The following is a 68,406-nucleotide window of genomic DNA, read 5'->3' on the forward strand; positions in this document are numbered from 1 at the left end:
GAGAGCCTTGGGGACAGCCACGGAGAGGGGGTGGAGGTTGCTCTTCTAGAGATTCTACACAACAGATCATGGTGACCCATTGTGTTTGGAGAGTGGGGAAGAAGGATTGCCAGGGATGACTGAGGTGATACCGTCAGCTGGAAGTGGGAAGGAGGATTTGGCTCCGGTGGCAGGTATAGGTGATGGGTTCAACTGGTATATTCTGAGATAGAGGGGTTCTGAGCCCATCCAGGAGGAGAAGTTCTTTTTTTTTAAAGATTTTATTTATTTGACAGAGATCACAAGTAGGCAGAGAGGCAGACAGAGAGAGAGAGAGGAGGAGGAGGAGGAGGAGGCAGGCTCCCTGCTGAGCAGAGAGCCCTATGCGGGACTCGATTCCATGACTCTGGGATCATGACCTGAGCCAAAGGCAGAGGCTTTAACCCACTGAGCCACCCAGGCGCCCCAGGAGGAGAAGTTCTGTAGGAAAGTGGAGACAGGGATCCAGAGGTCAGGGGAAAATTTAGGGTCAGAAAGAAAGGTTTGGGGTCTTGAACATTTGGGTAGTGAACAAAGCCTTGGAGAGAATGAGGCCCCTCGTGGGGAGTGCACTGAGGGACCATAACCCAGAGACAGAAGCCCGAGGCAAGGCTAGAACCCCTTCCTTAGAGCTGGTGGAACTGAAGCCCTGAAAGAGACAAACACTGGTCAGAGAGATACAGGGAGACTCATGGAAGCCAAGAGAGGCCAGCGTTTCAGGGGAAGTTGCCGGGAAGGGACGGCTAAGCCTGCTTTGGAGGCCGGGGAGGTTTGCCTAAAATGGGCTTGTTCAAGCTGAGCTCGAGGAGGACTAGCGGATGGTGGGAGGGACAATGCCTCGAAGAGCCACTGGTGGGGACAACAGACACATTCAGGAGATCGGAAAGCAAGTGGAAACTGAGCAAGGGTGGGCGGCGGATAGAAACGATTATTTTTGAAGTCTGATACTGAAGGGAAGGAAAGGACAGGCTGATGGTTGAAGGGGGGTTTTCTTAGGATGGGTGAGACCAAACAGGTTGACCGGCAGGATGGAGAGGTGAGAGGCTATGGACAGAGAGAGGCAAGGGGATGGTGCGGGAGGTGGCGAGGGGGAGGGCCCAAGCTTTGGGCACCCCACACCTCCCACTGCCGTCTGCATCTCTGAGCCGGGTGCCCCCCCTTGGCCTTGCTGGTCTGGTGGCCCATGAGCACTTACTGAGCAGCTCCTGGCGAAGGGATGGCCCCAGGGGCTGGGCTGTGAGGGTGCCTGAGACCTGGGCTCTCCCCTCAAGGACTCAGCCTGAAGGGTGGAACTCGCGGAGAAAGTGAGCATGCTGAGCCCCACAAGCACGGCCGGTGCTGGCCGCCATGGAGACAGAGGAGGTCACCCGCCTAGGGCAGGCGACACCTGAGCTGAGACCTAAAGTCGGCACTAAAGTCAGCGGTGGCGCGGGCCGGGGAACAGGACAAGCATCCCAGACAGAATGCTTCCCCCCAAATCCCCTCCTGCTTCTTCCAAGGCCTGGTGGGCTCCTCTCCCCTTCCTCCCGCCGCTCCCCCAGCACACTCCTCTGGCCTCTACTTAACCAACACCCCCTTCTGTGACAGAATGGGTTGTAGCCCCTCATCTTTTAGAAAACTTCTAAAGAGAAGAGACTGATCTTTGTCGTCTTTGCCTCTCTGAAAGTACCCAGTGCTCAACACGTGGTTAATGCTTAAACATTATATATATATATATATATATATATATATATATATGTATATATATATTTATTTTATAAAGCATTGTTTTTTTTTTTTTTGAGTAAACACTACCCCCAACATGGGGCTCACACCACAACCCTGAGATCAAGAGTCCTATGTGCTACTGACTGAGCCAGCCAGGCGCTCCCCAAAATATATCTTTTGCTCCGACATTTTCTGAGGACGATGATCACTGTTAGTCAATTCTCAAGGGGGCCACTGGCACAGTAAAGGCATAGAGCTAAAAAGGGAAAGGAAAAGTAGGCAGAGAAAGAAAAATAAGGCTGAGGGAGAGGGCTGGGGTGGGGGGTTGGGAGGAGCAAGAAAACCAAGATCAAGTATATTTCCAGTGGGGAGGGAGACAATTTCAAACAAGATCTAACCAGAGCTCTCTTAGCCGGGAAACCTTGCCATTGGAGTCTTTTCCATCCTGGGAGAACCCCCTCTTCCCCTCCACTTCAGGGCTCTCCCGTTGGAAGCTGATTTCTAGACATAGTTCCACGCACCACAGTTGCATCTTCGGAGCAGCAGGGAGAAGCTGAGAGAAGGAAGTGGGGAAAAAGCCCCACCGACCCAACGATTTCCCCCTTTTACAGGGTGAGCCTAGACAGAATTTAAATTTCCTTCCCTTGAGAGTCTGAAGGAGGGAAGCCGCTGGCCGCGTCACCCTTCTGAACTGGGTATGCAACTCGCCGGCGCCACGTTCTTTAGCATGGCAAGACTAATTTTGTTTCGCAGCTGGATAAATAAAGTAAGGCAGAAAAAAGCTGGCATTACACATTTTTGAATTAGCACCAAGTCTTCCAAACTCCACCTCTTTCAGGAAATGTTCCTGAATACAGTGGGAGGTGGTAATTTCCCTCCCTCTCCCTTCTCACCACAGCGCTGCAAAGCTCGAAGAGCTGTACTTACCCCTACATTTGTCAGCCTGACTGTTCCTTCTCCATGATCTCTGGATCCTCAGCTGAATTTTTTTTTGTCTATGTCAATAGGATCATAACAGATAATGTGAGAGAATTGTAAAATCTATGGAAGTCGTGGAGAGGAGTTATGGTCTCCGAAGGTGTCAGTGTCTCTGGTCCATGACTGAAAATTCCTTAAAAAAAAAAAAAAAAAGGAAAAGGAAAACAAAACAAAACAAAACAAAAAAGAACAAAGCCTTTTGGTGGTGGTTCCTGAATTTTTTGTTGTTGTTCCTGAATTAATTTTAAGTGAAAAAAATTCCACCCAGTTATCATACAATTTACAAGAGAGGAAACAACTCTGGGCTTAAAATTCAGAGAAATCTGTATCCTACAATGAGTTTAGTCAAACCCCCAGAATCTCACATGGTTACCCACAAGGTAGATTTTCAATCAAGTCACACCTTTTCCAAAGAGCAGTTAGAAAAAGAAGTGATCAGTTCCGTCCTCTTTCTCTAACATATACATATTCAATAGCAGTTTTCACAAGCAGAAAAAGTACATGTATCGAAGACCAATAAAACTGTTTTAGGTTGAAAATATTGGAGGGCACCTGGATGTTTCAGTCAGTTAAGATCTGACTCTTGATTCTGGCTCAGGTTATGATCTCAGGGTTGCAAGACTGAAGCCCGTATCAGGCTCTGTGCTAGGTGTGGCGTCTGCTTGAAGATTTTCTCTCTCCTTCTCCCTTTACCCCTCTCCTGCCCTCTCTCTCTGAATCAACCAATCAATAAATAAAATCTTAAAAAATATACACATTAGTGGAGGAGGAAAGAGACTGAGTGTAGAGTCCGGTGAAGAAAAGTACATGAGGCTATTTCTGAGTTGTGTTTGGGATAGGTCGTGAAGTGTGGTAGATCCGTACCATGCCCCAGGCAGGTAACTGCAATAAAGTCATGTATCGTCATGTCCTCTCTGGGAAACAGGGTGTTGTATAAAGATTACAGCGAGGGCTGAAAGATGTTTCCATGAGCTTTCCTCACAGTCTAGAGGCCACAAATACCTTGTTCAAAGGCTTTTTCATGGGTTTTTCTCTGGACCTGGAATACCTTCTGATTATAGGTCTTACTGTTGGGGATGATATGTCTTTGCCCAGAATGATAGTCTCGGTGTAGAGATATTTCCAACCATCACGCCACTGGTGGGTCTCTGGTGAATCTTAGGACCTTGACCGGTAGTGGGGTTAGCAAATGCTGCCAGATGCAGTATCCAGCCAGCCTGTTTTATTTTCAAAGGTAACTTTTCCTTTAACATTTCAAGCCCCACAAACATAATAACTATAGGGTCATTCAAAAAGAACTCAAAGTCTACTTTGATCAACTGTCTTTTTCTTTTCCTTCATCCACCACAGACTACAAGTGAAAGGTATGGATAGATAGCTTTTATTTTTAAAGATATTTAAAGTGAGGCCCAGAAGCAGTAAGTTGTCAGGATTTTCTCAGGAGGATCAAGCTTGGAGTTTAGGGAGATTGAAAGGCGAGAACTCAGAATTCCCTGAGTTTTACTCCTTCATGACACACATGCTGCCGTTTGCTTCACATCTGTCCCTATCTGGGGCTGCTGATGCTTCCTCTCACTTAAAGCTCTCTCTTCTTTACCATGTGCTGCAAGACATTGCCTGGAAGACAGGACAGGCAATCGGATGGTTCCATGCTGGCTCAGAGTCCAGGAAATATTTCTTTAGGAAAAAGGGATGTTAACTTGGGGTAATGACGAAGCAGCAAAACAAAAAAGAGGGAAGGGGGGAGTTGCTTCAAGAAGAAATAATCATAACTAGGTGTTATTGAGATAGGAAATGTAATTAAGTTAGGGGAACAGGGACGGCAGGACTGGGGTAAGTAAAATGACTGAAAAACACAATTGAGGGCAGGCCTGGGAGAAAAACACATAGGAAACCACTTAAATAAAATCTGCAGATTTTATTTGAGATAACCCTGAGTGGCCAAGGCTACAACTGGAAATCTATTGAGTGGGAAAGTGACCAAACAAGATAACAAAAAAGCAACATAATCACCATGGAGTTTGCAAAAACAACCATCTGTTGTGTGAGGAACCAGTGAAGAGAGAGTCTGTATTTATAGAATCTTGAGTGGGAAAACAGGGCACATTAATAAACTTTTTTCTCCCAGTTCACCAATCTGAAATCTGACTTTCCTTCTAGTTTCTCTGCTGTCAACATGTACTGTTTAAAAAAAAAAAAAAGTCAATTTAAAAACAGACAGACTTGCTATGACTAATTTAAGAGCACCCAAAGTAGGCTCTTTTCCAAATATACACTGCAATCGACAAGACTGTCAACTCCATCCAAAGAAGTTGTGATACCACTGCAGACCCCGAGGCTGAATCCCAGGTTTCCTGCTAGTTTGGGCAGAGCATGGCAGTCTGTTGAAGAGTTCCACAACCCTTCACTGTTCTTGGTCTAAGGCTTGAAATGAAATCTTTCTATAAACGAATGTTCCCAAGGGTGTATCTTAAACAGCCTACCTTAATAATTCTTATTTTTTCCTCCCCCCACCCCCTTCCACCACCAACCCCTCCCCATTCTAAAATGGAAACTGTTGCGAGGAAACATTTTATATCAGAAGCCAAGAGTGCTAGTGTTTTTCAGTTATTGCACGTTTCCTCTTAATGAAAATATGTTTACATCCTCTGGTAGAATTATTTTTAAAAAGGTAACATCTCTTGGCAGTGTTGCTTTTACAGGAATACCTCTGTGTTATAATTACTCTGTCTTAGGGTGGAGGAGGTTGGAAATAAAATGATGTGCCAGTGCTCTTCCAGAAGCCTACCCGGGATAATAGGATCACACTTTACTCAGTGAATTCAATTAATTTTACCCTGAATTCAGTTGTGGGGGTGAGGTGGAGGCAAAAGTAAATGACATCACCATTTGGTGGGGTGTCTAGTATGTGCCAGGAAATGCATTAAGTACAGGACAGTCTTTATCTCGTTCGATCTTTTCAGCAATGCTGCACATTATCATCCTCATTTTACACGAGGAACTGAGGTTCAGAGGTTAAGCAACTCTCTGCAGGTCTTCCAGGTAGTAAATGGCCGCGTAAAGGTAGCTCACACACCAGCCTTCTGGTTTCTCGTTTAAAAGAATATGCAATCTATTTCTTCGGGGTTTTGTTCAGCAGTCTAGCATACTGACTGTGCACCCCTTCTGCTGCTGAATTAATTACTCAAGTAGTGTTTAGTACCAAGTGTGACTTGGTTCCTTAAGAATTCTATTTAATGAGAACCTATGTGCTAGGAACTCTGCTGGGTGACTGGAGCGCCCGATCTGCTTTGATTGTCACAGTTCTAAGAGACTGGGTTCTCTCCGTTTCACAGACGATGAAACTTTTGGGAAGTTAAGAAAGTTATTAAGGTCTCCAAGACAGTGAGGGGTGAAAGCTCGACTGGATTCCAGGGCTGACTTCATCTGTCACACCCCGGGCCAGTGAGCCGCAGCGCTGATATAACAGTCACTGGGGGTGTTCCTTGTGTCCCGGGAGCCGGTACTTGGGACAGCAAGCTGCGGCAGCACCAACTCCTCCGTCCAACTCGGCGGGGGAAAAGGCAGGACGAGTGGCCCAGAAGCGAGAAGCTCTCACGCTTTCGCTTAGCCACAACACAGGTGGTCCCCCGACGCCGCCGGGCGAGCGCCACCGCCTCTGCCCGCCGCGGGAGATGCGGAGCCCCCACCCGTCCGGGAGTGCCCCACACAGATGGCAGCTCCGGGGTGCCCGACTCGGTCGGACGCTTCAGCGAGCCGTTAGCTGCCACTCAGTAATGCGGCGCAGAGCGGCCAGCGCGGGACTCCAGGGGACACCCGCACCGCGCCCCAGCCCGTCCCCGGGAGCCCCCGAAACCCGGGCGCGAAGCTGCAGTCGCTCACGACACCGCACCGCCGACGGCGGCGGCTCCGCCCTTCCCGCCCCGGAAGTGACGCGCGGCGGCAGCGGCGTCTGGGAAGGGCCCCGACGTAGCCGGGGGGTTTGAGAGTGGCGGCGGCCGCGGAGCAACTGGCAGGCCGGCCCCGGCGAGGAACGCCCCGAGCGCGCGCCCGGCGGGTAGCGGCCCCACGACCCGCGCTGCCGCCGCCGCCGCGTGCGGGGGCGGGGAGGGCGGAGCGCGAGGAGCCGCGGCGGGCGCGGCGGCGGCGGGCGCGGCGGCGGCGGGCGATGCGGGCGGCTGCGGGTACCCGGCGGGCTCCGCTCGGCCGCCGCCGCCTTCTTCGGCTCCGCCGCGGGGGTCGCAGCCGCTGCCGCGCCGTCCTCGAGCTCTCGGCGTGAGGAGGAGGCGGGCAGAGAGAAGCATCGCGCTCCAGGCGGAGACCCAGAGGCAGCCCCGCGCCCGGCCTCGGTGAGCGGCCGGCCCCGCGCGCCCGGTCCACCCCGCGCCCCTGGGGGCTCTCGCGACCGCCGCCCCCCGCCGCGGGGAAAGGGGAGCGGGGAGCGGGGCCGGGGCCGGGGGGCGGGGGTGGGCCGGCAGCACAACAGGAAGTGAGCGTGGCGGCGGGCGCGGGGGCGGGCGCGCGCTCCCCCGGGACCCGCCCCCGGCCCGCCCTGCCCGGCCCGCGGCCCCAGCCGCGGGGCGCGCAGGTGGACCGCGGAGCGTCCGGTGCCGCGCGTGGCCCCTGAGGTCCCTGGGGCACAGGGTGGCAGTGGCTCTTCGGCCGGGGAGGGGGGTGAATTCTGACTCTTTGTGGTGACAGGAAGTTGGAAAATGAAAGTACAGTAATTCAGCGCTTCCCGAGGCCGCGTGAGGTTGCGGCTCTTCCCCGGACTTTGATCTGCTCTGGGGCACACGGTCGCCGAAGTTTTTTCCTCTCCCCAAGCTCGCTCTTCATCCGGTGTCAAGTTTCATTTCTTGTTCTACTTCTGTCCCGCGAGCCCCCTCCCCCTTGACTTTCCGCTTAATGTACAGCCGCGGCGAGGCTGGTCGCTTCTTGGTTCCTGGGAGGATCGATTGGAAACATCTTTTGGGGGAGGAATATTAATTAACTGGCCCTGGCAGGAAATAAGGGGTATTGTTGACTGATGGAAGTAGTTAAAAAAAAAACAACACACACACACACACACACACAGTTGGCTTTTTCCCAGGCTGTTGCTATTTGACGTTTAGGGCATGCACTCTGGAGTCTCTTCCTCATCACAGCGGTGGTCAGGTCCTCCCTTCCCCTTTGCGCGCTCCCAGCCACCACCCCACTGCGAGGGAAAACTTGGTGCTTTAATATTTAGGACTGTCGGTGGTGTTTTCATTAAGATGTTTTAGGATTCTGTCCACCCTCCCCCACCTCCCCGTCAGGAACTCCCTTCTCTTTGATTTTACTTGAAACTGCAAAAGTGAAATCCATTGCATTCTTAGGGAAATACTGTCTTCAAGTTTTAGGGCAATGTAACTATACTTTTAATATTTTCGTAATACAGGGTACTGAAAAGTTAAGAGATTCCTGGTTACTTTTCATAAACGATGGTGATTTTAATTCAAAACTAGTCTTGATACATAATTTGGTTTGGTGTTATTTAAGCAGCACGCTGATTTTGGAGACCTTTAGTATTTGGATCTTAGCTGCTGTTTCTGAAAAATAGTTGGGCTCTGGGTCACCACAGCAACTGGGCTGTGTGTATTATAAACATGTTTAGGGTGGAAAAAGTTTCATTTACTAGAGACTTCCTTTCCCTAATAGGTTATTTCAACATGCTTTCTTTCAGTTTACCTCTGGGATTGATCTGTCTTTGAAGTGCTAAGGTAGAATCAGTTTCAACATTTAACTCTAAGCCATGTTCTTTTATTTGCAACAGTTAAGTATTTCTCTCCCTTGTTACACTTCTGAAAAGCTCTGCTTGAAGTGTAATTTTAGAAAACTCGAGCTTTTGTGTGACGGAAAGTAAAGGTTTTTATTGATAAGTTGTTAGAATAAAAGTATTTATTTTTCGACTCATCATTTCGCTTTTTTAATAACTGCCTTCTGGAAGTTTTTTTTCCTTAATTCTCTTTTATGCCTGAGGAGAGAATTGAATTTCATATTGATAGCACACCTTTTTAAAAAAAAAAATTATTTATTTATTTGACAGAGATATCACAAGTAGGCAGAGAAGTAGGCTCCCCGCTGAGCAGAGAGCCCAATGCAGGGCTCAATCCGAGGACCCTGAAGACCATGACCTGAGCGGAAGGCAGACGCTTAAGGACTGAGCCACCCAGGTGCCCCTGATAGCACACTTTTAGAAACTGAAATGAAGAGTTCAGCTTGACTGTATACCCAGAGGTTCACCCAACTTTTCAATAGAGTATGACCTGATATCAGAATTGAATGAGTAAAATATTCCTTTAAATTACCCACTGAAGTTGTCCATTTTATATCCATGTTAGTTTTTTGCAAAAGAACATTCTTTTCCAGTGCTTCATTCCAAAACCACAATGCCCTTTGATTCTAAACAACCTTCTATCCCAGAGGCACTGTAAAGTACTAAAAAAGCAGCAGCATTTTCCACTACAGTTAGGTTCTGCCCCAAAGTAGCAGCAACAGCAGCTCACCAGCATTTGACTCAATCCCTGTGCTCCCCTAATAACCAGAAGGGAAGGTAGAAGTTGAAAGGTGAAACCTGAGGCCCTGTGGGTGCATGCATACTTGGGGGACCCTCTCCTTTGCCCAGGATGGCACTTCTGTGCTCATTGTGGAGATGGTGATGCTTATTTCTGTCTTTGCGTATTTACTTTAGCCATTATAAACCCATGGGGCTCAAGCATTATCTACTTGGTAGGTATTAAGACTATAGAATTTAGTATGGCAATTCTTCCAAGAACAAATGGAATTACAGGCACCAAATTTGTAATTGTTCTGAGATTTTAGCTCTCTGTCCTTCATCTTTTCCCCTCCCTCTCTCTATCCACTCCCTCCCTGTCTCCCCTGTTTCCTCTCCCTGTCATGTTCTCTCTTTCCCTCCCTCCCTCTCACACACCCATTCATACCCTGACCTCTATAAGCATTATTTTTTTATTTTTAAAGTAGGCTCCATGGGAGCCCAGTATGGGGCTTGAACTCAGGACCCTGAGACCAAGACCTGAGCTGAGATCAAGAAACATCTAACTGATAAGTCACCAGGAGCCCCACTAGGCATTCTTGGTATGAAGATGGTGTCTGGAAATATGGAGACAGTTCTTTGGTTAAGCTAAAATTTACTAGGGAGTACTTTTAACAGGTTTAGACTAAAAAAAAAAAAAAAATCATTTAAATAGGAAACATGTATAATTAAAAAAGTAACTAGCCATGAACAGACATTAGAAGAAAGGGTCTCTGGTAGATTGAGAGAAATGGCATCCCCCTCCCGCCGTCCCCCCAATACTTGATGGATTAGACTATAAAATCACTCTTTTTTATTTAAGTAAGCCCTGTGCTCAACCTGGGGTTTGAACTCACAATCCCAAGATCAAAAGTCACATGCGCTACTGACTGAGCCAGCCCAGTAACTCCTAAAACTACTCTTTTAACTCCTTTTAAGTGAGGCTATGGGAAAGGTTAGCAGGGGAGAGTTACTTAGCATCAAAGTCACACTTCCAATTTGTAGGCCATTATCACTTAGTATCTAATTGTAATACTTGTTACAACCTACTGCCCTGTGAATGCAGTTATCCACCTAGGGAGTGGTTCTCCTGAGGAGCAGAGTTGGAGACTGGGAGGAGAGAGACTTAGATTCCTGGGCTCAGCCTCTCCGTTAACTATGTGACTGGAGACTTCTCCTGTTTCCTGTTCTTTTTTATTTTCCCATCTCTACTTTTGGATGACAGTATCTGTAACCAGCTTCAAAGCGGCAATTGAGGATTATCGAAGTACATTTTGAGTGTCTCGCAAAAGTTCTGGACGCCCAGCTATCTTCCACTAGTTTCTCATCTCCTGCCTTTTTTGGGAGCAGACATAGTTGACCTTCAAGGATCCCATCATTTGTGAGTTACACATTATTAGAATTAGGCTCCTAAGACCTACGGTTTTGTAATATTTGTAGTTTTTAACATCTTTATTGAGATAAAATTCATCTACTTAAGTTGTACAGTACGGTGGTTTTAGTATATTCAAAGAGTTGTGTAACCACCACCACAATCTTAAGTTCAGAATATTTACATCAACCCATAAATAGTCACTCCCCATTCTTCTCTCCATCCAGCCCCTAGCAACCACTGATCTGCTTTCTGTGTTGAATACATTTGCCTATTCTGGACATTTTATATAAATGGAAGCCTGACGTGGGGTGTGACCCCAGGATCCTGAGATCATGACCCGAGCTGAAGGCAGGTGCCCCAAATAAATAAATCTTTTTTTTTTTTAAAGATTTTATTTATTTATTTGACAGAGAGTGAGAGAGGGAACACAAGCAGGGGGAATGGTAGAGAGAGCCCAACACGGGGCTAGATCCCTGGACCCCAAGACGACGTCCTGAGCCGGAAGGCAGATAGATGCCTAATGACTAAGCCACCCAAGCGCCCCCAAATAAATAAATCTTTTTAAAAAATTCCTTTAGGAATAAAGAATTCTCTGGCCCAAAATGTCAGAAGAGCCAAAATTGAGAAACTCTGGCCTAAACAGGGAAATCTGAAAACCTGAGACATTGAAAGATTTTTCATTTCATGTCTCAATAATCAAATAAAGGCCACTCATCAAAGGAGGAGGATCTATAGGGGCACCTGGCTGGCTCAGTCGGTAGAGCACATGACTCTTGATCTCAGTGTCGTGAGTTCAGGCCCCACACTGGGAATGGAGTCTCCTTTAAAAGACTAAAAAGGTGACAGAACTTGTAAATTAAATCAGGGAGCATTTTCTGAATTTTCAGTGCTGCCAATTTAAATGTAAATTAATTTACGAGAACAGAAAGGATTTGGAGGAGGAATGCCAGTGGAGCAGGAGTAGATTACTACCTACATCTTCGGGCCACCACGAGACACACATACTTCTGGCAGATAAACCAAGTTCCTCGATTTAAATGGTGGTCTCAGAGGGCAGGGCCACGAGCTTCTATAAAACTTCAGTAACAGCGGTCCTCTAGCGATCGGCAGTCATCACACTGCTCCTGTGACTTAAGGAACTCACTTTATCTTCCAGCAAGACTTTTCTTAAGCAGTGTGCCTTGCTTAAGAGTTTGGGCTCTGGGTCCAGATTGCCTGGGTTTGAATGTCAGCTCCATCATTGACCTCCTTGGCCTCGGACTTAACTCTTTTCTGAATCTGTTTTTTCAAATGTGAAATGAGGCTGCAAGGCTGTCTGTTTTGTGGGATTGGACTGTTGTGGGAAGGAAAGGAAGTAATGCTTCTGGAGCACAGTGCCTGGTATACGGTGTCCTGTCAGTGCCGGCTGTTAATTTCTCGTGTGTCTTATCTGTATGCTTCTTTCAGCTCACTGCTATGGACAGTGCGATCACCCTGTGGCAGTTCCTCCTTCAGCTCCTACAGGAGCCTCAGAACAAGCACATGATCAGCTGGACCTCTAATGATGGGGAGTTCAAGCTCTTGCAGGCAGAAGAGGTGGCTCGTCTCTGGGGGATTCGTAAGAACAAGCCTAATATGAATTACGACAAACTCAGCCGAGCTCTCAGATACTATTATGTAAAGGTAATAGACATCCGCCTCAGAACAAGAACGGTTCCTCTCTTCTGATGAGGTTATAAGGGACTAACGTCCTGGTTTATTTTTGAAACCTTTTTAAACTGAGGTGTAATTGACATAAGACATTATATTAGTTGTAGCAGCACAGCATAATGATTTGATACGTGTGTACATTGCAAAATGATCACTGTCCTGGCTTACTTTGATCCAGTTTATTTCATAGCTTCAGCAGTTTGGGACTAGCGGGGGAAACATGTCAGTGTTCAACTCTAGTTCCCACTCTTCGCGCATGCGTTGTTCCTAATTGCAGTTGTCTTTAAAGAAAAAGTGAGTATAGGGTTGGGAATAAGGAAGAGAAAATTTGAGATTCTTGAGGACAAAATAAAACATTCTCGTGTGTATCATAATTTAAAAGTTGTCACATACATGCTTGTTTTGTAGCTTCACTTTTTAATTTAACCCAGAGAAACCAGATTAATACTTTAAAGAATAGCTGTTAATGCACATATTTGATTTCTTAAAGTTTACTTTTTGTTTAATTTCTTATTATTTTGGATACGTTCTTGGGTTCTGAGGTGAAATGAATGGCTTAAATGGATAGAGTTAAAATGAGAAACCGAGATCCTAATTTTTTTCACCTTTAAGTGGTTGGTCTTATCAGTTTTCCCCATGGGGGTGTGGGATAAGGAGGAACCGGAGCTGCGGAAGGAAGTAGAGGGCCCAGCAGACGGAACGTTCTCTTCCTTTGTGCTTACTCAGGATGTGAACGGCTGGCACCTTTGGGATTGTTCGAAACCGCAGTTGAGGGATCTTTGACTTAATACAGATAATTTGCTTGAGGGTGTCAGGCAACTGAAACCTCTCTTTTACTTACGTAATAGGTCATGTCAGTTGTTCATAAGACATTTCAATACACTCTGCTTTGGCTCCATAGCGCTAGGACCTGGGTTTGGTACAGCTAGGTCAATGTGGGTGATTTCGAAGCTCTTAAGGAAACTACTTGCCAAATAGAGACCCTTATTAGGTCCGTTTCTTCTGAGCTGTGGGAAGTGCATTTACAAGAAAGTGTAAGCATCCTTATTTCATTTATCTACAGAATATCATTAAAAAAGTGAATGGTCAGAAGTTTGTGTACAAGTTTGTGTCTTACCCAGAGATTCTGAAAATGGACCCCCTGACCGTGGGCAGGACTGAGGGAGACTGTGAGGTGGTGAGCTGCAGCGAGGTGGGCAGTGGCTCCAGGGACGCCGAGAGCGGGGGCAGAGAAAAGCCCCTGCAGCCCGGGGCCCGGGCCTCTAGCCGCAATGACTACATCCACTCCGGCTTGTATTCTTCCTTCACGCTCAACTCTTTGAACTCCTCCAACAAGAAGCTCTTCAGACCTATAAAGATCGAGAGTCCGGCTGAGAAGCTGGCAGAGAAGAAGCCGCCCCAGGAGCCAACACCGTCTGTCATCAGATTTGTAACAACACCTTCCAAGAAGCTGCCGGTTGAACCTGTTGCTGCCGCCGCGTCGGCTGGCCCGGGCATTTCTCCATCTTCGGAAGACCCTCTCCGAGCCTTGGAGACTTTGGCTTCCCCCAGACTGCCCGCCCTGGAAGCCCCGGCCTCTGCCCCCAGCGGCCCCGCCACCTTTGCTGCATCCCCCGGGCCCTCGGTCTCCCCTTCTGTGCAGGAGCCCCCGAGGACACCTTCGCCACCACTGAGCCCGCACCCCGACCTTGACACCGACCTCGAGTCCGTGGCGTCGCAGCCCATGGAGCTTCCAGAGAACTTGTCACTAGAGCCTAAAGACCAGGATTCAGCTTTGCTGGAAAAGGACAAAACAAGTAATTCCTCAAGATCCAAGAAACCCAAAGGGTTAGAGCTGGCGCCCATCCTGGTGATCACGGGCAGCGACCCGAGCCCGCTGGGGATACTGAGCCCGTCTCTCCCCACGGCTTCTCTGACGCCAGCCCTTTTCTCACAGGTAACGGTTTCTCGCTTTCTGGGGCCACCGATGATTGCATTGACTCCGCTTTTTAAACAAATCCAGAATCGATAACCGCCTGTTCTCACGCTGCTGCTTAGGTCTGCGCGAGAAAGGCGGGCTTGACCCCGTGAGAGTCACCCGGTTCCGCACCTGATCGGAGCTGCTGCAGGCGAGGGTTGGAGGGGCTCTAGAAGGGCTCTAGAAGGGCTCTGAAAGGACTCATTGTCTCTGCAAGCCAAGAAATATTTGTCAGCCTCCTCCTAAAGCAACTGTTGTCACTCTCGCTTTTTTGGAGGGGAGTTCTTATAAGACTTGGTGGTATTTTACACAAAAATAGTGATAGTGTCAAAAGCTAGAAAACAATAAATCCTGAGAATCTGAAGAAAACCAGTTGGTGTGATGTTGAGAAACAAGGTTGTATGGTTACATTAGCTATTTCTTAACTTGCTCGTGTCCTGTAACATTTATTTATTTAAGAGAGGGAGAGAGGGGGTGGGGAAGAGAGAGAATCTTTTTTTTAAAAGATTCTGGTTTTTTTTTTAATTAGAGACAGAGTAAGCATGAGTGGGGCAGGAGGGGCAGACTCTGCTGAGCCCAGAGCCCAACGTGGGGCTTGATCCCAGGACCCTGAGATCATGACCTGAGTGGAAATCAAGAGTCTGACGCTTGGGGTGCCTGGGTGGCTCAGTGGGTTGAAGCCTCTGCCTTTGGCTCAGGTCGTGATCTCAGGGTCCTGGGATCGAGCCCTGCATTGGGCTTTCTGCTCAGCGGGGAGCCTGCTTCCTCCTCTCTCTCTGCCTGCCTCTCTGCCTGCTTGTGATCTCTCTCTCTGTCAAATAAATAAATATAATCTTAAAAAAAAAAAAAAGAGTCTGATGCTTAACTGACTGAGCCATCCAGGTGCCTCCCCTGTAGCATTTAAATAGATGACTCCCAGGCTCCCCATTACTAAGGAGAACTGTGTTTGTGACTTTAGTTACCCGTTATTTTTCTGCACATGATCAGATTGGGCTCTCGATTTGGGAAAGACCCTACAAAACACGTTAGAAAATATTTTGCCCTTTATCTTACTTAGGTTGTAAAAATAATTTCTGAGTTTCTCCTCATGAAAAATCTCAGACCTACTTAGCGGAGAAGAGGACAATATTTGGGTTCGGGGTTGGGGCACCTGGGTGGCTCAGTCATTTAAGGATCTGCCTTCAGCTCAGTTCATTGATCCTGGAGTCCTGGGATCAAGCCCGGAACTGGGCTCTGTGCTCAGCCAGGAATCTGCTGCTCCCTCTCCCTCAGCCCCTCCTCCCGCTCATGCATATGTGTGTGTGCACGCTCTCTCTCTCTCTCTTTCAAATAAATCTTTAAAAAAAGATTTGTGTTCAGGGCTCTTGGTATGTTACTATAAGGTGGAAACACATCCTGGTGAGTCACTTAGTGACTGGTTTTGTTTTGCATTTTGCAGACGCCCATCTTGCTGACGCCCAGCCCCTTGCTCTCCAGCATCCACTTCTGGAGCACTCTCAGCCCCGTCGCTCCCCTGAGTCCAGCCAGACTGCAAGGTGCTAACACACTCTTCCAGGTGAGTCACCTCCAAGCCCGTCTCCTGCAGTTGGGGCCTGGCACAGGCAGAAAGAGGCAAAAGACAGTGTCTTCACTCCTCAGTCTCGTCCTTACAAAACTTCTGTTTAATAAATACGCTTTCCGAGGGTTAATGCCAGCCGGCAGACAGCTCTGGCAGATACGCACAGCCACGCTTCCTTCGCATTCTTTACTGTTCCATGCATTTCAGTTAGACCAAGAATTGTTTAGCACTGTGTAGATTTTTGAACACACCCAATTTCTTTGTCATTTTAAGTGCTAGAAATGCTTTTTTTTTTTTTTTTTTTTTTTTTGAAAAATGGAAAGTACAAACGTGTGTGTGTGTGAAAATTGGCAGGAGAATCTGCACTTAGGTCTCCACTTTTACCTGAGGATTTTTAAAAAAGAGAAAACTTTTGAGAATGGCCTGTCAAATACTCCTTTTTCCCACTCATTTAAAATTGATACTTATAAACATTTTAAATACATGTTTTAAAAAATGGATATTGTAGTATCCCTTAACTGAGATCACAGGGAAGGTCTCACAGCATTCAACCATTATTTTTCCCCCAGCATCTAGACTTTACAACTTGTAGAGTTTATTTTGGTTAATTCATTCACTTATTTAGGGGTGACTCACTGGGAAATTTTCTTATACTTTGCAATTTAACTTTTCGTTTGTTCTTTTGGAAATGTAATGGTAAAGATAAAAAAGAAAATTAAAAATATACTTTTTTTTTTAAGTTTCTGAATGATTGAATAGAAAGTGTTGAGAATGTTTCATATTTTATTTTTACATTTTTCTTTGCCTCTCACAGATAATTGAGTTCTAGAATGATCTAAGACCTTAAGCAAAGGGACAGCGCTCGAGCAGTTTCAGCGTGGACTCTCCCTATAGAACTGGCCTTAGAATACATGATGGGGGACTCTGTTCTAGCATGAGCACCCCATAGCTGTTTGCACCAGTTATACATAGAGTTCATAGATGGGCATCTCTTTCTGGACATCTTTTTGACAGTCTGAGATGTGGTTTGTAATTGAATTAACACTCTACAGAGCACGGGTGAACTTTCTAAAACCTTCGTGTGAAGTTAAACGTAAACCTGTATACTTTAGGCAATGAGGGAAGGTTCTGGTTTGTTCTTTCCATCAAGGTAGGCCAGAGAGTGTTATTATTTAACATGAAGGACAAACAGCTTTTTTCTTTAACGTTTTTGCTGTGACATCCTATTCTTCCGTGATAAATGGTTACTACGTTTGTCCCGTGAGCCACTGCAGGCGGCTTTCACATTCTGCCTCAGGGACTCCGGCAGGGACAGAAAGTGAAAGTTGGGGTTGAGTAATAGGATGATAATGTGTTTTACTTTCTTTCCCAGTTTCCTTCTGTACTGAACAGTCACGGACCGTTCACTGTGTCTGGCCTGGATGGACCACCCACCCCTGGCCCATTTTCCCCAGATTTACAGAAAACATAACCTATGCACTTGTGGAATGAGAGAACCGAGGAATAAAGAAACAGAGACATTCAACATGATTACCTTTGAAGTGAGCGGTTAATAGTTCTACAATGCTAATAATAGACTATTGTGATTTTTGCCATTCCCCATTGAAATGCCTTTTTAAGATTCCCTTTGAATATGACTCAAGTTGGACTGTATATAAAAATGCCTTAATTGGAGTCCAAACTCCACCTCCCTCTTCCTTCCTTCACTCCTTCCTTCCTTCCTTTCTTTCTAATATTTTGAGCTTTGTGTTAAAGAAATTTTTGGTGGGGTTTAGCAGCTAGCTATGGTTCGCAAGGGCAGTTAAGAACAAAGTTACTCCTTCTGCCTTATTGGGACCCTTTGGCCAGGAAAACAGTTATGCTTTGCGTGAATTATTTGGAGAAATGTTAACTGCAGTTGGCCATATCTTCAGGACTAAGTGTGTTCTGTGGAAAAACAAAAAGTGAGCTGTGTACAAGCGGTGAAGGAAAAGCAGTCATGCCTGTCCACACACACTAAAATTGGAGCAGTGCTATGGGAGAGATTCTGTTTGGCTTGAAGAGTAATGTATGTAAGCAATCCGCAGAAAGACCTCTTACCTTTATCGCGGTGGGTTTCTCAGCCACATGTGTGATCTTGTCTCAACCTGTGAACGGAGCACGGAGCCTCGTCTGTTGCAACATAGGAAGGTGTTTTAAACCTGGGGTTTAAGACAGTGTTTGCAACAACCAGTGAGAGCAGGGGAGCCCGCCTCTAGCACGGAAGTGCTGTCGGCTCTCTGGGTGGGATGATTACACCCCCGTGGTACACAGCCTGGTTAAGTGATGGCTTTTAGGATGAAACCGGGTTTTGAAATCCGGAGGCATCTCTGAGTAAAACATTCAGCTGGATGACTTGAAACAACATGCGGGGCTGTCCCAGTTAGAAGAGACTTTCTCTTTTCTGTTCGTCTTACCCTATTTTCTACTGCACATTTACCTTTTAAACTTCAGGTTGTTAGGGGCTGTGCTAGTTTTAAAGATGTGATGAGGAAGACGCAAAGCAAGGCGAAGCCTCCAAGTCTACGGTGAGGTGAAGGTGTGCTTATTTCTTTGGCAAAATGTGTTTTAATGAGAGAGCAGCAGAATTGGTTTGGAAATGCTCATCGCAGGGATTGGATTGTTCACATCAGTAGGGAGAAGCGGAGGCCTTCCTCTCTCTGTTACCACATTGAGAAACTTTCACCGCACGGTAATCAGTGCAGATGCAGACGATGCTCTGGAGCCTCCAGACTGAATCGATACCAACGTCGCAGCGGAATTGGTGAAAACCGTGGCTTTTGAAGTCTAGGATTAGGGGTGCCCGGGTGGCTCAGTTGGTTAAGCTACTGCCTTCTGCTCAGGTCATGATCCCGGGGTCCTGGGATCAAGTCCCGCATCGGGCTCCCTGCTCACAGCGGGAAGTCTGCTTCTCCCTCTGCCTGCTGCTCCCCCTGCTTGTGTGCTCTCCCTCTCTCTCTCTCTCTGACAAATAAATAAAATCTTCAAAAAAAAATTAGAAAAATAGAGTCTAGGATTAGATTATATGCCACGGCTACCACCATAACACTGGCCATTAACCTCATCTTTTAACTCTAGAAACAGTTCATTGAGTCCCATAAACTAAGTGGAAAGAGGGAGTAAGGATTGGAGAGCTCAGAATGACACTGAGACAAACCAGCATCTTCCAGATGTATAATACTCACTTTAAATATGTTTCTGTACCGTGTAGAGACGCTGTAGTGTGAGACAGCCGAGCTAGGTTAGTGGTAGTGGAGGGACGTATTCAGGGAGCTGTCTTTCTGTTTGTAGCGTCAGAGACCTGTTAGTGGTTCACGTGTGGTCGCCAGCTGCCATCTGTTCTTGCGGGGTTCCGGAGCTCTGGGGAGCAGACGGTGAGACTTGTCTCCCACACCGAGTCATTTACTTTGCATGCTTGTTTGAAAGCAGACCTCTCGGCAGCACTTTGGAATAGTTTTATTAGGCTAATGACTATTTTGTACTTTAAGTGTAAGTATTGATGGCTTGATTTAACTTGATATTTTCAATTTTGAAAGCACAAAAGTATTTTATCTTTTTGAAGTAAAGGAGAAAAGCCATTGGTTGTTTTCATAGACAATATCTTTGAAGATTAACTGTCTCAGCACAGGGGTGCCTGGGAACCAAGGGCACCATTAAAACTCAGTCACAGCACCTTCCTGGGAACCAGTTGTAGTGAGTCCTCTGTCTGTAAACCTACCCCGGAAGCCTCCAAGAGGTGTGGGCCTCAGGAGACGGATGATCTGCTTTCTGTTTGAGATCAACTGACCGTGGAAAGTGTGTGTGTATGTGTGTGTGGTGTGTGTGTGTGTGGGTGTGTGTGTGTGTTTCCTTTTCTAAAGGAAAGTTTACAACTTGAGCTCAAGCGTATGAGGCAGACCGTTCTGTTTGTAAACTACCTCCTTCCTGGAAAAGTCTCAGCTTCGTGTTTTTTTTTTGAATATCCAGGATCGTTCTTAGCATCAAAAGGTGACCTACCACTTAAGATCAATATTCCCTGGACGGCCTTCTGTTTGGTGTCTGTGGCTGTATCCCAAAAGTAGCCCAAGTTAAGGTAAAGGAGCAGGTTGAATGAGTTTCTGAGACATCTGGGATCATCTGAGTTTTTCATCTGCTCTGGCCCATATCTACTCATTTGTAGGCTGGGAAATGTTTAACAACCAGGCTCTCTGAAAGGAAAGAAAAAAGTCTGTAAATTATAGCATTTGCTGATTTCCATGATGTAAATGACTCCCCCTTTGGCTGATTTTAAGCCACTGCCTTAGTGTTGAGAAAGGATGAACTCAGAGCCGCACACGCAGCCGGTGGCCGCCTCATTTATTCCATCCCAGGGTGGATTTTCACATAAATTCTAAAATCATTTTTTTCTTATTCATATGTTGATTTTTTAAAATACAAAATTAAAATCATATGTCTAACTTCAGTAATCTTTTTTTTTTAATGGCTTATCAGTGCTTTTGTGATGTCATACTCCTCGTGGCATATTTTATGTGTCCTAACAAAGGTGAAAACTTCCATTGATTTTTAAAAATAAATACACAGGAATAATCCAGAAATTCTCAAAAAGTCAACATAAGCGTCTTAGAATTAAAATATAGGTTTAATTTTTCCACATTTTGATGATTAAATTATGAGTATAAATTTCTTCCTCAGATGTTGATGGGGAAAGTAAGCCCATGAGCCCGTATCTACACACACACGGGTAAATATGGTGAAAGGGTACTAGATTTTTTTTTAACTGGAAGAATTCCTTGACAATTTACATACAGTTTTAGGCAGGTCTGTTGAATCTATTCACCTGGCCCAATTTCTAGTTTTTTCCATACTGTGTGTCACTTGGGCTTGGAGGGGAACGGAAGCCAGAGGCTGGGGATGGTGCGGCCGGCACAGCAGGCTCTCGGTCCTCTGACTGCAGGCCCGCTCCGTTGGGTGAGGTCTGGCCTGGTTACCTTGTTTCATCCCGGTCTCAGAATATTTGTTAGGATTACGAAGTTCTAGAGGCAGTTGTGTAGGTTTCTCGGGAAGGTTAGCACCTGGAAGCACCCCCTGCCATTTCAGAAAAGCAGTCTCCAGCCTTTCTGAACACACACCTTGCTCAGTAAAAGTTTTTGAACACCAGTTTCCTCTTGCAAAATCCTGTGTGTATAAATTAAGTTGTAAACCATTGTGTGAAAGTCACATGTGCATCGTAAGACATACTCAAAAGTCAGAATTAAGGATGGTATAAAAAGGAAATCTTGACTGGAAGCTCTAGTATTTTCTTCTTGCCCCCGGGAGATCGTCTTGTGCGCTTTCTGGCAGCAAACGATCTCCACCTTACAGACCACTGCCTCGGGGTATCATTTACAGTCTGATCTTGAAAACAAAAGGTGGATGCTTTTGTTGTGTGATACATGGAGAAATCCTTTACATGTTTGATTTGATTTTCATGTCAAATCTCTAGAAGTTCAATTTGGAAATCTTCAGGAAATCTTCAATTTGTCTTCGACTTCCTGATATTTTACATTAATTCTTTTTTCCTGCACAAGCCATTACCAAGCTTCATGCGTAGTATTTTTGACAGCCTGTTTCTTTTCTCTCCAGATCAGGTAGGACTTTTGTTTTACTAGTCTGCTTACAAACTTTTGGCCTTATTAATGTTATATTTTACCAACAAATTCTCAATTACTTTAAGTTGCTTTATGCAGAACTATATAACCACCTCCATTTCCTTGCTGCATTCGTAAGTTTTGATTTTTGATTTTTTGAAACATTTCAGCATCTGAAGAAATACTTTCCTTAATGGGCCAGTGCTACTGATCATTTCACTAACTCGTATATATTTTAGTTATCCAGACCCGAAATCTAGACTTGCACGCAGGTGCTGCTCTTGGGCGTGTAGACCAGTCTGTAGACGAGTACAGGTGTCTTTGTGCGGACACCTGGAGCTCCGAGTGAATTACCAAACCAACGGGAAAGTTAGAAAGATTACTCACCAGTTATCTGAGGGGAGGACAGAACTTGTTATTTCTAAATGGAGCTGAGAAGTTAATTGTTCACCCCACAGTAGGGAAGTGGAGGTCAGCATTAATTATCTTTCTTTACCCGGTACCCTGACCAGAGAATGAGGCCTGTGGAAAACATTTTGTGAATTATCTTCTTGGTTTTGGGTCAACAGATGTTGTTAGTTTTAGTGTGGCAGGCCTTACCTGAAACAAGGAGCCCTGTTACCCCTCTTAGGTCATCAGAATTCTGCTTACTGCAGTTTGAAGTTTTAATCTTAGAATCTAGAAGTCTTGTGGGTGGTAGAGTCTCTTAAGCAAGAGAGGAAGGCAGTTTGACTTCATTTCTCATACATGGTGGAACCTGTTAGCACAAAAGTCATGTTTTGACATGTAAACAGAGTAGTCTGAAAGGTGAGTTGTTGATGTGGTTTACATGTTCTATTTAAAGCTGCCAATTTCTTCAGGCTTTTCTGGAAAAAAAAAAAAAAAATTGCAATAGACTGACGTCCTGCCAGAGCGTGCCAGTCGCCGGGACGCTGCCCTCCGTTGCGAAAGCGGGAAGCCCCGAGTGGCTGGTTGGCCCTGAGGCTTTCCGCAGAAACCATGACATTCGTGCTATTGTTAACATCGTTTTAAATGAACCCCCTAATAAAACTCAGGAGGGATACAATCAAACATAGTAAGGCTCTGGAACTCTAGTTTTTTTTTAGTTATAATACACATCAGAAAGTTTTGTGAGGTTTAAAATTTTATTTTTTAAAGAGGCAATAGGGAGACGAGAGCATTTCCTTCCAAGTCATTCTGGCTTATCGGCTTATACCTGTGTACGTGTGGATATGCTGATGTACTGAGCGTGTATGTGTGCGTGCGTGCGTGTAAATAAACCTTCCAGAGGGAACATAGTTTTCATCCTCTTGGATGGCTCCTAGGCTTTTTTATACTGAAACTTAAAATCGGCTGCACTTTGCAGTTGCCACTTTGAAAAAACAAATCCCTTGCACATTTATTTTTAAATCCCTAGAATCATAGACCTTAAAGACTAATTGCTTGCCACCCTTTTAGAACTAGAAGGCTGCACGTGACGTGTGCTGAACAAAGCCGTGTTGACCCGCTCTCCTGCACGTGCATCACGGCCCTTTCCTGACATTTCTACACGTCCGCTTTTGTGTAGAATCCTCATTAAGGTGGGGTCTAATTTCTCACAGAGCGGTTTTATACCGAGAGTAGTATTTCCAAAGGACGGATTTGACCGTGAATTGATGAAATGCTGGGGAAGTTCTGGCACTGTTTATCCAAACTGTACCGAAGCAGCATTAGCAGAAATCTCAGAATACCTTGGGCTGAATGTTCTTTTCAGCTTTGCCTTGTTTCCCATCTCATAAGGGCCCATTCTGACTCTTGTCCCTCCAAGGATTATGAGCCATTCTAGGACAGGCCTGGGACCTTCTGGACAAGGGTGGGCGCGCCCTGCGGCCGAGCCAGAGTTCTAGCCAGTAGAATCATTCAAGTCTGCCTAGAATAGAGTTCAGGGGTGGGAATGCCACATACTGGTATTAAATCACTTGGCACTTTTCGGGGCACCATTATTAGCACTGTTTTGTTACTAATAACTGGAAGCACTTAATGATTATTTTGTTTAATTTCGACCTAAGGATACTGAGGGTCAGAGAAGTAATGTTTATTTCTCATTTATGTTTTCTGGAATTAAGACTCTTTGGAGAAGAGACAAATGGATTACCTAATGAGCCATTCTTTCAGGCTCTGTAAGGTATGCTCTTTTGGCTAGGACGTTTTAAAAATCATTTGCAAGCTTTTAATACTGTGCTTTGTAGAAATGAATGACTTTTTAAATGATTTACAGTTGATGGAACACACTCAGCTTTGTAAACTGTCCACTTTCCTGTTCCTTCTCTGTTTACTCGTTGTTGCTTATTGTCTGTTAGGGGATGCAGTCCCTTCTAAGACACTTCTTATTTCCTGTTTTTGAGGCCAGTACTACCAAGGCCTTTATATGTACATTACATTCAGTGCTTATGTGGGAAGTAGCAATGTCTTATGTACTTCCGTGTTCATGATTAGTGAAATTAACTAATATGCATATATGTAAAGATAGAAATTAATACAATTAAGTGTTTTGATCACTCGCGGCCTATTTTTTGGTCTGGCCATTTGCGTTTCCTAATCACAGTCATATCGGTTTCTGCACTTTTGCCTTCATGTAGTTTCACTGACCTCTGTGGGTAGGGAAGATTTAAATATGAAACACTCAGTTCAGTCATTCTGCTACTGGTAGCTTGGTTTGAGGTGAATACAATTTTTTACTAAAATCAGGTTTTTAGAATTATACTCTTTATTGGCCAGATAATAAAGTTGGCTTAAAAAAAAAAAGTGTATAACTTTGGATTTTGAAGAATAAACCAGTAATTTGCTCTGAGCTCTCCTGGATCTTCAGGTGTGGCTCTCACATGAAGGTTGAATGTTACTACATAGTAAACATTTGATTTTCATCCACCCGGTGTCTGATGCCGAAGACGAGCATATGTCTGCTGGGGCATTAACATCGGAGAGAAGTGTTCTTTTACGTTCGCCTCTTAGTTCGGGATGTGCGGTAGTAAGAACCTGTCAGGGTCTTTCCTCCAGCCGGGATCAGCTTGTCTGGGAAGACCGTTCCTTCCTGGTTCATTGTCCCCCTTGTTTGTTGAACTCGATCTCTCACCACGTCTAGTATCCAGCTCTTCTGTGTGCATGAGAGGCCGCTCGGTAATGCAGGCACACGCTTACCCAGGGGCACGAATGACAGGTAACGTGTCGCTAAGAACTTGTCTTAATGTCAGTGTAATTTGCGCTAGGGACACCTGCAGAGTATTAAAATCGCTTTTTTTCTTCTTTTTCCTAACACTGCAATTAAAATGATGGTGAGCGCTATCATTTATTAAAATCATACTGATGGTTGGTGCAGCTGGAGAGCAGCTGCTGTGTCTTCTCGCTCAGCAGTCTGCCCTAGCCTGTTGGGAACCAGAGGGGCGTGTTTTAAGGTTGGCTAGGATTGACTGTAGCCAGAGTCCCGAATTCCGTTCGGATGAGGCCGAGCACCTTCACACAGAGCGCAGGTGGGTGAGGACAAGGCGTTAGCACTTTGAGGGCTTCCTGATATGCTGCTTTCAAAAGAGAAGAGTGTAGCTGGTTCTCAGCGCCGTCCAGACACAGCAGGGGTTGCGCTGATGACCTGTCAGGTGACCGTTTTTTCTATCACTTCAAGTTTTATGCAAAAATTTTGTTAAATTCTGTAATGGTGATGTGTGTCTTTGTAGAAGGATATGTTAAAAACAACTATTTTTATGCAGGAACTGACAGAGGAATTTGCTTTGTATAATGGCAAGCTAGCTTTAAGAAAGCACTGTAGCAAATTTACTGAAGTCCAAAACTATATAGATATGTTAATAGATATGTGTGCAACTAGATATGGACAACAATTGTATTTTTTTAAATAAATATTTTTAACAAAATGACTTTTTGAATTGATTATTCCTCTCACCTCCATTGAGGTGGTCTGTGTGGACTCTGTGTTCATCCATGCTAAATGGATAAGTGTCAGTTAAAAGTTCAGTTTCCTAGTGGTTATCATTAAAACCTGCCCGTCAACTATTTGATGCGTATCTACATTAAAATATTTAAAGCCTGAGTTGGAATATAGGTGGTGGAAAGGGGAGACCGTAAAATGATCTTTGATATAAAAAGGAATTAAGAGAACTGCGCGGGCTAGAAAAATTATTCACCATGTGAAATCTTTTCATTTTACTTGTGAATTTCACTTTTTAATTTTAAAAATGTAGCTTTTAAATTTTTAAAGTTTCTACAATTTTAAAAATGTAGACTCGTTCTAGCCCTCGCAAGAAGCATGTCTTGCTTATTTCTGCTCTAGACATTATCTCTTCACGTAGTTTTCAGCATAAGAAACTGGAGACTTGGGTTCATGAAGTAAATGAAATGAGGCCCTTTCAGAACGGAGTTGATACAACATCCACGGGGGAGAGCGGGGTTACTAAGTGGCACCCATTACATCACAGAGGTCTGTCTCCCATCCCCGGGTGTGGACCAGATAGAATCACAGAGGGTTCTTTGGGGGCAGCAGTGACGTGTCCCTTCAGGTGGTGGGTAGCTGTGTGCAGGCGGCTGGGCAGGAACCACTTCTGATGAGTGCTGCTGGGTCCTCCTAAGCCACTGTGGTCAAAATATTCCCTAAAATGAGAGTCCTGTGAGGTCAAATAAGTTTGGGAGATGGGGGCACCACCTCTTGGAGAGTCAAAATGCATTATTAGAATATGGAAAGTTCTAAGAAACCCTTCAGTAAAAAAGCTTGTTTGGTCCACCATTTTCTAACCTTCCTGTGGACTCATTCTGCTGAGAAGCGTAAGGGCCATTTTGCAGTCACTTTCTGTGTTTTTTAGATGCCTCTAACGACAAAATTCTAGCCTAACGGCAGGTGATCTCCCAGGGCTCGCATTCCCAGGTGGGAAAGAATCATGAGCTGCCGGAAGCTTTCTCACCGGTTGTCCCTGGAAAGCACAGCACTGAGATACGCCCTGTAACCCGAGTCCACGAAGGGGACCCCCTCTGGGATCGGTTACCTTCCGAGGACAGTGTGGCATGAAAACCGAAACGGAGCCATCATTTCTACCGGATGGAAAGCTCTGGTGTCGAGGCGGTTGCTGGAGCATCACACTGATGTCGGGACTCCCACTTACTGAATATGGTGTCGTCGTCGTTGTCATTGCCAGAAACCCTGCGTCAAGGCCACCGTCTGCGTTGCCCAGGCCAGCGGTTGATGCTCAGTCCTCACTGGAACTCCTGGTGGTGCTGGATACTTCCTCCTCCTCGAGATAACTCTTCACGATGCCTTCTAGGAAACCACAGTGCCTCCTGAACTTCCTCCTCTGGCTTCTCTCACTTGCTCTGCTGGACCGTGTTCTTTCTTCAAACCTCTAGGTGTTGAGGAACCCCAGGGCTCAAGCTTCCAGTCTCTCTAGAGTCTCTCTCTCTCGATGGTCTCTTCTCCAGTCCCAGGACTTTAAGTGCTATTAATCTATGTGACCGCAAAATTTATATCTTTGGGCTTGACTTTTAGGCTCTTTTCTTTTTTTAAGATTTTATTTATTTATTTAACACAAAGATCACAAGTAGGCAGAGAGGCAGGCAGAGATAGAGGGGGAAGCAGGCTCCCTGCTGAGCAGAGAGCCCGATGCAGGGCTTGATCCCAGGACCCTGAGATCATGACCTGAGCCAAAGGCAGAGGCTTAACCCACTGAGCCACCCAGGCGCCCCAGCTTTTAAGCTCTTAGCTTTGAAATTCCCCAGCCTTCCTGATACCCAAGGTAGCATCAAAAAATGAACATGTCTGAAACCGAACTCTTGAGTGCTGCCCCCTTCCTCTTCAGTGGTCAGTGGCCTCGTCATAGGGCCAGTAACTCAAGTCACATGCCTTGGCATCATCCTGGATTCCCGCCTTCCTCACACCCACACCCCATCCATCAGCAAATCCTGACTTTGAAAATCAGCTTGAACCCAGTCATATTCACTACCTCTGATGCTACCAACACTGTCCTAGCCATCATCCTGTCTTACATGGTCTAGGCAGTTGTGTCCTTGCTGGTGGCCTGGTCTCATGCCAGTGACACAGTTTTCCCCACACAACAACCAGAGCATTACTTTTCAAAAGTGTAAATGAGGGGGGCGCTCAGGAGGCTCAGTCGTTAGGCATCTACCTTCGGCTCAGGTCATGATCCCGGGGGGGGGGGGGGTTCTGGGATCAAGACTGTGTCGGGCTCCTTGCTTGGTGAGAAGCCTGCCTCTTCCTTTCCCACTGCCCCTGCTTGTGTTCCCCCTCTCACTGTGTCTCTCTCCGTCAAATAATAAAATCTTCAAAAAAAAAAAAAAAAGTGTAAGTGAAGGGCACCTGGGTGGCTCAGTTGATTAAGTGTCTGCCTTGGGCTCAGGTCAAGATCCCAGGGTCCTGGGATCAAGTCCTGCTCATCAGGGAGTCCGCTTCTCTACCCCTCCCCGCCCCCAACAAATACATAAAGTCTTTTTTAAAAAAATGTGTAAATGAGACTATGTGCCCTGCCTGCTTCAACTCCCAATGAGCTCACATAGAAACCACAGAATCCGGACTCCTGCCGCGGCTTGTGGGATCCGGCCCCTAGCTGCCACTCCTACCCATTTCCTGCCTCTGTCCCCACCTTCCCCACTGCACTTAAGCCCCGCTGACCTGCCTGCTGCTCCTCAGGGGACAACACACCCAAGCTGGCCAACACCCCTGCGCTCGCCCTGTCCCCGGCCCTGTGTCCGGGCGACAGGCTCTCTCCCCGGTGCTGAGATCACTGCTCAAACAACACCTCCTTAGGAAGGCTTTTCAGAGCATCTGACAGTCCCTCTTCCCACTCCCTTCCCCCTGCTTTATCTTCCTCTGTGGCACTCCACTATCCCGAGGCATGTTCTTGCTGTCCACCTGCCTCCCGCTGCAGTGTAGCCTCCGGGAGGCAGGAACCCCTTGCTCAGGCTCTGCTTTATATCTGCACCTAATCAGGGCCTTGAACACAGCAGGTTCTCCATCAGTCTTTCAAAAACGAATAAAGGAATCCTCTGAAAGACTTCTAGGCCACTCTGTCTTCCTTTAGTGACGCCAGCACTTGGGTGGATTAGATTCCCGCCTCCGAGTAGCAGAGGGATAGCTGGGAACAGGATGATCTCCCGCGCTCAGAAATGTCAACTCTTAAAAGAAGGAGGACCACGTAAAAAGCCCTCCTTGCTCTGAAACTGATTTTGAAGTGTGGTATAAAAACATATCTGCTTTCCCTTATTCTGATTATATATAGAAGGCAACAGTGATTCTCACTCCTGAGAGTTTTGCTTCTTCTAAAATATTAGCCATGTGAACCTATGGTTTGAGGGAGGCCACCCTTCGTGAAATATTTGGCCATTTGTTTCTGGGCTCCATATAAAAGAATCCATTGTCCATAATGGATACCACACTTATTAAATTTAAAATATTTTATTTCAGGAAAGGTACACTTAGATTTGTTTCAATCTTGTTTTCTATATCCTTAAATTAATCATGACACCTTAGATAAAGCCAGTGATTCTTCTAAACCTGTATCAAAACGAAGGATTTTGTTGTTGTTTTTGAAAAACCACAAGAAAAATACAACTGCTTTCTTTTGTGTCCAGGTCAGTGATCCCTCCAGTTTGAGTGCGTATTTAAGTCTGGCAGCCATCAAAGTATTTAGAGATCTGCTTAAAACAATACCCCTAGACCCTCAACTTTCAAAACGAATTTGGATCTGACTTACAATAAATATGTGCCAAACCTAGGAACAATTCTGAAGCTGCTAATGAGGAGGTTGTAAGGATAAAAATTGCTAACGTTGACGAAGCAGTTTCTCTGTCAGCCATATAATCGTTGCTTCAAACAAAGTCACTTTCTTACAGAAGTCCTTTGAGGTAGGGTACGTGCTTTTAGAAATGTCACTTAGATTTTTTAAAAAAAGAAAGAAAAAAAAAGCCAGGCCGGAAGAGCGTCCGTGATCTGTGTGCCCAGGGTCACGTACGCAGCTGGAGGGGGAGGCGGACGCCCCCACCCGCTGGCTCCCCCGGGCGTCCCACCAGCACACAGGGTGCCAGTGGGGCTGGCTCACAGGACAGATGCTACAGATCTGGGAGACACCTGTCCGTGTGGGGCGCACTGCTTACACCCGCCCCTGAGAACCTCGATGCGCTCTCCCTGTTCATACCCGTACGTCTGTACCGACAAAGAGAAACTGCAGGTAAACGAATGTACACTTGCTGTGACAGCCATCTCACTACCCACGGCCGCCTCGGTGCTCTCAGCCCTTTCCCAGTGGCGGGCTGGGGACTCCCTCTGCGTTACTAGGGGACTCGCTCAGGGCAGGAGGCCTCCTTGGGTGTGCTGCACCGTTTGAATGGCTCCGCAGTCCCGGCTTTTTGTTAAAAGAAACAAGCTGACACGGTATAAAAGAGCTTTTTTCCTCTAGAAGCGATGGAAAGTTAAAATTAGGTATTTTGGAGAAGTTCTGGTGCTGTTTTTCCACCTTCTAGAAGTGCAGTCCAGAAAAACAGAATCTTCATCCCATTCTCCCAGAAACTTCGGGGCAGTTAGCATTGATTGTTAGCAGTGGTATGCTGGTGGATGTTTAACAGTGGGCTCGCTGGGCGGGGGGCGGGGTGGGGCGCAGAAGAAGAGCCAGGATCATAGCCTTTGCCAGTTTCTGTGGGATGAATATTCCCACGTGGCCGATCTCCAGCCACCAAACACGTGATCCCTGAAAGTGCTGTCGGAAAGAGATGCTCAGAAGCACACCTTTCCGATATACAGATGCAAGACAGATAAAAAAAAAACCCTCAAGGAAGTGATGAGTTTTGAGTGGTTATGACCTTTGTTTTTAATGTAATTAGTTGTAAGTTTCTGTAATTTCATTTTGAGTAATGGCTGTGTGTAACAACCAGCTCTCGAAATGAAATTTTAACAAGGCAAGTCTGAGCTAGCCCAGCATACCACTGAATTAGTGTCCCAAAGATAGCAAGATCTAACTTTTCCTTATGATGTTTTAGATGTTAAATGAACTACTGGTAGCAGCGACCAGAATCTGAGGGACTTGGGACTCTCAAAACGAAAAAAGCACATACACCCTTTGAGCATGCCAGGGAAGAGCTTGGGGTTTGTTTTCGACCAATTTAAAATATATTTACATCTAGCCATGATCTTTGAACTTTACAATTTCAACTTATTCTTCCAAACTTCAACTAAAAGATCTTCAAACCCAGGTGGGGCATGGTCCATGCAAGAGGAGACCAACGGAGTGAAGCGTGTGGCTGTCTTCCTCCTTCCCATCTAGGTGTCCTGGACAGCTCTGACCAAAGGTCCAAACCAGGGAAGAGGAAGGGAACTTGAATATCCATCCCATAAACTTCTAATGATTTGCCCCAGGAGGATCCAGGTACCAGAAGTCAATTTAATCTCTTCTACCCAACCAAGGATTAGTGGAGAAGATCCGAGCCAAGGCATGGGGAGATGGCCCCCACGGCCTCCCCCCGCTGTCTGGAACACTTCGGTCTGTGCTGGCGCCCAAGGGCCTGGCGGTCTCCGCCGGGCCCCTTCACCCAGCTTTACCTCTGGTAGCACTCTGAGCTTTCCATCCCTAGGGCTTTGTCCTGGGTAGGAACTACGAGAGAAAAAAACAGGTAGTGTGGCAGCAACGATTACTTCTGAAAGCTTTCCCAGGCTTTTGTTTCTCTACCCCTTCCACGGCTCGGCAGGGAGCCAAGTCCAAAGGCAGAGTTACTAGTTCCGGCAAACCAGAACCAGTAACCATTGGTGGAGGCAGTTTGTTGAGACTAGTGTGGGCTTGGGGAATAGAGGTTACTTTTTGTCTCCCATGACTAGGGAACCCAATAGGTATTGCTCATTGCAAATTCCGCAAACATTTCTCGAACCTGAATGAAGGCTCCTGCTCAGCGCTAGGCTTGGTACCTGCCACCTGGGGAGCATGGCCACAGCCAGTGCTGAGTGGGGGCCTCCCATTGGTCTTCTGGGCCTTTAAACTGAGTGGCCGCCTGTGAGAGAGAGAGGACTGCAGATACCTGTTCCACTTTTTTTTTTTTTGCTTTTAGGGAGAGGATGAGGGCTCTGCCTGGGCATGTTCTCTTAAGAACTGGCTCCGTGCAGAGCTGATCCGCTTGCTGGGGCCTTGAGATCTCTGGGCAGAAAGGCCGGGAGGCAGGGAGGCTCGGGGGTATGAAAATAGCTTTGGGACTCCCCTGCCTGGGGTCTCCAGGAACCGAAACTATTCTTAGGAGACGTCTCTGCCCTGAAGGAGCTTTCCTTTGCTGCTTGGCCTGAAGGACCTCTTTTTGGAAAAGAAATCTGGACAAAAGTCAAAATCCTAAACTGCAAAGAGATGGCCAATTAGGCTTCTGGGCCGCGTTCCAGCCGAGGAGGCAAACTCTGCCTTTCAGGGCCCCGCACGGGCTGGAAAGAGATTCTTGGCCCGTGGTCCCACGGCTTGGTGGGACGCAGGAAGCCAAGTTCACAATCCATGCCCCTCTCCTCCTGGAGAAGGCATGAGTCAGCCTATCCCATTCCCTCCTGCCCTAAGCATCCAGCGCACACAATCGCATGGCAAAGCAGGAAGAGGGGGAAAGGAAGCTGTAGAAAAATAAACATTTCCTTGCATTTGACTTGGAACAGAATAGCATTCGTGGCAAGCTAAGATCTAGGGCATCTCTCACGGCTCCCCCCTCCCCCCGGTTTTCCTCCTCTTGTGTAGACACAGATTCTTTCCTTACCTGATGAGAGTTCAGGATGCATCCTGTGGAAAAACAGGAGCAAGATATAGAAGGTGAAAGCCAGGCAACCAAAGATCACGCCGCAGACCAGGAAACTATGGCTGCCCTGAGCTTGGAATATCTGCCAGAGGGGAGAACAGACACAGACCGTCATACCATCGCATGAAGGGGGGACTGCAGGAAGCAGCTTTCCCTGACCCCCCGCAGGCTTCTCAGTGCAGCCCCGGCACCACCCCGATGGGCAGGAGCATGGGCCGAAGGGCCGCCTTGGCCTCGCTTCAAGGTTATGTTTCTGGAGGACGCAGAAATCCTGCTCTGAGGCAGGGGCTGGATCCCATGACCCCTGCCACCCCTGCTGGCTCTTGTCTGGGATCTTCTGGAAACCGCCATCTCTTCCTTAGAAGTCTGAGCATAGGGTTTCTCCATGCACAAGGCCTAGCCAGACTTTGCAGAGGATTTTATGGGTGTCCCTTTATCACGGAAAATGTAAAGCGGAGGCCAAAGGAGCTCAGGGAGCTCCCAGGGACCCATCACCTGACTTGAACAATTAGCAGCAACTTCCTCTGGACTCCCCCCTCCCCGCCCCACTTCTTCCCTAGATTACACTGAAGCAAACCCCAGACATCACGTCATTTCGACGCAGCCCTTCCCCCTCCGGGCAGGGTACCAGAAGGGAGAAGGAGGGCTGTGACTAGGGCATGTGGGAGACCAAGAGACCTAGGCTCGAGCGTCCTGTTACTTATTAGAAGTAGGACTGACCGAGGGCAAGTTGCTAATTTACCTGACTCTCAGTAACCCCCTTTGGAAGAAGGACAATGACAATTATATCAATATATATGCCTTATAGACTTTCATAAATCGCAGATTTTTGTCCCCCTGGAGAGCAGATGAGACATGGGTCTATCTGAAGAGCAGTGGGAGGGCTGGCCCTTGACCGGGGCGGGACTTGGGCAGGACAGCTGGGCCCCGTGGAGGGTGGCCAAAGGCTAGGAGAGGTGGGGTGGGGACAGTGGGATGAGAAGGGGAGGGAAACGAACTCCCGACTCCATCAATCCCGTCCCAGGCTCTGGGAGCTAACGAACGTTCCCACGGGGCCCCGCTGGCCGTGCTCCCAGACAGGCCTTGTGTTTGCGTTGGACTGTACCATCCATGCCTTCCCATCTCCAAGGCCCACATTCGGAAGCTCGGCTTTCCAAGCTGGCTCGGAGGCAGAAACAGGTCACAGAGGGGGCCCTGCCTGCTGGGCGGGACCCTCAGGGAAGGGACAGCTGCTGGCTGTAGCCTCCTGCCCGCTCAGAGGGGGGCCCCCCAAATGCTGGCCCCTTCCCTTGGAGCTTCCCCACATACCGAGCCAACCAGCATCTGGAGGACCATCTCGCCGATTCCGGCTCCCGTCACCAGCACCGTGGTCGCACAGCCTAACCCGAAGAGAAGGGTTTGGGTCAGTAAATGCAAATTAAGGAGACAGAAGTCAGCTGGTATAACCCAGTTATTTCTGGGAAGACTCTGGAAAATGGTGCGACGGCCTGAGAAGACTATCTTGAATTTCTCAGATTTCTCACACTCTGGCCCTTAACTTGGCTGCGGGAGTGCTTGGGTCCTGCTGTCACGACGTTTTCACGTTTCTAGAACCTTGAAGTCCTCAGGTTTATCTTCAGGACGGATTCCAAGTTGCTCAGCCTGGCATTAGGAAGGGTCCGTCCCAATCTGACTGCCACCTGCCTTTCCAGAAAGCTTTCTTGACCTGCCCTGGGCAGACGGGGATGCCCTCCCTGCCCCGGCACCGCACTGATGACCCCACCCCTGCTCCCTCCTGCAACATGGCACAGACCCTCCAAGTCCAAGCTTCCCAGTCCAGCTCAGGCCCCAGGCCCAGCGGTGTCAGCTACTAGCCTTGTGACCTTAGGCCCATTCTCTCCCTTCTCTAGGCCTCAGTTTCCTTCTGTAAAATGGGCACAAACACCTCCACAGGGTTGCCCTGTGGGAGGTCCTATGCAGTACAGGGACGTGCTTAGCCTCGTGCGGGTGCACAGCGAACCCTCGAGGCCTCGCCAGCTGTCAGCCTCACCCCTTCAATGCTGCCTTCAGGATCAAGTTCCCAGACTTTCATGGGGGTTTGCGGGCCCTTTATAATCCCTGCAGAGAGCTCAGCCACCTCTCACCCCTGCTCACGATCTCTCCTCCTCTCCCTCCCACCGGGAGAACCACCCGGCTTCCTCCCGCTGCCCACTCCTGCTGGAAGGCAGCTTCTGGCATGAGGCACACGGCCTCCCCCTCCTCCTCTGCATCTGCCAAAGTGCTGTTCATCTTCTAGCTTCCTCCGTTAGACCTCCTCCAGCACTCTCCCCCCCCCCGGCCCCAAACCCGCATTAAGCCGCTCTTCCTCTGCTTCCCCCGGCCCCTCCGCCCTTCTCCCAGGTCCCCCACTGTCTGTCTACAAGCCCAGGAGACAGGACTATGCCTCGAATTTTAGTTCAGAGGCCAACATACAGTAGACGCTTAGTGTTTTTTGAATAAAACAGAGATCATCATTGTCGACTATGGGCGTCAAGGTCTTCTTGCAGACTGGCTTGTATTTGTCTCTCTCAGATCTGCCTTTGCTGTCACCCTGTTCACGGCCCCCCACCTTTCCCTGGAATGCCTTTCCTTTCTCCTGCCTTTCCAGATCCGGGGCCAGCTCCCATCCCATCAACTCCGTGAAGCTGTGTGTGGATTCTACACCGGTCACTCCCTTCTCTGAATTCCAGTAGCATCCACGTCTGTTCTACTCATTCACTCGAAAACCCTCCAATAGTTTCTGTGCGTCAGGTGCCGAGCTGAACACCGAGAGGACTCGGGGGACTAGAGTTAACATGTAGACTGAGTGGCAGTTAAGCTGCTAAGTCAAGTGTTCTACATTTCCTCAAATGCACAAACAATCCGCCATGTAAGTATGTGCGCCCCATTTTGTAGATGAGAAAACTGAGGCTCAGAAAGGGGAAGAAAAGGGAATCATACGAGGTCACAAAGCCCGAAAGTGTGCAGGCAGGACTGACGTTCCAGGGCCCGCAGGGAGCACGTCGTCGAGGAGAGGACACAGATACAGAAGCTGAGGCAGGTACAAAGGGGAGGGGTACTGCTTTCCAGGGGGAGCTCAGAGAAGCTTCCGGAAGGGGTGGAGAGGCAGGGCCAGGGCAGAGTGGGCACTCCGGGCAGAGAACAGCAGGTTGTTCACCATGGCTAGCATGCAGGCCCTGAGTGGCAGCGGGACGGGAGGAGGCGTGATAAAGGAAAAGAGCCCCCCAGGAAGTCAGGAAGGCCGCGACCGGCTCTGTTTCACAGGGACCCCTCCGCAGCAGTGCGGGGGACAGCCTCCCAAGTGGTCCTAGCCCGGCTGCACTTCAGAGCCCCCAGTGGCTCTGGATCCGTTCCATTGAACGTTGTGGAAACAAAGCCCAGGCCTTGGGGTTTGTTACAAGTGCTCCAGGTGATTGTAATGTGGGGGCAGCATTGAGAACCACTGAGGGAGGCAAACACGAGGGGGACAGGCCAAGACCTGCCAAGGCAGGGATGCAGGCCATCAGAAAGTGGGAAAAGCTGGGCACCGTGAAGGATTCCAAACAGGCACCTGCTGGGAAAGGCCTGAACTAAGGCAGGGATGGAGAGAGAAGAGAAAATGGATTTGAGAGATCATTTGCAGGCAGAATCAACCAATACCAATTAGTGTTATTATTACTGTTATTCCGTTTGGCTTAGTTCATTCATTAATTTCTTTTTAAGTAGGCTCTGCGCCCAAGAAAGGTGGGGCTTGAACTCACGACTCCAGGGTCAGGAGTCCCATGTTGTACGGACAGACCCAGCCAGGAGCTCCTAGACTCTAACACTAGCTGACCACTTAGAACGCTGGGATCTTCCGTGTGACATGGGATACCCACATAATTTTTCTGCTTCATTTACTCACTTGGGGTTTGGAGATCAGCCTTAAATTTCAAGGACCCTGTCCTCCCATCTCTTGTTACTGTGGGTAGCTGAGTTGGTCTTAGCTCTATGACTCTGTCCACCCCCAACCCCACCACTCCTCCCCTAAAGAAATCACTCCTCTTTGATGTTGGTTTTCCGACACCCTAGGGTACTCTAGTGGCTTCTACGGGTAACGTCAAGTGTTCAAAACATAATTATTTTTAATTAACTCATTTTAAGAAAAGATCTTTTGCTATATGCAGCTGGGAGGCTATAGAAAGAGGAGGGAGATTAGTGGAGAGAATTTGAGGTTTCTGACATCAAAGAACCCCATGGTCACAACCCCAAGTCAAGTGCAGAGCTGCCATTCCACTCCTCTACGCTTCCAAAAACACCCAGAAGCACAGTGAAGCCAGGAGGTGCTGTCACTGAGAAGCGATCAACCCCTTTCCAATGCCATCACTGTCCTGGTCTTGGGACTCAGAATTTCCAGCACAGCCATGTTATACCAATTGTCAGCTGCTGGTCGGTAGGCATTACCACGGGAAAGAGAAAATAGGAAAGAGAAGCTTACTGCTTCTCAGGGGTCTGAAGTCAGGGGACCCAGGTTAAGGCTGTATGGGGGAAGCCACGTGGGTCAGCGCAGGCCCACCTGTGAAGCGGTTCCCAGCCCACTCGGGAGGTTAGTGGGGAGCCTGCATTTCGGGGAGGGGGCAGAGCAGCGAAGGAGCCGGAATATACCATGGAAAGGGGGCGGGCGGGGAGGACGTGGCACCCAGCCAGGGAGGAACGCTCGGGGCTCTGCACCCCTGCCCACCCACCTTTGTACTGCAGAATGTCCTCCGTGTAGGCCAGCATGCTGGGGAACGTGCTGCTGAGGAACAGGCCCAGGCTGGCTGTCCCCACGAACAGGAAGGCGACGTTGTAGGAGAACACGAGAAGCACCAGGAACGTCATCACCACGCCGACCTTCGACGGTAAGGACGGAGGCTGTTAGCCATTGGGAAGAGCGGGGCCTCTGCCTCCTGACTTGGAAAGGGCCACCCTGACCCCAGGGCGGCGCTGTGTGACCAGGACGCCTCCCTGTGGACTCTGTGGGAACTGCACCTTCCCCGGGCTGGGCTCCGCGGAGGAAGCCCTGGGAACGGAGGGCGGCGGCTGGGGGAGGGGGCGGCGCGGGAGCCGTCCAGACGCTAGGCAGACGGCCTGCCATCACCCTCAGGAAGCGCTTGGCGCGGCAGTACTGCCTGTCCCCAAGGTCTTATCTGTGAGCACGGGGAATTCCAGCCAAGCCATCAGCTCTCTGCCCTCCACTCCTCACGAAGACGAGCTGCTTCTCTTGCCCCCAAAGCCCTGAGCTCGCAGAGGAAGCCCAGGGGTAACAGGAGAAGCTGGCAGGGCTGGGGGTGGTAGTAGGGGTGGGTGGTGGGGGCACCCACCCTCTGGGGACCCAGGAGGACCTCCTAGGAAGAGGGTCGGTGGCCGCGGCAGTTTGTCTCCCCCCACCCAGGGCTTCAGCTCAGACTCCTGTGACCAGATTCCTGCTTGCGGTTAGAGGCCCCTGGGATGTGGACTCAGGGACCAGAGATCTTTCTAGTTCAGAAAGGGTCTCTGTCACATGGGCATTGTTTTGTTAAGTCACGCTTTTTCTAAATTCCTTAGAAATGTTTCTTTCTTTCTTTCTTTCTTTTAAAGATTTTATTTATTTATTTGTCAGAGAGAGAGTACACACAAGCAGGCAGAGAGGCAGGCAGAGGCAGCGAGAGAAGCACGCTCCCTGCTGAGCAAGGAGCCGATGTGGGACTGGATCCCAGGACCCTGGGATCATGACCTGAGCCTAAGGCAGCGGCTTAACCCACCGAGCCACCCAGGCGTCCCAACACTGAATACTTTCTATGCAAAATTCCACTGAGAAGAAACAGGCAGCTTGGGTCTGGAGGCAGAAGACCCAGGTGTAAGTACCAAGTCTGGGGCTTTGAAGTCCGTGATCTCTCTGATACTAGGCCCCTAGTCTGCAGAATGGGTTACCAAAGCTCCCCTGGAGAGTGCTGGAGAAATGACAGCAGCACAGGGGTTCTTAAACTGACTCTTCAGACAACGCTCAGTCCTAGTATTTGTGTGCTTTGAGCGTCCCTTAATGTCTCCAGACATAAGGATCTTCCACAGATAACTAGGGCTTTCAGGTACAAATCTCCTGGGTGGGCACCTCTGTTTCTAGAAAAAAAAAAAAACAAGATAAAATTCTAGAGCAGAGAGCTAGAAGACAAATCCCAGGGACGTGCTCCAGCTGGAGGAACGAAGCCAGCAACTGCCACCCATGGGCGCCCTACCCTTCACCCTTCTTTACCAGCCCCCCAGTCTCTGTGCAGCATCTCTCAGTCTCAGACTGTGGCTCAGAGGCCTTGTCAGCCTGTCCCCGAGGGGGTTCACGGCAAATGGCGGCTGATGGAGACACACTCTCTTCACAAGGGAGAAGCGAAGCGAAAGACTTCTCTCATGCAGTAAAAATGCGAAAGCAGTAGACATAGTTAAGGTTCCAAATATAATGTATTTCTTTGGCACTGAAAATGGCCCCACAGCCTCACTGCTCTTTCTTCCTCCTCTGCTCAATCTTTAAACGTTGGCGCAGCCCCCAGACACCCCTGGCTCTTCTTTGTCTGCATTTCCTGCTGGTCCAGCGCCATGGTTTCAAATATCTCTACGCCCAGCCTCTTAAACTCATCCCTCCAGCCACGACCTGTGTCCAGAGCTCCAGCCTGGCACGAAATACCACCCCTTTGATGGGTGACCGGCTGCCTGACATGACTGTCCGGATGGAACTTGGCCTTTCCTCCCCCAAACCGACTCTTCCCCCAGCCCCCCAACATCAGTGATGTCCGCCCAGCGGACAAGCCCTGTATCTAAGGTAGCCCTCCATTCCTTATTCCCTCCCCTCCTCCATTCAGGCCAGGGCAAGTCCTACAACTCCACCCAAATAAAAGGTAGACTCTTGGACCTCTCCAAACCCATCCTGACCACCTTCATCCGGCTGCAGCCTCTTGTGCCTGCCCTGCAAGACGGGCTCCTCACCATCTCCCTCCTTGATCGACTCTCACCTGGGACAGGGGAGTGTGTTTTTGAAATACAAAGCAGATCATGTCCATTCCCTGCTTCACGCCTACTGAAGGCCTTACTCCCACTTTGATAAAACCCCAAACCTGGCTTACAAGGCCTTTTGCAGGATCTAGCCCATGTCTGCTGCCCCAGCCTGTCCTCCCTGCTCCCTGTCCCGACCCTGCCCACCATATTCCCTCCCAGTTACCCACTTAACTCCACCCTTGGCCCTTTCAACCGGCAGTGGCCTCTGCCCGGACCACTCCGTGTCACCGTGACACTGGCCCCTTCTTGAAAGTCAGTTCCCAACTTACGTGCCTGGGGGAGAACCAGGGCTTTGAAGATGCTGTTCCTGGTCCCCCGCTGCTGCCTGGCCACCCCATTTTCAAATCAGATTTGAAATTGCAGGAAATTTACAGGAAAGCCATGAAGAGTCACCCTGAAAATCCCTAGACTTGGGGGAGTTTGAAAAACTCTCTTCTTTTAGCCTGGGTGACAAAAGCTTGAGCACGCCCAGGGCCAGCTAACAGCTCCACCAGGCAGCCCTCCTCCCACTCAGCCTGCTTCCCACCTGCCGGCCACCCTCATCCCCACCCTCCCCACCCATCTTCTTCCCTAGCCAAACTTCCCCTATGGCTGTTCATTCACCGGGAAGTGGTCGTGGAGACCCAGGAGAACAGGCAGCAGAGTGACCATGAATTTAAACATGAGAGGTCCGCTCGGAAGAAGTCGCAGTGACTATAGGACAGTCACTGGGCAAGTGCGGCACCAGGAAACTCACTCAGGGCTGTTGAATGGTAACCCTGATGGGGTGCCCACCAAAGGCAGCTGAAAGGCCCTGAAAACAATCCAGATGCCATGGCTCCTCTCCCCAGTCAGAACCTCTGGGGGAGGGGCCCGGGAATCTGTCTTTTGCAAAAGCACCGGTAACGTATTTGGGAGTCATTTGCTCTAGGATGGTGTTTTCCCACGCTTGCTTGATGACACGAACCCCTGGGGTGTTGGTTAAATGTATAGATCGCTAGGTTCCCTCCCCTGGACACTGCGGTTCATAAAGCCTGGGCTGGGCCCAGGAATCTGAGTTTCCTTTTAAAAAAACACAGTAGACCGGGTGTGTTTCTTATCATCAATGGCTAAGTCATATGGGGGCTTCAGATGCTCTTCTGCCCCCAGACTCAGAGTCCCACCCCACTGTCCTCTGTCTAAGCAGCTGACCTTGGGTCTCGCAGAGGCTGGCCACCTGGAGCACATGCATCCCGACTCTTTTCCACCCCAGGACCTGCTCCTTCCCTGGAGCACCACCTCGGCCTCCTCCTCCCTGAGCATCACGCCCCCTTCTCCACTGCAGTCCGTCCCCATTCCCACCCCAGGGCCTTCCTCTCTAACAATGGCATCTGCCCAGACCCCTCCTCCCAGGCTTCCTCCCTTTCTCCTCTGCCTACACACAGGCTCCTGTCGAGCAGAACTCTCTCCAGCTCAGAAATATTTGCCACAGTCACACCTCCACTTCCTGTCTCCCTCTCCCTCTTAAGTTTGGCTTCTGCCCACACTACCTCCCATCTACAGTGAACAGAAATTTCTTTCTTAGAGGTCATTGACCAGCACAAGGCCCATTATAAAGGCCTTTCTTGCAGCTCATGGTCTCTGGTCTCTGTAGTCCCAGCATTATTTCCCGACCCCCTTTCCACTGGAAACTCAATGCAGGGAAGTACTTTTTGACAGTGGATTTGGCTACCTGGAAAGGATGAGTTCCCGGTCACTGCAGGTGTGGACCTGCAGTGTGGACCCCTGGAGGGGATGTTACAGACGTGACTGGAGCCCTGGAAGGGAGGCTGGGCTAGATGACCTTACAGGAATCTGTAATCTAGACCCTTCATCATAGATGCTGACATGGACACACATCAGGTCCAAGGTCTGACTGCTTGGGCCCGGACACCCTGCCTTCGAGGCAGGCCAGTTCCCTAAATGCCATCCTACCTTCTAGTCTGGCTACGAAGAGTCATCTGGAAGAGTTTCAAAATACAGATTCCGAGGCTCCAGCCCAGAGATGGTGATTCGGGTGGCCATGGGGCTCTGACCAGGTGGGTGCCAAGAGGACACAGGAGGACGAAGGCCTGCACCTGCTTCCCTTGTACCCTTGGCAGGTTGTGCCGTGGGATCTGCTCCATTCACAGCAGTAACCACCTCTTACAGCCCCTTTCTTTTATGGGTACAAAAATCAGAGAATCAGAGAGGGAAAGAGGTTTTTCCAAGGTCACACAGAGGGGCTCCACCTTCTGGATTTCCATCCCTTCCTCACCAGCGTCTCTCACTTCTGCTTTCCTCCATCTACTACATTCCTGCTCTGCTGGCAGAGTCCAGTCCTGAGCAAATGTCCTGGGGCAGCTGGAAGGCCAGGAGTAAATAGCCTTCCTGTGCTTCCAGGAAGTGATAGGAGGCCACTTACCACATTGATGAAAACCATGGTGACTGGCTTCAGTTTGGAAGAGATGGGAATGGAGATGAGCCGACCCAGGGTGATGAAGCCCCAGAAGAGGCTGGGGAGGTAACCAGCCACCTTGTGCCCCACAGAGAGTGGCTTCTCCACTGCATAGCTGTACACAAAGGCTGAATACTCGCCCTGTGGAGAGACAGGCCCTGCTGAGCACACCTGCAGGGCTGCCGGACCCTCAGAAAAGGAAACCCAGGTTGGGGGCAGGTGTGCTGAGGGCTGAGGAAGGACTGGTCCTGCTCCTAGAGCCTCAGTGAAAGGGGGGCTTGGAGCCAGGATCGCTAGACACATGCAGGCCTGAGCTGAGGACAGGACCCAGGCCATGCCACAGCTTACAGACTGCACCTGTCCTGAGGGGCAGGCCAAGGGAGGCAGTGGCAGGGTGAGGGGAGGGGGCGTCTCTGGGTCTCCACAGGGGGTCCCGGGAGGTCTGGGCATGGGGGCACTTCTCCCGGTCCCTCCGCCGGAGCAGACTTCCACCACATGTCTTATCTATGAGGATGCCACGGGAAGGAAGGGTACCTTCCTTGGCTGAACAAAAGGGGTGTGAGTGTCTCATTGGACAGATGAAGGGGCAGAGAGAAGTGAGCTGCCCAAGGTCACACTGAGAGTTGGAAGTCAACCAGTGCCAGCATGTGTATTTCCCCTGGGCCATCTGTCTCCTGGGGCCTTCTCTTTGGAGAGACCCTGATACGGCAGTCAGTTAATTCAGTCAGCCATTCAAAAGGACTCCGACCAAATCCTATGAGACTTCTGAGGACAGACACTAACTAGAGTAGCAGAGGTCCCTGTGGATCATGGAGCTGGGCCCAGTCCTGCCTGTAGCTTGTTTACCACAGAGCTTGAGAAGCTGGGGTTTGGAATGTGTTCCAGGAAGCAGAGTGCCCTCGGGTTTACATGGCGTGACCTCTACCTGGAGAAATAGGGCTCTGTCCCTTTGTTATTATTTTTTTTTAAGATTTTTTTGTTTATTTGAGAGAGTATATGTGCACAAGCGGTGGGGTGGGGGAAGGGAGCGGGCCAGAGGGAGAAGGAGACTCCCTGCTGAGCAGGGAGCCCGATGCAGGGCTTGATCCCAGGACCCCAGGATCATGACCTGAGCCGAAGGCAGACGTTTCACTGACTGAGACACCTAAGCGCCCCTGGGCTCTGCCCCTTTAAAAAAATGTGGGTAGCCCACCCTTGGGAACAAACCAGAGAAGCCCCTAGCCACAGAGTTAAGGAAAATAAAGACAATGGGATAGGACAGAGGAGATAGTACAAAGGGGCTGTGAACAATTCCGCAGACAGTCTCCCCCATTTAGCATAAATGTTTGAATCCACTGTACTAGAGGTGAGGCCTTTAGGAAACCATGATGCTTGGCTCTTTCTCTTGCTACCCCCAGCGGGAGACTCCAGGGAGGAGGGCAGGCTCACCGTCATCCCGTCGGTCATGAACAGGACCAGGGCCGCTGTGATGTGGATGGCGAAGAAGGAGTAAGGGGCTCCTTTGAAATTCTTCCTCCGGCAGCAGCTGAACAGGTCCTCGTGGCCTGGAGGACACACAGGACGAGGGTGAGTTTCAGCTCCTGCTCCTTCCCTCCCTGCAGGCCCGGGGAAGCCGCTGGCAGGTAGAGAACCTGGCAGAATGGGGACCACGTACTGCCTCCCACCTTCTACTAACTTCCAACCACCTATTAGGGACGGCCCTCTCAGTCCTGGTGGAAGCAAGCCTCTGAGCGATCCAGTAACTCAGCCCAGGTCACGCAGGCCGGTCTAGGCAGAGGGGAGGCTGGGGCTGTTGAATGGTAACCCGAACCCACACGCTTTGGCAGCGTCGCTCCAGTCCCTTCTCGCCAGGCCAGCAGTGCCGTGGCTTGTTTCCAGCCACCATTACCCAGGATGGGATCTACATTCATCCTCCGGGGGAAGGGACACCAGGGCAGCCTTGGTGTGGGGCTGTGGGCGGGAAAGTTCGTTAGAGCCCCCACCTGGGTGTGGCTGAAACTTTGAGGACAGGGAGGAGGCATCTTCCTTCTCGGGAGGCTGCGTCTCCAGCGCCAGCTCGTCGGCAGACAGGAGCAGGGGTCTCCTCTGGGGGCAGCAGGCCAGCAACCGCTCTTTGGACAGCAGAAACAGCACGGCCAGGGGCACCGGGAGCTGGGGGGTGGGCAGAGGGTCAGGAGAGCCCCATTCCCGGCAGGCGGGCCCCTTCTAGAGCCTGGCCCGCTGCAGACACCACCACACGGTCTAACAGCGAGCGTCTGCACAGTCCTGATGGAAGACAGCTCTTTTCCCGGGGTGTCCACCTGGGAAATACACTGTCCCCGGCCAAGGGCGCCAGGTGTGTTGACCCAGTGCAGACTGGTTTAATTGCGGCCCAGCCTTAACCACATCCGTTTTCTGGCAGACAGCTCCTTGTCCCATGACAGACTCGGACTCATACCAGGGCTCTGGTCCTGGAGAGGGGCCAGAGATAAACTCGTTTCTAAGATCCTTACCCTGAATGGTACCCCCACACTGCTTCGTGCCGGGACATCACGTGACACTTTACAAAGACAGCTTGCTTTTGTTTACTGTGCCCATTTTCCAGATGGGGCGACTGAGGCTCAAAGTTATGACTCAGTCATGACCTGTTGCAACGGGAAGAGATCAGAACGGGAAGCTACAGACCCCAAGAGCCTTAGTGCCTGGTCACACGGCCGATGTGGGGCAGAGTGGGACGGGAGCCTGGGCGCCCTGACTGTGTCCAGGGCCACGGCCCCCTCGGGGCTTGTCTGGTTGAGGTTATTCCGAGGAGGTACGGAGCCTGTCCTCAGGGGCCTCGTGTCCAAACTGGAAAGCGGGGACGGGCGCTGCTTTTGATGCGGGTTCTGAGCAGCAAGTACACACAAGCCCGGTGTTCCGCGCGCGGCTAGTCCCACTAAGCCGCTGGGGTTTCGGGAACCCCCAGAGCAATGAGAGGTGTCTCCTGCCTCTGTGGTTGCCTGGAGAAGCCTCCGCCGCCTCCCTCAGGTGCCCTGCCTGCATCCAAGCTCCCCCGCCTCCAGGAAGCTCTTCGTCAAGTCCGACCTCTGCTTCCTGCCGCAGCTTCTTCCCGGTTCCTTTCGCTCAGGAAAGAGAGGAAGCCCGGGGGGCTGCGGAAGCTCCCCAGAGGCCTCCCAACCCCCCCAACCTTGATGGGCGCAGCCACCGTGCAGGGCCCATGTGGCGCCGAGGGGGCCTCCCCATCCCTGGAGCCAGGCTGGCGCATGGGCGCATTTTCCCAGGGGTGCCCCCCCCGCAAGAACACCAGCCTGGTGCTGACCCCTCCCTGCAGTGCTGTCCCTGCGGGAGCCTCCCTCCATACTCGGAGCTGCATCCACGCCAGACACGCCACGGCAACACCGCACACCAGGCCCGAGGGGGAGGAGATGACCCCTGCCCTCGGGAGTCCGGGTCTGATGGGGGAGACAAGCCCTCCCTCCAGTCTGATGGGGGAAACAGGAAACCCTCACACAGAGGCCTGCAGCAGCAGAACGCCTGAGTGAAGGCCAAGGGGAAACAGCTGTAAAGAGCCTGGTCACAGCAAGTGGGGCTTTCCAGGGAGGCACGTGGTGGGAAGGACGACACGGGGGGTTGGCCCCGCGGAACACTGCCTTTATGAGAAGCCCATTCAGAGGAGGCAAGCTCCACCTTCAAAGTCAGAGAGTGCTGGGTGGGCTGTGCGGGTGTGTGTGTGAGTGTGAGTGTGAACATGTATGCCCACAAGCGTGCACAGCCCCGTTCTCTTCTAGGCTGGACTGTTTATCTTCAGGAACAAACCAGTATAAAAGTCCGGACATCCTGCAGCCAAGCGCCTCCAGTCTGCACTTCGTGGGGCAACAGAAAACAGACCGCCACTTAAGCTGGACCTTCCGGCTTCCTGGTCCCAGAGTCTTAGCTTCGACATTGTTTGGACAGTGCTCCTGCCCCTCGCAGGTCCCCCCTTGGCAGCCACAGGCCCAACGCTGTATTGTTTCCAAAGCAATGATCGGCGTGGGCAGAAAATGGAAAGAGCAAGAGATGGGGCCTGGGCTTTGGAGAGCCCCGAGGGAAGATTCTGGTACAAGGAAGATTACAAAGGAGAAGAAAGGAAAAATGAGCGCTGACTCTGGGGCAGGAGGAAGGGGGTCTGTGCGTGGAGTCAGGGTTCCAGCCCGGCCAGAGCATTACTAGCCACTGATCGGGTCCTCGCTAGCCACCGATGGTCCCAGGGACGGTGTGCCACCCCCGCTCTGCTGCTCCGCAGGACTGGATGATCTCAGAGACCCCATTCAGTGTGACATGTACCCCGTCACTTTGAGGCCCAACAGCAGCTGGGTGCCTGAACCCAGCCTGCCTGTCCCTGGAGGGGGGACAAGTCTGCCCGGAGCCAACGGAGGCCCTCAGTCATGACAAGCCATCTGGTCCTCCGCCCACTGCCAGGCAAGTGGCCCCCTAGAGTACCGCATTGGCACCCCCAACCCAGGCCTGGCCCCAGCCAGGAGGCCTGGGCTGCTGCTGGTGCTCCTGACGGTGCTTCCCCAGCTGGAGAGACGGCAGGGGTGCCTCTGGCCACAGCCTGGGCTCCTCTGCGGGGACCTGTTGCAGAGCACCAGGGGGTTCTAGCCAGAGACAGTCAGGCTGATGGGGAGGACGGCAGCTGGGGAGCAGAGCAGCCTCCGTAACTGACCCAGTCACCGTGAGTGGCCTCTCCGCTCTGCTCTGTGGCAGCCTTGGTGTAGGCAGGACCCCTCAGAGGTCATCTCGTCCATCCCCCAGCCTCCGCAGGAGCCCACCTCACACCAGGGCGCAGGAGAATCCCGCCGACGATTAAGGGCCCTGGGGAAGAGCCTGACATCCTATAGGGCTCTGCCCCAGGACGTGCTTCGTCTGGCCTCAGAGGAAAAGAGCTGGTTTCCCATGGAGCCTCAGAGGGCTTGAAAGTTGACTCTGATTCCATTGTGCTAAACCTGCTCACGGCTTTGTCTCCCTCATGGATTGTCACCAGCAAGGACCTTCGAGATGACCTCCTGTGACCCCCCTTTGCCTTCAGATACCTCCGTGGAGGGGGTCAGTTTTCCCATCCCCTTGCCTTCCCACAGGCCAGCACGTTGCTCATAATCAGAACAGTCTACCCTGGGAGCTGGTATGGACTGGTAGGTGTGACTGTCCACTTGTCCCCACCCAGCCCTCCCCTCGTGGCACTCACATTGATCAGGGCCATGATCCAGAAGGCGTATGACACGCGGGTCCCTGCTCTGTCCTGCGGAGGCAGCTTGGAGAGTGACTGGTTGGACAGACGCCACACCTCAGCATGGTGCTGGCCCAGGACCCTGGACGCGTGGAACAGGTGACTGCTGGAGGTGCTGTTGGCTGTGCCATTGGCAGGCAAGCAGTTGGCCTCAGACAGGAAGGGGTCGGCAATCAGGGGGCTCAGCAGAGCACCGAAGCCCACAAAGAAATGGAGAACCTGAGGAGCGAAGAGAAGTGGCATGAGTAGGGGGGATGGCTCAAGCTTCCTAGCCCATCCCCCACATTGTGCCCCATTTGGGGAACCCCTGCCTGGCCCCAGAGTGGGGGAGCAATAGGGAAGCAGGAGAGGTGAGGAGAGATGTTCCTCTCAACAACCTTCTTGGTCTGGGAGAACTTGGGTGACAGTGGCCATTCTCCTCCCTCCCACTTCCTTCTTTCCCAAATCTTAACCACAACTGGGGGCTGGCCCCATGATAATATCTACCAGCTAACACCCCCATAAGGATGGGGGCTTGATAAAGGGCAGGGCTGGACAGGAAGAGAAATACAGAGAGGGGGAAGGAGTCAAGAAAACAGCAAGCCCTCCCGTCTTGCCATCACAGCACTCTTGGGTTCACAAAGAACCTCTTCTGGGGGGTGCCTGGATTCCCGTGACCACCCTGCACACAGGGAGCATGACCTCCTTTGAGAGAGGAGGAGACCCAAGTCCAGAGATTGTGACTGGAAGTGGCCACACTGCACTGAGTCCCCAGGTCTCCTACCGCATCCCCACCTGGCCTAAAGTAAAAGACACCTAGCCCCGGGGAGGGGCCCGGGAGAGGTGGCCAGGGCCCAGGGAGCACCCTGTGGCCTCCCACCACCCAGCCCCATGCCCACAAGCGGACTCACCTGGAGGAAGACGGCCGAGTCCTTCTGGTAGATCCTCACCAGCTGCATGTTGGCCACGGTGTCGATGCAGCCCATGGCCAGGCCTGCCAGCGCCATGACTGAGGCCAGCACCTGCACGTCTCGGCATAAGGGGATGATGGCAAACACCAGCGAGATGGCCAGTGTGGACGTGAAGAGGGCCCATAACGACTGGGCCAGGCTGCAGGAGCAGAGGCATGAGTCAGGGGAGGGCTCTGGGTTCTTCAAATACAGAGCCCCCTCCTCATCCTCCCCCCCCCGCCAGGCAGCCTCGGGGAAGCCTCTGGTAGAAGAGGGGAGGGGGCTGTGGAAGAAGCTCTGTCATTGGCTTGGGGCTTGCAGGTGCAATGTCCCTTGTGCCCCCATCTTCTCAGGTTGCAGTCCCTGCCGCACAGGGGCGGCCCACGATATGCACTGAATGAAGTGTAACTGCTCCTGTTTCACGTACAAGCAGTTTTAAATCGCTTATGTAGAGGGGCGCCTGGCTGGCTCAGTCAGTAGAGTCATGTGACCCTTGATCTTGGGGTTGTGAGTTCGAGCCCCACGATGGGCGGAAAGAGGACTTAAAAATAAAACCTTTAAAATAATAAATGAATAGTTTACTCATAAACTATTATATACAGAGCTCTTTCTGTCCCTCTCACGGATGTGTGAGGGGCATCTGCTTTGAGCATCCCAAGGTACTGTGCCATATTCCGGGGAAACTGTGGGGCTGGGGCCTGGGGTGGAACCCGAACCCCTCCCCTCCCCAGCAGGGCTGCAGTGCGCTCACCCCACACAGGAATGGCCAAAGGGCCCTTCACAGGCGCCAACTAAAACCACCTGAACCAAAGCCCACAGCCAAGGTATTTGGGTAATTTGGCACCTTCCTCCACCCCATCCCCCTGGCCCTTGGGCAGAAAACCTTGGCCCTGCAAGTTTCTGGAATGGAGTCCCTGTGGCTGTCCCCAATGAGAGGTATCTAGGAGATGACCTTCCTGCAGAGGAGCCCACAACGGGCAGGCTGAGGCCTGTTCCCCTCAGGAATGAGGGGAAGTGAATGGAACACGAATGAGCTAGTGAACCGGTATGCTTAGGGCTCTGTCAGGATCATGTTGGTACGCCCTACCTAGTAACCAGACTCTGAGAAAGGAAGGACGTCTCGTGTTTTCTGGAACCACTCTGAAAGGCTAATGTGGGTGAAAGACATTGGGTAGGAAGAAGGTTCTGGGGATGCCTGACTGGCTCAGTTGGCAGAACATACTACTCTTGATCTCAGAGTTGTGAGTTCGAGCACCACATTGGGCATAGAGCCTACTTAAAAAAGAAGAAGAAGAAGAAGGTTCTGGAACAAAGAGGTTATAAAGGAAGATTTTCAGATTACGAAAAGTTCTGGCAGCTGGACCTGGAGAGGTGGCAGGGGCATGTGGCAAGAAGACCTGAGGTTCCAGCACATTAAGGAAAAGCTATGTCTTTCCCTTGAAGGTCACGCCTCTGACCCTCTGGCTCTCTGCTTCTCCTTTTGGTCCATCTTTGATTACTTCCTTTATCAGAAGGCCTCTGCCGATAGCACTAGTTCATGACTTCCTCTTTTCTTGTTTCCAGGCTGATCTGCTGGGGAGATCACTGATCATGACCCCTGTCTGTTCCCAACTCTGTGTGAGCAGGAAGATGCGGATGCCAGCCACATTTCACCCCAGCCACTAGAAGGAGGGCCAGGAGGGTGGTGTCGTGGGGCGGTCTGCTCAGGTCTCTCCTGGGCCCCCTTCCCCTGCTGACAGCTTGGGGGCCCACTGAGCTTCGTGTATTTCTGCCTCTGCAACCGGCCTCTAGTCTCCCTTCGCTCCCTGGCACCCGGCGCAGAGGGGATGCCCATGTCTCCACGGGTGATGAACGCGGCATCTCTCTCTCTCTCTCTCTCTTCTTTCTTTCCTGTTCCTTTGCCTGCACAAGATGAACCAGGCAGCCTCCTGGCTGGCCTGACGTCAGGGATAGCAAAAAGATCCCCTTCTCCCCTTCCACTATTCTCCCCATTGAGCGGGCACACGGGGTGGGGTGACCTCTCCACCACCTCACTCGCCACTCTGCAGTAGAGCGTGGACGCCGCAAGTCAAGGGCAGATTGTCGCGAACAGTTCACACGTGATCACTGTGGCCCTGGAAGACCCAGACGAATGTGGCTAATGGCCAGCCCTGTAGGAGCGCCCGGGTGGCTCAGTCCGTTAAGTGTCCACCTTCAGCTCAGGCCCCAATCCCGGGGTCCTGGGGTCGAGACCCCGCTTCGGGCTCCCTGCTCAGTGGGGAGTCTGCTTCCCCCTCCCCCTCTGCCCCCCACCAACCCCTGCTGGCCCGTGCTCTCTCTCTCAAATAAACAAATAGAATCTTAAAAAACAAACAAACAAAAGAGCCCTGTAGCGAAGTCCTGAAGGAATGGGACATAGGACCAGCAAGTGAGCGTGGCCAGGAAGTTTCGGGAAAAGAAAATGACAGCTAACCTTTGCTCACGGGCCCAGGGCGGTCGGCTTTGCGACGGTGCCTGCTGGACCCACACGTCAACTAGGACTGAGAGAGCGTGAGGAAGCAACCGACGGTCTGTACTCAAATCCAAGTTTTCATCTTGGGTAATCCCCAGGCCATGCTGCACTTCCATGGAGGAGAGAGAGAGGGAGAGAGAGGGAGTGTGTGTGTGTGTGTGTGTGCGCGTGTGTGTAAAAGGGCTGGTGCTGGGCCCCAGACCCCGCTAGGAACCAGCGGGAACAGCTGTGGTGGCTGGAACATGAGCCCCCAGGGGTCCCTCTGCGGGTGCTCTGGCAGCTTCAAACCCTTCCTGGGATAACTGCTGGCTCCTGGCTCCGTGGTAAGCTTCCCAAGGCATGTGCGCGGCAGCCTGTTCGCTGCGGGCCCCGTGCCTGGCACCGAGCTTGGCCCTGAGCCGCTGTTCCATCCAGGGGTGCTGGCTGTTGCTGCCCAGATGGGAAACGTGCTTGAGGAAGGCTTGCCTTGTCACCCCACACAGGATGGCCTGGAGACTTCGTGGAGCCTGATGCGGGAGTTGCGGTACGTGACACAGAGAGAGTCAGAGTCAAAGACAGAGACAGCGGCCAGAGATAAAGCCTTAGGTAGGGCTGGGATGACCGTGCAGCAGCCGGAGACTGGGGAAGGGCGGGGGAAGGGCCACGGTCACGGTGGACTGCCCTGTCTTGGCCTTCCCTCTCTTCCATTTGTACCTTCTCACCTTGTCGTTCTGGAGAAGGACACTCGATCCCCGCAGGAAGATTTTTGTTCCCGGGCTCAGGGACAGCCAGGAAGGGATGCGAAAACAGAAAGGAGAGGCTGGAGGGAAATTGGCCTGGGAAAGGCCCCTTCCTGCATCTCCTGCCAGCCCCTGGGGCATGATTTGAACCTGCCACTTACCAGCTGGGGCTGGGGAGGGCGAAGCCCATCTTGGGCCTGCGGTTCCTGGGCACCGGGGGATGGAGACGTGCCCCATTTCCTGGGGACGGCTGCGGCACAGGAAAGCCTGTGTCTCCACCCCAGCAACGGCCTGCCCTCCCCAGCTGCTGCAGCAGGGCTGTGCCTGGGCATTCCAAAACTCAGCCTGAACACATTTCTTGAGAACGGCGTACTGCTGCCAAGGGGAAAGAAGTCCCAGATACATCCCAGACTAATTGGTTTGGTCACTTAATGGTTTGGTCAAAGGCCCCTTCCAGGAATGTGGGTAATTGAAAATTATGGGATAATAATGTTAAAACGACTTTGGCAGCACAAATGTAGTAGGATGTATAATCGGACTAGCATACAGAAATGTCCAATCACTATATTGTGCACTTGAAACGGATAAAATACGTATGTTGACTATACTTCAATTGAAAATTAAAAATTTAAAAGAAAAAAAAAAAAACGGTCCTCCTAACCCTCCACTTCCCAGCGGCGGCTCGGGGCAAAGCATTTACACACAGTCCCTCTGAGCTTGCAGGGGTGAATACCTAGCCATAGCCCCTCTGAGCTTGCAGGGGTGAATCCTTAGCTCCTTGACGGTAAGCTCTGTCTCCTGCGGCTGCCCTGCGTGGGCAGTCAGTGTGATCTTACAGTCTTTTGCTTGCTCCCTGGGATCTTTCTCCGGCCACTGGCAGCTCCCCTCCCCAGTGCTCACCTCCTCCCTGCCAGGGGTGTGTGCTCAGCAGCTCCCGGATTCCCCAGCCAGGCCCGGCCGGCAGAGCCTGCTGGTCTGGGGTGACCGTGGGAGGTCGGTTCAGGAACTGCTACAGTGGCAGCAAGGACCTACCCCTCATTTTATAGATCAGGAGCCGAGCCCCGACAGGGGAAAAGAGTCAGGATCCGGTTTTCTGACTCCCAATCCAGGTGAAGGCCAACATTGTGTCATTCCTTGATCCTCCCTCCCCCGGTCCTGGGTTCAGAGGTTAATTCAGGCCAGTGAGCGAGGGGGTCCCACTTCGCTAAGGCCTGGGGAGATGCAGGAAGAGCTCAGAGAGTTTAAGGAACCTTCCCCAGGAAGCCTGAGAAATGGCCAGGTTACTCATTGATGGCTCCATGTGGAAGGTGAAATGGGGGAGGGAGAGCCCCGTGGTGCCTGCCCCATGTCTGCTGTGTGACCTTGAGCACGCTGCCGACCCTGCTGGCTCAGGTGCTCTGCTTTACCCCGAGGATACACGTGATCACCTTGACTTGGCCTTGCCGGGGTGCTGGCTCTGGCCCTCCTGGTTCCGTGATAAGAGGAGGGGCTGCTTGACTCCCAACCAGGGGAAGGGCTTAAGCAGTAAGACATGAGCCAGCCCAGCCTGCCCTCCACTCCCGCCCGGTGGTGAGAAATGCTGCTGAGGACCAGCCCCTTGCCACCGCGACGTGAGGGACCCCAGGCTGGGCACTGCTGTGCCCACAGTCTTGCCTCAGGACATCCCCACCCTGATAATCTTCTTCCTGGAGGAGCCAGGGAAGAGGAGAAGCGCCCGGAACCCAGAAAGAGTCAGAGGCACCCCCAGGTCCTCCCCACGCCGAAAGGATCCGGCGGCTTCCAAGAGAGGAATGGGGGCTTGGGACAAAAAAACAGGAGTCAGGGCAGCTCCTGGGATCTTGGGCAGGCTGGAGACCAGAGCTCAAGCTGCCCAACGGGGAAGGGACGACCCAGACCGAGTGGGCCAGGAGAAGGCCCCCCTATAACCAGTCATTCCCACAATGACACCCCAGCTTGCTCAGGGCTCTGTGTTAAGGCTCAGGAGACTCCGAGGGAGCAGCAAGAAAGCCTGTCTTTGGGGAGATCCCAACCTAAGGCGGGACTCAAGGCCTGTTAGGGCTGTCGGGTTGGGGCTGCTGCACCCCGTGTGTGACCACACCCCTGGCCCGCTGGGGAGCTAGCCTTGCAGGGAGCCCTTCCTGGCTTTGGATGGACTTGCAGCTCCGTCTGTCCAGAACCCTCTCCTCCAGTTACTGGCATGCGCGGCTCCCTCCTGGCCTTCAGGCATCAGCTCAAATGTCACCTCCTCAGAGCAGCCTTCCTTGACCTGCTGGTAAAAGTAACCTCTCAACTCCGTTACGCTCCAGCCCCACCCTGCTTCCCGTCCTCCGGGTCACTGACGGGGGCTCCGGAGCATAAGCTCCATGGGAGCTGGGACTTTGTCTATTGTGTTCACCCCTGCAAATGGGGTCTGGCGCGAAAGATACTTGTTGGATGAGTGAATTAAGGGGTGGGATGAGTTTTGAAATCTTTGCATTTCAAGATTCTTTTTTTATTTAAGAAACGGAGACAGCAGGGGCGCCTGGGTGGCTCAGTGGGTTAAAGCCTCTGCCTTCGGCTCAGGTCATGATCTCAGGCTCCTGGGATCGAGCCCCGCATCGGGCTCTCTGCTCATCGGGGAGCCTGCTTCCCTTCCTCTCTCTGCCTGCCTCTCTGCCTACTTGTGATCTCTGTCAAATAAATAAATAAAAATCTTAAAAAAAAGAAAAAAGGAAAAAGAAACGGAGACAGGGCTGCCTAGCTGGCTCTGTCAGTGGAGTGTGCAACCCTTGATCTCATGGCTGTGGGTTCGGGTCCCACGTGGGGTGTAGAGCTTACTTAAAAAAACAAAATCTTAAAAATTTTTTGAGATAATTTACATAACATAAAATGCATTTCTTCAAAGTATATGATTCGGTGGTTTTTAGCCATTCAGAGCTGTGAAGCCATCACTACCATCTGAGTTTAGAGCATTGCCTTCAACTCAGAGAAAAACCCCGTACCCACGGGGTGTCCCTCACACCATTCCTTTCCCATATGCTGGGAACCTACCACTCTACTCTCTGCATCAGTAGATTTTCCCCTTCAGAACATTTACGGAAATGGAACCATACAGCACGAGGTCTTTTGTGCCTGACTCCTTCCCCTTAGCATTTTGTTTTCAAGTTTTCCCCATGCTGTAGCGTGCATAAGAGCCTCATTGCTTTTTCTGGCTGAATACCACTCCGCTGTGTAGGGGTACTACATTTTGTTTTTCCGTCCATCCACTGATGAACACCTGGTTGGCTTCCACTTTTTGGCTATGATGAATAATGCCGCTATTCCTGTACAAGGTTTTGTGTTGACATGCTTTCAGTTCTTTGAGGCATATACCTAGGAGTAGCACTGTGGGGTCGTATGGTAACTCCCAGGCTGAGATGAGTTTCTTTCTTTCTTTCTTTCTTTCTTTCTTTTTTTTTTTTTTTAAGATTTTACCCATTTTGACAGAGAGAGACACAGTGAGAGAGGGAACACAAGCAGGGGGAGTGGGAGAGGGAGAAACAGGCTTCCTGCTGAGCAGAGAGCTGGATTTAAGGCTCGATCCCAGGATCCTGGGACCATGACCTGGGCCAAAGGCAGATGCCCAACGACTGAGACACCCAGGTGCCCCACTGAGATGAGTTTTTTAAAGCAAGAATCACGTCTGGGGCCAGACCCCCAGGGGGCTCTCAGCCCAGGTTTGCTGCATGCTGAAATGTGGACAAGCTGCTGGAGGGAGAGGCAGAGCCTTTCTAGATGGGAGACCACCCAGGGCTCAGCTCAGAGGATGAAACTGGCTTTTGTATTGTGTTCCAGGTGCTTCAGGGGGCCAGCGTCTTGGGGAAGCAGGTTTGACGGTGGCCTGGGAAACCGTGCATGGAAGGAAGACTGGGTTTCATGCAAGGGGCAGGAGGGAGTGAGAGCTGGGTCTGGGGCAGGGCAGGACTTACAGGAATGGGGAAATTAGAGGTAGAGAAGGAGACAGTGAGTGCGGCAGAGGGGAAGAACTCAAGCCTTCAATTAAGAGCGTGCATGCAAGGAAGAGAGGCCAAGGTGAGGCTGGGAGGAGGCCAGGGAAGGTCTGAAAGCCATTTACCTACCCTGATGCCTTTGAGATAAAGGGGTCTCCCAAACTGCCCAAGGTGGTTAGACAGGTCCCCAAGAAACCAGGAAGAAAAACCCCTAACCTTTTATCTAAATACCCCTTTCTCTTTCCTATCTGACAAAGCACATACCTACACACCCTGCCAACCTGGTGACTTTGTGTTCTCATCTCTGAATGGCTCTTCGCTCCTGATAAGCAAGATATTTCTCTCTCTCTCTCTCTTTTTAGATTTTTATTTATTTATTTGACACAGAGAGAGGGAGTACAAGCAGGGGGAGCAGCAGGCACAGGGAGAAGAAGCAGGCTCCCACTGAGCAAGGAGCCTGATGTGGGGCTCGATCCCAGGACCCCAGGATCAGGACCTGAACCGAAGGCAGAGGCTTAACTGAATGAGCCGGGGGCGGGGGATGAGGGGTGGTAGGGGGTCCTGATCCTACCCTGAGCAGAGAGCTCCTGTCTTGTCCTGTCCTGTCCGACTCTAACATCCAAGGCTGTTCACATGCAGACCCTCCAATGCATGTCCCTACGGAGGCATCCAGAATCCCTCTTCAGCCCTGGTCCTCAGTCTGGGCCAAGCAGTAGGCAGCTCTTGACTTGGGCTGCCCCGTGCCTCTCGGGGAGTCTGTCCACAACATCTGGCTCTCACCATGTGTCAAGCCAACCCCTCCCCATGCTCTTACCACTACCAGCCGGGAGCACTAGCACTAGCTGGTAATCACTTAAGCTGAAAAGCGTATGGGGGTTGGGGTGGGGGTGGGGGTACTAGCATCTGAACTTGTAGTGAGGGCCAACAGAGTTAAGCTTTAGTGGTTGGTTTTGGGGCTTTGTTTTGAGAAACTGGGGATTGTGACAAGCTGTCAGGTCCAAGCTGGGTAGTGACTCCTGTGGACACACAAACCACCCCTGTTGCCACACCTTTCATTCCCACTGAAGTCCACACTGCTCTTAGCCAAAGGAAAGGGTTCTTCCTGACATTTTGTTTTGGGGGCAGGAGGACTGAGGTCCCGAATTTAAATGTGAACTTGAACTGATAGGACTTAATGCCCTCCACCGCACCCTACCCCCACCCTCAGATCCCAGCAGGAAGCCCCAGAGGCCCTGGGTTTCCTTCCCAGGAGTGTCAGCTCAGGGATCCGCAACCCATATGCCTGTGCCTGGAGAGAACAGAGTGTAACTTGTGCCCTACACAGTTCAAGCTGACTGCTCATAAAGCAAGAGCCATTTCCCACGCATCTGCTTCTAGAGAGTAATGCCTGGGTTCAAATCCTGACTTAATAGCTGTGTGGTATGACCTGGGGCAGGTGTCTTGCCCTCTCTGTGCCTCAGTTTCCTTATGCACAAAATAGGGAGAAAATATACTAATCCGTAGGGTTGTGGGGAAGACAGATAAGTCAGTACAAGTGAGGTACGGAGAACAGTGCCCGGCCTTGAACGAGAGTTCGGTGAAGTTAGTTATTACTGTTACCAATATCATTTTTCTTTCCCGCGAGCCCCAGGACCCTTTCCACTGCCTGCTCAGAGCTCCTGGTTAGGGAAGGAGCCGTGAGCGAGGTGTGGAACAAATGAAGAAGACAGGGCCCAGCTGGGTGTGGATCTCTGTTGTTTTCACAAAACCTGGTGCGCCAAACTGCCATTTAGAATAATCCTCATTCCCCCTTCCCGTTCTTTGCACTACCCGAGGTCCTAAAAAATTCCAGGTAAGGGAGCTTTTGTAAGTCAAAATACTTTTTAAAAAGAAAGATGGAGAAACAGAAAAAACACCCTGCTAGATTTCTAATTAAACCTCAAGGCAGAATCAGGAAGGATCTTGAGATTTTCTGAAGATTTTCTATATCCCCCATGCATCCAATCTTATATAAAATTCACAGAAAACCAGCGTACACAAGACTTGCTTCTTAAGAGGAGGATTCTTCCATTTACAAGAGAATTTGATAATGGGGCCAATCACACCCTAATTGGTAATGATTTGTCAGCTGGGTGCCTTAAAGTGGGGTCTATCTATGTGACACCTGCGTTCTCTCCATCAGCACCAGAAGCAGGGGGGATAGGAAAACCCACCCTCATGTGGAGGAGTGAGCCAAGGGGGGAAAACAACTGGCCCAGAAACCATCCCCCCCCGACCAGATATCTCTGGGGTAGCCTAACTATGGTTTTGTTCCTGGCCCTCTGCTTGCTTGAGTCCATGCAGTCCAGAAAACCAGCCAGCCAGAAGCTGGGGCTAGGGAAATCTCCAGCAGTCTCCAGCTTGCAAGTCATCTATTCCCTGCTTTGGGTCTGTTTTCCCAGCTGCACTAGGAGAGCGAATCCTGCTGCCTTTCCAGAGGGCTCTGCGGGGGCGGCCCTGTCCAATTTAAGGCCGGAGATTGAGGCTCTGCAGAGGCATACAAAGGGGCATCTCTGGGGCCATGGCAGGCAGAAGCCAGAGCTCTGCCTTGGGGCAGAGGCCAAGGAGGAGTAAGGCCAGGTGGGAGAAGTGGAGGGGGCTCCTGGCACCAGAGATGGAGGGTCGCCTTACCAAGGTGTGCCTGAGACACCCCACGCCTCCCCTACATGGCCCTAATGGTCAGGTCCTGAGTGTCTCAGAGGCAGAAGGGCTTGGCCTCCAGGGGCCAGTGCAGGAACCCGCAGTCTCTCGGAAGCAGGACCACACAGGACCCAGCGGCCCCGAGGCCCCCCGGGGAAGAAGGAATAGCGGACTAGCGTGTGTCAGCTGAACCAGAGCCGAGGGTGTGCGTGGAGCCCGCCCCAGGGCGCTCTGTCAAGCAGCAGCCCGCTCTGGCACCTAGCATGGCCCCTGAGGGGACACTCCCACTCCGTCCACCTCACTTCCAATTCCGCCCCCGGCAGCAGGGGCTACTGTCCAAGCTCGGAGCCGCGGAGCAGGAGGGAGACTCTCCCGCCGCCGCCAACTCCATCACCCCTGGCCCCGTGGCGCGCGGGCGGGGCGGCGGGTGAGAGCCGGGTTTAGCTCCTCACCCCTGGGAGCGAAGGCAAATAAATAATCCCGAAGTCACCTTCAGTCCCTGGAGAGACTTTTCCGGGGAGAGCTGGGGTGGGGGAGGGAGGCAGCCCTTCAGCTAAGGCGGGGCGCGGCTGGCGGCGCGGGGAGGGGTGGTCGTCGTCCGCCGGGAGGCTGGGGCGCCGGGCAGCCTCAGCCCCGCGGGGGCAGGGACGCGGCGGCGGGAAGGGGAGGGGAGGGAGGGAAGGGAAAGGAAAGGACGGGAAGGAAGGGAAAGGAAGGGAAGGGAAGGGCCGGCGCGGCCGTGCCGAGGAGCGGCGGGGGAGGGGGGTTGGGGGGCTGCAGGGCTGCGGGTCTGCGGGTCTGCTGGGCTCGGGGCGGGCCGGGCACTCACGTCCTCTTGAAGACGCCCCCGAGGGCGCTGCCCAGCAGGAGGCAGAGCTGCTGCGAGAAGAAGACCCAGGAGATCTGGGGCAGCGAGCTGTGCGTCTGGCAGCGCAGGTCCAGCAGCGTGGGCCCCAGGAAGGCGATGCACAGGCCGAAGCTGAAGAAGACGCTCCAGTAGGTGAGCGTGGGCTGCAGGTTGCGGCGGAGCAGCCCGGACACGCGGCCGTCGCAGCCCATGGCCCCGGCTGGCGGGCTGGCGGCTGTGGCTCCGCGCGCCGGTGCCCGAGTGCCGCGCCGCCCGCGGGAGGGCCGGCTGGGCCCGGGAGGCCGGCGGCCGGGAGGGAGGGGCGGGGAGGGGCGGCCCGGCTAGGGGCCCCGCCCTCGGGCCGGGGGAGCGAGGGGGGCGCGTGTGCAGCCGGCGGGCACCGCGTCGGGGTCCGCGCCCTCCTCGCGCGGCCCGGGAGCCGGCGTCCCCCCTGCTTCCCGAACCCACGCTCACCCTCCTGGGCTGCGGGAGACCGACCGCCTGCCGCTCTTCGCTCCCACCCCCTCTCCAGCTGCCCGTCCCACCCGCGTCCTTGCACGGCCCTCCCGGGGGCGGCGGGGCCTGAGCCCCCATTGCAGAGCTGGGCGAACTGAGCCCGAGATGTCCTGGATGCTCGCACAGCCTGGAGGACGGGCTTTTCCAGCGCTCCGCGTCCGCTCCGGGAGGGACAGTTTTCCCCCAGACTCCAGCCTGACTTGGGCTCTGCTCTGGAGGAACCCCGGAGCACACCCCCTACACTTCGGGGGCTTCACAGATGGACTTCGAGGGTCTGACAGCGCCCCCATCTTTCCCTGGAATAGAAGACAATCACCTACATACATGCTTTTCTTGGGAGAGTATTCATGGCTTTCGTTAGCACCTCAAGAGGGTGAGCACTTGCGACAGAAAACCTTATGAAACATCCCATCTTCAAGCCAAGCTCCGCCCGAGAGCTGGTATTCGCCCGCTGCATCTCATGGGGCTCTGGACAGGTGCAGGAGGTGGCAGGATGCAGATGTTCTGTCCGGACACTGTCTCTCTCCTTCTTCCTGGTGGGGAGGGGGGAGAGGAGGAGGGGGGAAGGAAAGGGCAGAGATCTGGAGGAATCCCTTGAGGAATTCCGAAAAAATTCTCTGGGTGTGTGGGGCCGAGAGTTCTGAGGAAAATTCCTGGGTTTTTTTTTTTTTTTTTTTGGTTTGTTTTGTTTTGTTTTTAATGCTGGAAAACCCCGGATGGGGTTGTGGGGGGAGAGGTGTTAGTCTCCAGACCCGTAGTTCTTGGAGGAGCCTGCGGCTGACACAGCCTGTGCCTCCCCCCAGGTGGCCATGGAACTGACAAGTCCTGCTTGGACCAGCTTCTGGGGGAGCCAGTGCTCCTGCATTGGCCTCTGGAGGCAGAGCAATAAGTTCCAGACTGTCACCTCTGCTCAGGTGTTCTAGGGGTGGCAGAAGCTGTGACATCACGGCCACTGGGCCTCCAGGGGGACCAGAGCTGAAGCGACTGAGGAGGTAGGAGGGTGGGTGCTCTCCTGACAACTTGGCCTGAGGACAGGTAACCAACTTCTCCTGCAGGCACTGGGTTGTCTCTCACAGCCACGCTCTCGCTCCCGCATCTGCTCCATCCACCCCAGACTCTGAGCATCTGGGAGCAGAGCCTCAGGGTCTCTGTGGCTTGGTGGTTTGGGAGGTAATAAGAATTATTTATTCAGTGGTGGTTGAGTCTACACAGTATTTGTGATTCAATTAAAAGTTATCCTCTGCGGGGCACCTGGGTGGCTCAGTGGGTTAAGTCTCTGCCTTTGGCTCAGGTCATGATCTCTGGGTCCTGGGATCAAGCCCAACCCCCCCTCCCCCTGCATTGGCCTCTCTGCTCAGCAGGGGGCCTGCTTCCCCCTCTCTCTCTCTGCCTGCCTCTCTGCCTACTTGTGATTTCTGTCTGTCAAATAAATAAATAAAATCTTTATTTATTTATTTATTTATTTATTTTAAGATTTTATTTATTAATTTGACAGACAGAGATCACAGTAGACAGAGAGGCAGGCAGAGAGAGAGAGGGAGAAGCAGGCTCCATGCTGAGCAGAGAGTCCGATGCGGGTCTCGATCCCAGGACTCTGGGATCATGACCTGAACCAAAGGCAGACGCTTTAACCCACTGAGCCACCCAGGCACCCCTAAAATCTTTATTTTTAAAAAAACGTTAAAAAAAGTTATCCTCTGGAAAACAAAACCAAAAATAAATCATAACGACAAAGGTCCTCTCTGTCATTCTCACAGACTTCTAGAACTGTAGAAGGTCAAAGCTGGACGGAACAATCTCCAACTTGAGTCTCCTATTCCCACCCCATCATTGCTGGTAAGAGCTTGTCAGTCCTGTTCTTGACTGATCCCTCTTACTGTTCGGGGCCTTACCTATCATTTCCTGTGGGTCCCTTTCACTGTGAGTCAGCTCCAGTCGCAAGAAAAGGTTTGGAGCTCAACTGAAATGCCCCTCCCTGTGGCTCCCCCCAGCCACCCACAGGACAAGGCTAATGGCTCTGGGCATGTTAGTCCTTCATGCATATGACCTTGCCCCAGCACTTGGCCTCTTCAGCCCAAACGCCTGAAATGTTTTCATAATTTCCTTAGATGTACGCCCTAGATACGTCATCCAACTCGTTCAGCTCCTCCAGCCACAGTGGCCGTGACCCTGGTACAGTGAGGCAGCCCAGCGTGTCTGGGGTGCTCGAAGCATTCTATAGCTTGATCTGGGTGGTGGTTACACAGATAAAAACATACATAAAAACTCATTCACGTACAAACATATGTCCACTTAGGATTTGTGTCTTATATTGTAAGTAAGTTATGGTTTGATAAAATAGTGAAAAGTAAAAATAAGTAAACAAAAACAAAGTGAGAACTCTCCGTGAACACAATATCCAGGCTCCTTAGAGTTGAAGCCTGCCTGCCTGCTTCCTTTCCTTTCCTTTCTTTCCCTTTCCTTCCGGCGTGCGGGGCCCCTGAGCTGGGACAAGCAGGCAGGGAAACCGGCGCGGCTGTGAGGTTCTTTCTGTCATGGGGGTGCTTTGAGAGCCTGCAGGGGGAAACATCTCATCTTGCCTGGGAAGGCTTCCTTACTGGACTGTTGTGGAAGGAGGAATATGGGAAAAGGTTTTGCTTAATCTCTCTTCTTATTCTTCTTTGTCTCTATTTTTCGGTATCATCACCTTGTCTACCTTCTTCAAGAAACTTCTCCGGAAAAATCCTACCCAATCCCCGAATTCCAGCAAGCCCCTGATCCCCTCCTGGCCCCCTATAATCTTCAGGGTCAGCTGTTACACCCAGGGACTGCCGGCTTCCTCTTCCTGCCACCCCGCCTTCCCTGCAGCCAGTTAAACGGTGAGTTCTTAAGGGCTGGGGCTATATTTACCATATTATATTATATTTGCCAACTCTCCCCGCCCACATCCAGGTGCCTCACAGAGCGCCTTGCAAATAGCAGGTCCCGGATAAGAGGCTGGGTACTGAATTATTTGCACATTGGCCTTGTAATTATTTTTGGTTTTTCATCTACGTATCTTACCTCCCAAAGGTAACAAGTTCCCTCAGGACAGAAGCTGTCCTCTATTTCTTCTGTGTCAACTGTCCAAATGTCTAGCCCTCCCTGAGCACCTTGGGGTCGTTCTTCAATTTTAACGACAAAACCTTGGATGGTCCCTTAGCCACTCTCAGAGTTCCTCCCGCGTACACTGGAAGGAAATGATCCCCGTCCCTCACTAGCTCTGGAAAGCAGTTTGAGACCCCAGAATAAGGAAAGATGGACTCGAGTGGCAGAAAAGATCTATGGGAGTGAAGGGTCTTCAGGCGCTTGCGGACTGAAATCTGTTTCTTTGCCTCAAGGGTCACCTCCTCTGAGAAGCTTTCCCTGACCTTCCTGGGGTCCTTCCTTGGGGCTCCATCCTAAATCATTGCTAAACATCTGTGCAGTGCCTCTCCTCCAAGGAAGGGCCATGAGCTTGGCTCTTCATTGAGTGCCAGGACTGGCTCTTTGGTGAGAGCTGTTCACCCTCTCCTGCCTCCCTGACTCCGGCTTACACCTGGACGTTGATAAGCAACCCAGCAACCACCTGGGATCAAGCCCTGCATCTGGGCTCCCCGCTGAGATGCTTCTTCTCCCTCTCCCTTGAAACCTCCCCCCACACCGCTTGTGCTCTCCCTCTCTCTCAAATAAATAAAATCTTTTAAGGAAGAATGTATAAAAAGAAAAGTTTTAATGATCACAGCCTAGAGGGGTCACCTGGACTCGGACCTGATTTCACATTTGGCAGGATCCTCTCAGTGACTGTGGGCCTGCTCTGGGTCCCCAGGACCCTCTGGTCTCTGCTTCCCAGACTCGGAGGAAGGCAGGCAGGAGCAGTAGAAGTCTCCAGTTCAAGGTCATTAAGCACATCTGCTGTTCCTCCAGCCATTGGGGAATGAGGCCACCCCTCCCCTACTTCTGGATTTTATCTTCACAGCCCCCGCATCATCTCCTTGCTGGCCAGAGCGTGCAGAGTGGATTGGCAGGCTCGGTCTGGGCTCGGCACTGGGGGGTGGGGGGAGTGGCAGACAGCTTGGTGCCAAGGACTGTATCCAGATGACCCGGCCACCTTACCCCACACGAATGCCAACAGCGGAGATGGGTATGTGTATGAAAATCTCCTTCACCAACTATCTGGATGCACCGAGTTATCAGCCTGTGTGGGTGGGGAGTCGTGACTGCAGGTGCCAGGAGGGACCAGGAGAGACAGGAGCAGGTGAGATGGCCCAGAAGCATCTTAAGAATGAGACCGGTGGGGACGCCTGGGTGGCTCAGTTGGTTAAGCGGCTGCCTTCGGCTCAGGTCATGATCCCAGCGTGCTGGGATCGAGTCCCACATCAGGCTCCTTGCTCCGCAGGGAGCCTGCTTCTCCCTCTGCCACTCTGTCTGCCTGTGCTCACTCTCGCTCTCTCTCTCTCTCTCTCTCTCTGACAAATAAATAAATAAAATCTTTAAAAAAATTTAAAAAAAAAAAAAAAAAAAAAAGAATGAGACCGGTGGCCACACGCATCCTGGAGAGAATGCTAGTGGTGCTGAATATGTGTTAGTGGTTAATGGGGCTAGTTGAAACTAGCCTCACTTCGAGGGTTGGAAGGACCCTCTGAAATTATCCTTCCACCCAGACACCCAATCCCATTTACAGCACTGCCCAGGGAGCCACTTGGCTTCAGCTCTAGCGTGCCCGGGCTCCGAGTCAAGCTGTGAGATGTGTGCAAAACCGAGCCTTGGTTTCCTCCTCTCTTAAAATGGGGGGAATAAGGGCATCTGGCTGGCTCAGTCAGTAGAGCGGGAGACTCTTGATCTCGGGATTGTGAGTTCAAGCCCCACGCTGGGTACAGAGCTTACTAAAAGAAAAAGAAAATGGGGAGAATAATACCCCCCTTACTGTGAGAAAGTGTAGACAGGGTGTGATACACGAGCTGGTGTACCAGGCTCAATGAATTCTACTCCTCCTCCTCGCCCTCCTTCCCAACAACAGCACAAATCGCTCTCCTGGTCTATACGCTAGCACAGGGGCTAGCGAAGTATGTCCCCGGACCCACAGCATCAGGATGTCCTGGGAACTCCTTAGAAATGAAGATCCTTGGAGCGCCAGGCTGGCTCGGGTGGTTAAGCCTCCAACTCTTGATTTTGGCTCAGGTCATGATCTCAGGGTTGTGAGATCGAGCCCTGCATCGGGGCTTTGCGTTGGGCGTGGAGCCTGCTTAAGATTTTCTCTGTCTCTCTTCCTCTGTTTTGCTCCCCCAACAGCCACTTACCCTCTCTCTTAAAAAAAAAAAAAAAAGTGGGGCGCCTGGGTGGTTCAGTGGGTTAAAGCCTCTGCCTTCAGCTCAGGTCATGATCCCAGGGTCCTGGAATCGAGCCCCACATCGGGCTCTCTGCTCAGCAGGGATCCTGCTTCCTCCTCTCTCTCTGCCTGCCTCTCTGCCTACTTGTGATCTTCCTCTGTGTGTCAAATAAATAAATAAAATCTTTTAAAAAAAAAAGTAAGAAAGAAATGAAGATTCTCTAGGGGTGCCTGGCTGGCTCAGTCGTAGAGCATGTGACTCTTGGTCTCAAGGTTGTCAGTTTGTGCCCACGTTGGGCAGAGATTATTTAAAAACAATATCTTAAGAAGCACCTGGGCGGCTCAGTCATTAAGCGTCTGCAGGTCCTGGGTCCTGGGATCGAGCCCCACATCGGGCTCCCTGCTCAGCGGGAAGCCTGCTTCTCCTTCTCCCATGCCCCCTGCTTGTGTTCCCTCTTTTGCTGGGTCTCTCCCGTCAAATAAATAAATAAATAAAATCTTTAGAAAAATAAAAAGAGAGAGAGAAAGAAACATAGATTCTCAGTCGTGCCCCAGACCAGCTGGTCAGAAATAATCTGTTTCAGTAAAACCCTCCAGGGGACTCGGCGGCAGCTACAGTGTGCGAATGACTGCTTTCGAGCCACAAAGGAGAACTCCAATTCCCACTCTACAGAGAGCCATTCACTATTGAAGACATTCCTCATGTTCTCCCTTGACAAGTTTCATCGTCCCCAGCAACATCCTCTCCACTTCCTTCAGCCAACCTTCACTGGCCATGTATTCCAGACCCCTTGCGATGCTTTTCTGCGATCATGTCGTGCTCTGATTTTTAGTGACCGTCATAAAAATGGGGTCTCCCAGCACTATATTCTGCTCTGAGTGGTCTAAGCGGTACTGAGGACAATGGGCTTGCTGTCTCCTCTTTTCTGGCAACTTTAATGGCTTTATCGAGTGGCCACTCTGTGCTAAGCATACGACATACAGTGACTTTTTGTTTACATTTTTCGAAGTAGGCTCTGTGCCCAGCATGGGGCTCGAACTCATAACCCTGAGATCAAGCATCATATGTTCTGCCGACTGAGTCAGCCAGGCACCCCCTGTTTACTGTACTTTTTTTTTTTATAGAGGTCAAACTTATGTAGATTAAAATGTGCAAGGCTTAAATAAACAAACTGAATTTTTGTGTGTATACATACCTAGATCAAGATACAGAATATTTCCAGCACCCACCCCGGAAACGGTAATGGCCTTGCTCAATATTATGTCTGTGAGAGCGTAAGTTCGTTTTTCTTCGTTGCTGTGCCGTATTCCGCTGTATACATACACACTATTTATTTGCATACAGTTTTATGGCATACAAAGTTATGTACACGAATTTACTTATCCCATCTGCTGTTGATGGACATTCATGTTGTTTCCAGTTTGGAACTACTATAAATAGGGCTGCTGTGAACATTCATGACTTGTCTTTTGGGGGATGGAAACACTCGGTCTGTTGAGGATTTGCTCAGAAGTGGAGGTGCGAGGTCATGGGCTTGGCATAGCGTAGGCGATGCTGCCAAGCAGTTATCCAAGGGGTTGTACCAGCAGACACTCCTTTGGGGTTCCTTTCTCTCCACGTCCTTGTCACCAGTCACCTTCACTTTAACCCTCATGTTGGGAGGCACTAGTTTCTTAGTTTTTTCTTTTTTTTTAAGATTTTTTTAAGATTTTATTTGACACAGAGAGAGAAGAAAGATCACAAGTAGGCAGAGAGGCAGACAGAGGGGGAAGGGGAAGCAGGCTCCCCACAGAGCAGAGAGTCTGATATCAGGCTTGATCCCAGGACCCTGGGATCATGACCTGAGCCGAAGGCAGAGACTTAACCCACTGAGCCACCCAGGCGCCCCTCTTAGCGGTTTTCATCTACATTTCTCTAATAACAGTTACCATTCAATATCTTATATTCCTTTTGGTCACTTACACATCTTCTTTTGTGAAATGCCCCTTCAAGTCTTCTGCCTACTTTTTTTTTTTAAGATTCATGTATTCATATTAGAGAGAGAGAGAAAAAAAAAGGAGGGTGGGGAGTGGGTCAAAGAGAGAGGGCAAGAGAGAGAATCTTCTGCAGGCTCCATGCCCAGCCCGGAGCCCCACATGGGGATTGATCCCATGGCCCTGAGATCATGAGATGAGCTCAAATTAAGAGTTGGTCACTTAACCGACTGAGCCACCCACGGGCCCCCAAGTCTTCTGCCTACTTTCCACATTGAGTTGTCTGTCCTTAGAAATATTATTGAGGAGTTTTGTTTATATTCTACATAGGAGTCCTCTCTCACTTATGTATATTATAAATATCTTCTCCTCATCTGTACCTACATTATCTTTAATCTTCACCATGGTCCTATGAGGCAGGCATTATTATCTCTTTCTTATGGATGAGGAAACTGAGGCTCAAGAAGGTAGAGTAACTTGCCCAGAGCCACACAGCTAGAAAGTATTGCAGCTGAATTTTGAGCCCACTCCAAAGTCTGGACCCTCCCCATGACGCCATCTGCCTCTCACATTCGACTCCTACTTACACACCCATGACTGGTGCGCAGGCTTAGAGCTGGTGACATTTTCCCCCAGGAACTGCAATTTTTTTTTTTAAGATTTTATTTATTTATTTGTCAGAGAGAGAGAGTACAAGCAGGGGAAACGGCAGGCAGAGGGAGAAGCAGGCTCGCTGCTGAGCAAGGTGTCTGGAAGCGGGACTCGATCCCAGGACCCGGGGATCATGATCTGAGTGGAAGGCCGACTGAGCCACCCAGGCGCCCCACGCCCCCAGAACTGCAGTTGTCGATGCGCAGTTGACTTATGGAAGTCCTATGCAGTATAGCACTTGGTCTACGTGGAATAATGGGAAGAATCTGGACGTGGGAGCAGGACAGACCAGCACTAGGTTCTGGCCCCGCACTCAACTGTCATCTCCGCCCTCAACGTTGTCAGCCCAATTCTCTTAAACTGCAAAATAGCACATCCTTACAGTATTGCGGTGGGAAGAAATGAGAGCACACTTGAGCCTCTGGTAGAACACCGAGTTCGCTGCCGCCTACATCTTTAGTCGTCTTCCCCTACCCTGAGCCTCATGTAATTTCCATTTGGGTTTCTCTTCCCTGCCAGCACACCGTGGATCCCAGTTCAGCCATGCCGCAGAAGGGCCATTCCTCCAGCTGTCCCAGAGTAAGGATGGCCCCTCACATTCATAACGGGTGGTTACTAACCGTCATCCAACTCACTGAGAAAAATATTGAATACAATGCCCCATTCTCCACCCCCCTAATTAACCGTTCATTCGGAGCTCAGGTGAGCTAGTCATCCTGCGGGGAGCTCCCTACCCCCCTATTGCTACCTAAGGGGTCTGCCTGTGTTCCCTCCATCTCCACTTACCACACTTCCTTGTGATCACCAGCTGGGGTGTCCTTAACACAGATCGGATGTCTGCGCCCCGAAGATGGAGATTGGGTCACACATTAATCCTTCTGTCTCAGATGCACGGGCCAACACCTGCCTGGTGACAGCAGATATCCAGGAAATAGGAGTATGTGAATTTCAAGTTTCATTACTAGAAGCTTGAACTTGCGAATAAGCTCTGAGGCAAGAAATAATATTCGTGGAGGGTTTGGTGAGGGATGTACATTTCATCTATTAGTCATTCTCAGACCTGGCTATGGGTCAGAATCACCTGGAAGCTAAAGACAGTCAGCTTCTCTGGTTGATGGGGTCTTGTACTGGTATTTTGCCGAAGCTCCTGGGGGTTTTCTCATGTGCAGCCAAGGTTGGAAACCACTGCTCCAGAGAATGGACATTTGGCCCTTGGAGAATTGCTCGCATACCCTGGCAGACCATTTAGGGCCCACGTTAAAGTGCCCTTGTTGAATTCTACCAGGGCTTTCTGCCTAGCTGGAGCGAGCCTACGATGGATTACTGCAGTTGCAGTGGGAATGTTGCTGCCTGCAGATCC

General features: G+C 50.9%; 2 protein-coding genes across 3 annotated transcripts; one reads left to right on the forward strand and one right to left on the reverse strand.

Annotated features, from left to right (window-relative positions):
• The first annotated feature begins 6,815 nt into the window (after window positions 1-6,815).
• Window positions 6,816-18,836, forward strand: ELK4 (ETS transcription factor ELK4). The gene is made up of 5 exons (XM_080825277.1): window positions 6,816-7,052; window positions 12,075-12,290; window positions 13,381-14,253; window positions 15,713-15,829; window positions 17,205-18,836. The coding sequence occupies exons 2-5, from the start codon at window positions 12,084-12,086 to the stop codon at window positions 17,301-17,303; spliced, it is 1,296 nt and encodes a 431-aa protein (XP_080681403.1). The 5' UTR covers window positions 6,816-7,052; window positions 12,075-12,083; the 3' UTR covers window positions 17,304-18,836.
• Window positions 18,837-30,592: 11,756 nt separating this feature from the next.
• MFSD4A (major facilitator superfamily domain containing 4A) lies at window positions 30,593-58,848 on the reverse strand (the record flags this gene model as incomplete). Of its 2 annotated transcripts, XM_080824760.1 has the most annotated exons (10): window positions 30,593-31,088; window positions 32,212-32,332; window positions 33,559-33,629; window positions 36,972-37,119; window positions 41,690-41,863; window positions 43,151-43,266; window positions 43,705-43,873; window positions 46,926-47,186; window positions 47,858-48,056; window positions 58,562-58,791. In XM_080824760.1, the coding sequence occupies 10 exons, from the start codon at window positions 58,789-58,791 to the stop codon at window positions 31,033-31,035; spliced, it is 1,545 nt and encodes a 514-aa protein (XP_080680886.1). In that variant the 3' UTR covers window positions 30,593-31,032. The 2 variants fall into 2 exon arrangements, with proteins under 2 accessions (XP_080680886.1, XP_080680887.1); XM_080824761.1 differs by lacking the exons at window positions 30,593-31,088; window positions 32,212-32,332; window positions 33,559-33,629; window positions 36,972-37,119 and adding an exon at window positions 37,842-38,364 and having other exon boundaries at window positions 58,562-58,848.
• Window positions 58,849-68,406: the final 9,558 nt, after the last annotated feature.

Source organism: Martes martes (assembly GCF_963455335.1).
Source record: "Martes martes genome assembly, chromosome: 15".
Classification (NCBI taxonomy): domain Eukaryota; kingdom Metazoa; phylum Chordata; class Mammalia; order Carnivora; family Mustelidae; genus Martes; species Martes martes.

What these genes read in the sequence shown, in the direction of transcription:
- ELK4 (XM_080825277.1), top strand. Translation starts at nt 12,084, where the DNA reads ATGGACAGTGCGATCACCCTGTGGCAGTTCCTCCTTCAGCTCCTACAG. An exon ending in CGCCAGCCCTTTTCTCACAG is followed by an intron (nt 14,254 to 15,712) that starts GTAACGGTTTCT and finishes TGCATTTTGCAG; the next exon opens with ACGCCCATCTTGCTGACGCC. An exon ending in GTGCTAACACACTCTTCCAG is followed by an intron (nt 15,830 to 17,204) that starts GTGAGTCACCTC and finishes TTTCTTTCCCAG; the next exon opens with TTTCCTTCTGTACTGAACAG.